The sequence below is a fragment of the Copadichromis virginalis genome, unplaced genomic scaffold (genome assembly GCF_057382275.1).
Source record: "Copadichromis virginalis isolate Kocher_CV1m ecotype Utaka unplaced genomic scaffold, C_Virginalis_male_GT1.1 unmapped_scaffold_1, whole genome shotgun sequence".
Taxonomy (NCBI): domain Eukaryota; kingdom Metazoa; phylum Chordata; class Actinopteri; order Cichliformes; family Cichlidae; genus Copadichromis; species Copadichromis virginalis.
This window is the reverse complement of record NW_028188589.1, coordinates 4,113,572-4,185,660: the sequence shown is the minus strand read 5'-3', so window position 1 is coordinate 4,185,660 and position 72,089 is coordinate 4,113,572. Positions and strand designations below refer to the sequence as shown.

Sequence of the window (72,089 nt, the reverse complement as noted above, 5' to 3'; positions counted from 1 at the left end):
TTCCAGATGGTGCAGTGGACACATGTGTGACTGCTGTGATTAAAGCATCTTTCTTTCAGCTTAACGAGTGAACCGTCAGCTCGTTCAAACACACGTTAAAGTCCGTTTGGCTCGACACCACCGAACAGAGGCAGCAATATAACACAGCTAACATTAACAGTGCAGTGAATCCTGCTTGTGCCGTGATATTCAGGACTGCAAACCGAGCAGCATCACTGACTTTCAGCTTGTTGTGTTTGTGGATATATGACTGACTTTAATTATCCACAAAATCATCACATTCTCTGTCAGATGAAGGTCGACTATTGAACGGCGTATATTTTAAAGGCTTTAAAACCAAGTTAACGCTGAAAGTACAAACATCACTAATGTCACATAACTCTGCCGACAAGGCATAGCTATGGCTATGAAATGCTCTTTGTGTATCACTTCTTCATTATGAAAGATGTCATTAATGCACTAGTAATGTCTCATCTGGAGTATTGTTCAATCATTTGGTCAGCAGCTAATAAGACAGATCTTAACAGACTTCAGTTAGTCCAGAATAAGGCGTCCAGATTAGTGTGAAGATGTTCATACTATACTAATATTGATAAAATGCATAATAACCTTTCTTGGCTTCCTGTACAGGCTAAAATATTCTATGGCTTACTTGTAGTTCTAAAGAAAGCAATTCTGTTAAACACACCACATTTATTCTGCTCAGCTGCAGTATCCAGATGAAATACATCATCATATTACACAGTTTTCAACAAGCTGCAATTTAGTAAATGCTCGAGTTAAAAGTAACGTTTGTAAAACTGTTACATTTAGAGCAACTTTTAAGTGGAATAAGTTGCCTTAAAAAATTAGAGAATTATTCAAAACTTCAATGAACACTTAAAAGCCGATTTACAGAGCTTTTAGTTGTTGTAAATATTGTAAGACATGATTTGTTTTTGAAATTTGTGTAATGTGCCTCAATGTTATTGATATTATTATTATTATTATTGATTGCTTATATTTGAACAATTGTGAAACCTCACTGTGGATGTAAGAGTGAAATTATGTGGATATCTTGAATCCACTTTATTGTGTAATATTTTATGTGAGTATTTGACGGAAGACGAGCAACATCTGTTGTGGAAGCTAACGGGGTTCCTTTAGAATAAACAAACATAGGATTTATTATCACTGAATAATTCTGTATAAATCTATACAAATTATAGAAATATGTAATAGGAAACAACAAAATAATCTAAATTATAAAATAATGTGTGTGTGTGTGTGTGTGTGTGTGTGTGTGTGTGTGTGTGTGTGTGTGTATGATTTTAGTGTTTGAACAGTCATGAATTATCTTTAACAGCAGGTTGGATGTAGTGTGTTAGAACTACCAGCAGGTGGGGATAAGAGACCTTTAAGGTGTTTGGTGCCACGCTCCACCTTCAGGTTTAAAACTAGTGTTAATGGAGTTTGAAGGTTGAGTTTGTTCCACGACTGCATTTCACTCACTGCCTCTGTTTGTATCTCTGTCACTGCAGGACCAACATGGAGCCAGAAGTCAGCGCTCTCAGGAGGCCGACAAACCTCACAGAAGAAAGGGAGAGAAAACACACACCTGTGACGAGTGTGGGAAGGGTTTTACTGTGAGGGCTAAACTAAAACAGCATCAGGTCATCCACACTGGAGAGAGACCGTTCAGCTGTGACTTGTGTGGAAAGTCTTTTTCCTTGAAGGGTCACCTAAAAACACACCAACTCATCCACAGTGGAGTTAAAGCGTACAGCTGTGATCAGTGTGGCAGAGCTTTTACTCAAAGTAGCAACTTACAGAGGCATCTAGTTACCCACTCTGGAATTAAGCCATACAGCTGTGACGAGTGTGGGAAGGGTTTTACTGTGAGGGATAAACTAAAACAGCATCAGGTCATCCACACTGGAGAGAGACCGTTCAGCTGTGACTTGTGTGGAAAGTCTTTTTCCTTGAAGGGTCACCTAAAAACACACCAACTCATCCACAGTGGAGTTAAAGCGTACAGCTGTGATCAGTGTGGCAGAGCTTTTACTCAAAGTAGCAACTTACAGAGGCATCTAGTTACCCACTCTGGAATTAAGCCATACAGCTGTGACGAGTGTGGGAAGGGTTTTACTGTGAGGGATAAACTAAAACAGCATCAGGTCATCCACACTGGAGAGAGACCGTTCAGCTGTGACTTGTGTGGAAAGTCTTTTTCCTTGAAGGGTTACCTAAAAAAACACCAACTCATCCACAGTGGAGTTAAAGCGTACAGCTGTGATCAGTGTGGCAGAGCTTTTACTCAAAGTAGCAGCTTACAGAGTCATCTAGTTACCCACTCTGGAATTAAGGCATACAGCTGTGATCAGTGTGGCAGAGCTTTTACTCACAGTAGCCACTTACAGAGGCATCTAGTTACCCACTCTGGAATTAAGGCATACAGCTGTGACATCTGTGGAAAAACTTTCAGCCAGAGAGAGAGCCGAAATACACACCTACGCATTCACACCAGACATGATGTGTACTGCTGTGAACAGTGTGGCAAAGAGTTTATAAGTCACACAGACTTACAACGACACATGTTTACCCACACTGAGGAGAGACCTTATCAATGTGACCTGTGTGAGAAGACTTTTAAATCTCCACGTCACCTGAGACAACACCAACAGATCCACACCAGAAAGAGACTCTACAAGTGCAGCTACTGTGAGGTATGTATTTATATTGTTATCTTGTCATTTTAGCCTGACTGTTTGGAACAACTCTGCTCATTAAACTGTGTTAGCATGTTAGCAATTCTACTGCATGGAAAAGCAGCTCTGAGTGATTATTCAGATTTTCCTTTCAGTTATGATTTTAGTATTACTGTAGTATTATGGTGGTAGTATTGTAGTTATTGCAGCCCAGTAAACTGAGTGTGTTAACTGAAACAGTCAAATGTAGTTGGACGTCTGCAGAGATGCTCTTTATTTCAGGCGACGTTCAGGATACAAATGTTGAAGGACTGACTTACACTGTCTTTGTGTCTTTGTTTAGAAGCAGAGCGACACAGATGGATCCAGTTCTCAACCCTGTCATCACTGTGGTGGTGGGAAAGACTTTCATTGTGACCTCTGTGGAAAAACTTTCAGTTGGCAAGCTGCCCTTAAAACACATCAACGTAGACACACTGGAGACAAACTGAAATACTGCAAAGAATGTGGGAGAAGCTTCACCACACCAAGTGAGTTAAAACAACATGAACTGATTCACAGTGGGGTTAAAAAGCACCTCTGTGATCAGTGTGGGTCATCCTTCACCACTGCAAGGGACCTTAAATCACACAAACGAGTCCACACAGGAGAGAAACCACACAAGTGCAGACACTGTGAGAGAAGCTTCTCGCATTCAGGTCATCGTAACAGTCATGAACGAACACACATAGAAGGAAACTACAGCTGTGACCAGTGTGACAAGAGCTTCAGGAATCTCAGTTCATACTCTGCACACAAACGATCCCACGTTACTAATAAACTGTTTCACTGTTACCAATGTGCCCAAACATTCACCTCATTGTCTGCTCTGTGCAAACATCAGCGCGATCACTCAGGGCTGAAATCACTCCCATCACTGGATCACAGTGAATCTGAAGACACAGAAAGATCCTCTGGTTTCTGTGTCAGACTCAAAAAGCTTGAGATCAGGCTCCACAGAGTTCAGATAGAATCATTTAAACTTGTGTTGAACTGAACTGGTTGCTGGGCTGAACTTCTACATAATACAGATCTACATGGGATCTTCTTTTCTGTTTTTTACTGAGTCAGTTTTGTCCTTTTTTCTCTGTCCTGGTTTTGCTCGTCTGTAAATGATTGAAACTCAGTCAAATAGTTCATTGTTCTCCAGCAAAACGTTTTGGAAACTCATGTTTAACCTTTAAAACTCTGACATGTTTTAGCACACAAGGCTTCATCGGGGAGTTCACTCATGATTGGACCATGAGAACAAAGGTTTTTAGTTCTTTCAAAGAGAGTCTGTTGTGATGTTTGATGTTTCTGTTTTTTCTACATAAAGGAATAAACTATTTTTCTTGCTTCATGTAGTGTGGAAGTTTTTAATGTTTCTTCATCTGTGATGTTCTTGAATGTGTTCACGTGAAGATGATATAAATAAACTCTTGTCAGAGATTTACAGTTATCAAACAGGTGAATAAACAACACTGAGACACTTGGAGACGGTTAAGGTGCTGCACGGGTGAGGGCTCAGAGAGGACTCACACCGAGCTGCAGTAGTCGTTTATTATTTATAGCAGGGTGAAACAAGCATAGCAGTTTCCTCTAATTTTGCATATATGTGTGTGTGTGTGTCTAAGTTCGTATAAATGTCATAGGGTGAACTTCCTCTTTCTATAAACAGAGCGAGTAGTACATTTTGTTCTTTTCCTATTAAGAGTAAAATATGAACATATACTTTAATGCAACATAAAACTCATAAAAGCGTTTCTTCTTTAACATCCCCTCCTGATGTTAATATTTTTCACTTAATCATACTTTATTATCAGCCAACAATCACTTGCTTATAACATTTTCAATTGTAGCATCATTCAGTATGTGTGTGTGTGTTTCTATACTAAATCTTCTTCATCCGATTCATCTTCTAGTGGCAGTCCAACATAGGTAATTACTGTGGCCTGTACCATTTTGTCAATCATGGATCTTATGCATGGTAGGATACATGTAGAAAACAAGCACAATAATAGAAGCAGAACTCCTATCAGTACGAGTCCTTTTATCACGAGGGTCTTCCAGCTGCCACTCAGCAGCCAGGTCAGCCAGTCCTCATTGTTCGTGACATAGTCTTGTTGCTGCGCATTACTCAGTTGTCGCAACTTGTCTAGGGCGGTGGTCATGGTCAAGGAGTGCACGTTGTCCGGGATATAGGTGCAACAAGTGGTGTTGAATAAGACACAGAGGCCCCCTCTCTCAGCGAGAATCATGTCCAGGGCGACCCTGTGTTGCATGACCACTATTCTGATCGCGTCGATTTCCTCATTCTGAGCCTTATTTATCTTTGTTGAGCTGTTCAGGAAAAGTCCAAATCGGTAGTCAAGAGTCTCAATTCTTAACGTGTTTTTTCCAGTTCCGACCCATGGGAACAGTGAGTGCAGGACCTTCTGTCTGGTGGTCCACAACTTGAACTCCGCTGGTACATCACTGCCCCAGATTGGGTCATGGGGTTGCACGTCATCAGTGTTCCTCTTGCGTCGTGGTTGGTTCTGATGGAATACTCTGAATGTGTGGTCTGACACTAAAATTAGGGCGCAGAGTCCGGTACAAGAAAAGCTCACAACTAAGACAAAACTGCTCCTGCAAGGAAAGCTCACTGTTATGCATGCAAGTCATCAAGATGACATCATCAAGATGGCGCTGGAGTGACGGCAGCCTTTCCAAGTAGCTCTGCAACACCGCACCTTTTTGTTAACTTTAACTTTTTAGACTAGGCTTTTCAAACTTTTTTTTCACCTTCCTCTACTTATACCTCTTAGATATAGCGATACAAGATGGATAATGCACTTTTTAAAACTTCTGGAACCAGTTCCTTCATCTATTCGAGAGCGGAGCTGCTGGCACTAAAAACAAAGGGACAGACCGGCATGCGACACAACATCCCGGCCGAGCTAAAGAGGAGCTACAGAGGCTGCAAAGCTGGAGCGAGGAGAGCGGATCACCGGAGGCGATTCAAACCATCAATCCCGACAGTGATCATGGGCAACGTGAACTCGTTACAGAATAAGATTGACGAACTGTGCGCTCTGAACAACCACAGACTATACCGTGAGTGCAGCTTGTTTATCTTCACGGAGACGTGGCTAACCGAACTAACGCCACAGGCTAACATAGACCTATGCGGTTTCACACCCGTGAGAGCCGATAGGGACACGCAGGCCAGCGGAAAAAGCAGAGGTGGGGGACTCATTGTCTACGTTAACAACAGATACTGTAACCCTGGACACGTCTCCGTTAAAGTTTCGGTATGCCGTCCGGACCTGGAGCTGCTAGCTGTTAGCTTGCGGCCATATTATCTACCTCGGGAGTTCAGTCATGTGATCTGTGTGTATGTTTACATCCCTCCGAGGGCCGACGCAACAGCTGCCTGTGAGAAAATACACACAGTCACAGCAAGACTTCAGACACAAAACCCCGAGGCTTTCATTATTATATCTGGAGACTTTAACCATGCCACACTGGACTCTACTCTGGCTGCTTTTCACCAGTTTGTGAATTGTCCCACAAGGAGCAACAGGACAATTGACCTACTGTATGCTAATGTGAGAGATGCATACAGAGCCACCCCCCTCCCCCCACTAGGGAAGTCAGACCACAACCTGGTTTACCTACAGCCACAATACACACCCCTCGTCCAAAGGCAGCCTGTCACAACGCGCTCCATCCGGAGATGGACCCCAGAAAAGGAGGATGCTCTGAGAGACTGCTATGACACCACAGACTGGGATGTGCTCCTGAGCCCACATGGTGAGGACATAGAGGGGGCGACACACTGTCTTACAGACTACCTCAACTTTTGTGTGGACACGGTCGCCCCTGCTAAGACGGTACGGTGTTATCCTAATAACAAACCGTGGGTAACACAGGAAGTCAAAGCTGTCCTCAACATGAAGAAGAAGGCTTTCAGGAGCAAAGTGAAGGAGGAGATGAAGGCAGCACAGCGGGAGGTGAAACGCTGCCTGAGGGAAGCAAAGGACACCTACAGGAGGAAGGTGGAGCAGAAGTTGGAGAGGAACAATATGAGGGAGGTCTGGAATGGTGTGAAAACCATCACAGGCCACAACACCAAGAAAAGCACAGTGGGGGGGACTGTGGAGAAGGCAAACGAACTCAACAACTTCTTCAACAGGTTTGACCAGCCCACAACCCCCCCACCCTCACCTTTACTACAGAGTCCTCTCCCCACTCTCCTACCTCCCTCGCTTCCCCCCCTTCCTGACACCATGACACCCCCCTCCTCCAATCCCTCTCTCAGCAGCAAGACATCTCCCCCCCTCCCCTCTTCCCAAACATCTCCCAGTGTCACAGTGGATCAGGTCAGGAGACAACTGAGGAAGCTTCGCCCCAGAAAGGCAGCAGGCCCAGACAAGGTGTGTCCTAGGATGCTAAAGGCGTGTGCTGCTGAACTTGGGGAGCCGCTACAACGAGTCTTCAACCTCAGTCTGCGACTGGGGAGAGTGCCCGCCCTATGGAAGACATCCTGCATCGTCCCGGTCCCTAAAAAGAACCGGCCCAATGAGCTGAATGACTTCCGACCGGTGGCACTGACGTCACATCTTATGAAGACTCTAGAGCGGCTCTTCCTCAACCTCCTCCGACCACAGGTACAACATGCCCAGGACCCACTACAGTTTGCATACAAGGCGGGTGTCGGAGTGGAGGATGCCATCCTGTACCTCCTACACAGAGCCCACTCACACCTGGATGGGGGAAAAGGCACGGTCAGGATACTGTTTCTTGACTTTTCCAGTGCCTTTAATACCATCCGGCCCTGTATGCTTCAGGAAAAACTGAACAGGATGGAGGTGGACCCCTGCCTGGTGGCTTGGATCTCCGACTACCTCACCGACAGACCACAGTACGTCAGGCTGAAGGACATCACGTCTGACACAGTGGTCAGCAGCACAGGAGCACCACAGGGAACTGTGCTGTCCCCTCTTCTCTTCACCCTGTACACCTCTGACTTCTGCTACAACTCTGAATTATGCCACATTCAGAAGTTTGCAGACGACACAGCCATCATGGGGTGTATCTGGGATGATCAGGAAGAGGAGTACAGAAGTCTGGTGAGGAACTTTGTCGCATGGAGTCACACAAACCACCTGCAACTCAACACCTCAAAGACTAAGGAACTGGTTGTGGACTTCGGGAGGTCTAGAGCAGGTCCACTGCCGGTTCAGATAGAGGGGGAGGAGGTGGAGGTGGTCAACAAGTACAAGTACCTCGGGCTGTGGGTGGACAATAAACTGGACTGGTCATGCAACACAGAGCACCTGTATAAAAAAGCCCAAAGCCGACTGTACTTCCTCAGGAGGCTGAGGTCTTTTAACATCTGCAGGAAGCTCCTGAGGATGTTTTACCAGTCGGTGGTTGCTGGAGTACTTTTCTATGCTGTGGTGTGCTGGGGGAGCAGCACAGCAAAGAGGGACTCATCCAGGCTGGAGAAACTGATCAGGAGGGCTAGCTCTGGAACAGTGGCGCGGCTGCCCCTCTGTTGGTCTTCCATGGTCTCTTGTGTTCTGGGGGCCTCTGGATGTCTGGAGTTTTGATCTCCTCCATACCCGCTTCACACCCTGGAGGACGGGGCTGTGGCCCCCCCACACTCCCTAGCAGATCATTACATGGAGAAACCTTTGGAATGCAAGCATGCTGATCCACACAGGTATGCACACATGGGTATTCACAGACGCGGACTAAAGCTTTCTTGGCTGCTGCCTCAAAGCACACTGTGCGCTGTCTATCTTGCGTGCTGCACAATATCGTTTATTACTTAGTAAATACTGATATCTATGACTAGCTAGTTTATTGTGATGGTGCTTTGTTTTCTCTATTATTATGTTGCTCTTTGTTGTTTGCTGTCTCCTCTGTTTGTTTGTTTGTTTGTTTGTTTGTTTTTTCTCCATACAGGTGACCCAGGAGTTTTTTTTTTGTTTTTTTTTTGTTTTGTTTTTTTGTCTCTCTTCCCCCCCCTTCTCACCGTCTCTTCTCCCCTTGGGTTTTCTTTCTTTCTCTCCCCCTCTCTCTCTCATTCATTCCCCCTGTCCTATTTATTAAAAAAAAAAAAAAAAAAAAAATGACAAAGGATGAACTGAAGCTCTGCCATCACGTAATGTCGCATACTGCTGTTTCTGATGTCATTTAGAAAAAAAAAAAAAAAAAAAAAAAAAAAAAGGAGGGCTAGCTCTGTGGTCGGCATGAAGCTGGACACTCTGGTGACAGTGGCAGAGAAAAGGACATTAAAGAAACTGATGGACATTATGGACAATGCCAGGCATCCTCTGCACACGGCCATTAACAACCAGAAGAGTCTGTTCAGTGACAGGTTGCTTCTCCCAAAGACAAGAACTAACAGACTTAAAAACTCCTTTGTCCCACACACCATCAGACTGTTTAACTCCTCTCTGGAGGGGAGAGGGAGGGGAAACAGGAGGACAAAGGAGGGGGGAACAACTAAGCTGTAGTGCCTCTTCACCTCACTGTACAATACCTTGTGCAATACTTTTGTAAATAGTCAACGGTGCAATAGACTCAATACTTGAAATGTGCAATTCACTTGTATTTTTATTTTTATTCCTATTTATTCTATTTATCCCCTTCGTATATTTTATTTATATTGTCTCTGTATTTATATATATGTGTGTGTGTATAACTCTGTAACTTCTGTCGGTACTGTGCTTTTTTGGAAATCGAATTTCCCAGAGGAACCCACCCGAGGGATTAATAAAGTTCTATCTTATCTTATCTTATCTTATCTTATCTTATCTTATCTTATCTTATCTTATCTTAAGTTGATCAGCTCTAGGTGAGAAGACATTTAAATCTCACACTTGTTCTGCTGCATTTTTGAAGCTGGAGGAACAGATCGCAGGGTTCATTTTTATATACACTGCAACTGCCATGAGGACAGGGCCATTTTTTTGTTGTTGTTTGTTTTTCCTTTTGCTCTGTGCAGCACTTTGGCAGCATTTTTAAATTTCTCTTTGTATTTTTTCTTTCTTTTACTAGTGAAGAGATGTAGCGTGAACAGTTATACAGTCTAAATATCCCATATGGGTCGTGTGAAATGGTGTTTTCAGTTTCATTCAGTTGAAGTAAAGAACGTTGAATATTTCTAAGTGTGCTGTTTTGAACCAACATGTCACAGTATGATCAGTGCTGTAATTTTTGACAGTCACTGTATCAATGTTATTTTTGCATCTCTTGAATAAAGGTTTTGACCTGCAAGTGCTAATTTCTTTAGTTATTGGGGTAAAATGGGTAATGTTAATAGGAAGGTGTTTGCCAATTCAGTAACCTAATTTAATGTTAATGGAAACTAACATTATCTCAAATTGTTTAGTTATAATTGTTGTTTAACTGAATCTTGATTTTTGATCTTGATTTGTTCTTTCCCAACATTTTTCAAAAGAAACAGTCTAATTTCTTTGCTGTGATTGATTCCAGAGAACACGGAAGAACTGACATTATTTAACTGTTGATTTATGTAGATTCAGTGGAGGAGTAATGTCAGTTTAATTCTTTACCTACTGTCAATGCAGTGAAATTAGACATTTTGTTTTGAAAGGTTACTGGTGGATGCCAGCAACCATCTTGGAAGAGAACAATATAATCTGTTATTAGGCCTCCATTTGAAAATTGTGTATTTGATACTAGAATATAATAGGTATATAATAAGCTGAGGCCTTGACTAGTAGAACGTCATGTTGGTGTTTAACAACACGTGAGCCAACATCAGACTCCGAGCGCTACGATGCTAAAGATCAGAAGATCCAGTGTGACATCATCGTTACCTGGCAACAGCAGCCCTCATCTGACTTTATTGGAGGATATTTACACCAGCAACACGGTTTAGTTTGATATGACGGATTAACAACATGCGCTGTGATATCCAGTTCATCTGTAATAGATACAGGATCTAATCAGTCAGCAGATATCTGATCAGCTTATTTATAATTATACTAGAAACAAACACTACTGTGTTGGTGATTCATGCAAACTTGCATATCAGCCTTTGAAGGTTTTGTAGTATTGAGAACAAAGAGGTTGTGTTAGGGCTGAAAAGCCCGACTTGTTCTCCTCTGCAGGTCATCAAATGCACCACAGAAGTTTGTATTTGCACAGCCTGTATATGTTTGATGGCTTTATTATTCTCTGTTCAAAGACAGTAAATATGGAAAATGTCTCATGTAGTATCAGCTTCATTTAAAATGACTGCAAACATTTAGAGAACATGTGCTGCTGTTTGTCCTACATTTCAACACTGAATGAACCCTGAAAACATGATGGCAGCTGGCAGGTTGGAGTTCACATGAAATATCGGCTGTATGAAGACTGGAAATATAGATGATACAAACATGCAGCCAAACATTTGTGGACATGAATAAACTATCTGATCCAAAAAGCAGGAAGTGACACAGCTAGAAAGTGTGTAACAGCTGAAGTCAAATGTGATGCAGAGTTGAATCTGCACTTGGATCCATCTGTGAAAGGTCCACATGTAGGGATCACATGAGTCCTGATGTTTGTCAGTCAGCTTGATAACTCCATCTACTGTGGGCTACATATACTGGGCTGGTAGCTCCACAGTGTTGGAAAGAAACTATTAAATGTGCAAAGTTTAAAATCAGAGGCTCTTCTAACACAGGAGCCATGTTCAGTTTAGATCACAGCCAACCACCGGCAGTCTGAAATGGAATGAAGCCCATTGACAGCCAGCAGGTCTAAACAGGAACGCACCCATTTGTATGTGTGGCAATGATGTGGCTGCAGCTGACACAGGATTGGTTCAAACTAAACATCAGACACATTTCACAGAGTTCACAAATAAACTCACGTTTTTATTTTTGAAGATGATCATAAAGTAGAATTTATGGTCCAGTAGAAACAGCAGGAGGTTTGAGCCCTTCTGATGGCAAGGCAAGGCAAGTTTATTTGTATAGCACAATTCAACAACAAGGTGATTCAAAGTGCTTTACAGAGACATTAGAAACAAAAACAAATAAAAAGCATGATTTAAAATTGATTAAAACAAGCAAACAAACTAACTAATTAACAAACAAACAAACAAACAAAACAGTATATAAAATCAAAACAGATCAGAACAGTAGATAAAATCAGTAGTTAAATGTAAGTTTTGAAATTTAAGCTTAAAGTGTGGATTTGGTGCTTTATTCAAATGCAGCTGAGAACAGGTGAGTCTTCAACCTGGATTTAAATAAACTGAGTGTTTCAGCTGATCTGAGGCTTTCTGGGAGTTTGTTCCAGATATAAGGAGCATAAAAGCTGAATGCAGCTTCTCCGTGTCTGGTTCTGACTCTGGGAACTGATAAAAGACCGGATCCAGATGACCTGAGGGATCTGGAAGGTTCATACTGGGTCAGGAGGTCACTGATGTATTTTGGTCCTAAACCATTCAGAGCTTTATAGACCAGCATCAGAACTTTAAAGTCTATCCTCTGACGGACAGGCAGCCAGTGTAAAGACCTCAGAGCTGGACTGATGTGGTCCACTTTTTTGGTCTTAGTGAGGACTCGAGCAGCAGAGTTCTGAATGAGCTGTAGTTGTCTGACTGATTTTTTAGGTAGACCTGTAAAGATGCTGTTACAGTAATCAAGCCTACTAAAGATGAATGCATGGACTAGTTTTTCCAGGTCCTGTTGAGACATCAGATCTTTTATCCTTGATATATTCTTGAGGCGATAGTAAGCTGATTTTGTTATTGTCTTAATGTGTTTTTCTAAGTTTAGGTCTGCATCCATCACTACACCCACATGTCTCGCCTGGTTTGTGGTTTTTAGATGTATAGATTGAAGTTCTCTGGTGACCTGTAATCGTTTTTCTTTGGCGCCAAAGACTATTACCTCAGTTTTGTTTTTGTTTAGCTGGAGAAAATTGTACGGGGCCTTGGTCTCCTGGTGACATTGTGATATATATTTGTGTGTCATCTGCATAGCTACGACAGTTTATTTTGTTGTTCTTTATAATCTGTGCCAGTGGGAGCATGTAAATGTTAAACAGAAAGGGTCCCAAGATGGAACCTTGGGGAACTCCACATGTGATACTTGTCTGCTCAGATGTGAAGTTACCTATTGATACAAAGTATTTCCTGTTTTCTAAGTATGTTTTGAACCAGTTTAGTACAGTTCCTGAAAGACCTGTCCAGTTCTCCAGTCGTTTGAGTAATATGTTGTGGTCAACTGTATCAAATGCTGCACTGAGATCCAGTAAGACTAGGACTGACATTTTTCCACTGTCTGTATTCAGACATATGTCATTAAACAGCAGAAACAGGATTTGGAGGAAGATGTTAATAGATTAGAAAGAATTGTACACTGTGAATCAATGCAAGTCTTTCTATATAGACAGATCTGTAATAATCCCCCAGGTAAGTTCCTCTGGGACAGTCACAGATAGAGACACCAATTCTGACATCCTCTGAAAGCCTGACTTTGAATTTTCATCACTCGTCATGCACACAGATGTTAATTCTACATATTCCTGGTACTGAACTCTAAATCAATATGAAGAAAATGCTCCTGCTAATCTGCATCTATGTTGATATCAAATCATTTTCCAGCACATGGATAAATCTCTATAAATCTTTCAGTCTGATCAGAATGGGCTCAGTGTTGTTATTGCAGCTCCCTGATGTTTGAAAAGCTAAATGTCCATTTTAAAGTGCTCGTGTGTAGGATTGTGTTTCCTTCCTTTGTGCAGTTCTTACAGTAAACATGTTTGAATGTTTCCTGTTCCCCTGATGCTTCTTCCTGTTGGATAAAATTGGTTTGAATAACATGTTCTTATAGGTTTCAATGAACTTCAAACTGTGATCCACTTACAAAACTGTCTCATTTTATTGGAACGATCCACATTTGCATCCATTCACGGTACATTTGACATCTGAACACGTTTGTACACATGATGAAAGGACAGATGGTGTTTGTGTGTCCTTCTTAAACTTAGTGTGGATGTTTCATCATGTAGAACTACTTAGAACTGTCAGGGTTCCTGGGTCGGTGACCCAGTATTTTCAGTTCACGTTCACTGTTTATCTACTGCCTTTTCCACTTCCTGTTTTATTGTGTTAGCCTTGGTCTGTGTGCATTATGTTCAGTCCTCTTCCCATTATCATTAGTTCATTATGTTCAGCTGTGTACTCACCGGTCTCTCATTATCATCATTATCACCAGTCTGTGTATTTAAGCCCTCTGTTCTACCCATTCAGTGTCGGGTCATTGATGATGTACGCCTGATGTCTATGTCGTCTGTATGTTCAGTCAGTCAGTCAGTCAGTCCTTTGGTCATTCATTCATTCATTCATTCAGTCAGCCAGCCATTTCCTCCCTCTGTACTGTTTGCTCGCTCCTTCGGCAATAAACATCCACCTTCACCTACCTGCCTGTGAGTCCAGCGTTTGGGTCCTCCTTCTCTCATCCACGACACTACCTCTGACACAATGACCCGACCACGCGTTGTGGACCCAGCGGACTCGGACCTTTTCGAGCGGCAGGACGTAGCGCTCTCCATTTGGGCGGAGAAGCTCAGGTGGAAACAGCGGCTCTTCTCAGAGAGGGAGCACGTCTTTGAGGGGACTCGCCTGGCTCTGGGCGGGCCTCGGAGACGCCGCGGTCCTCCACCTGCTGCCTCACCTGCATCGGAGCATTCGCCGCGGAGAGTGGGCGTCACAGGCCAGGCTTCGGCCGCTCGCTCTTCCGCTGCTCCGCTCCTCGCTCGCCCACCAGCCATTTTACTCACCGGACCTTCAACCTCGCCATGGCACGGTGGCTCCGCCTCCCACCTCGGCTCAATGGAGGCTCCCGTGCCAGAGGCTCGGCTGTGTACCCCGCCCACTGCCTCTTCCCGGAGAAAGCGGCGCACACGTCGCCATAACAAGGACTATTTCCAGCAACTCCCGATGGTGAGCTCCAGTGACTGTTTTTCGCACTCACCATCTGATTATTCACTTAAAACACACAATAGACTCTTTTCTGATTCATGGGATGTTTCCCTCCTAGAGGATGAAGTGGACTGGGAAGATTTTTTCTGCTCTGCTCCCCCAAAGACTGTTCAGTCAAAGACTGTAAATAGTGGTGGCAGAAGGACCAGAATAAATCCAGATAGACCTGTCGGTATCACTCGCCCAGTCATCATTTCCACTCCTGTCAGTCAGCCGACACCCACACCTGTGCCCGCACCCAGGACGAGGGCAGCTGTGACCCCGTATACCTCCACACCCACCTCTGTTCCTCGGGTGGGGGTGACTGGTGTCCAGTAGTGATGGGCAGATGAAGCCTCATGAAGCACTGATGCTTTTCATCCAATTGGTTCACCCCAACGCGAAGCTTCTTGAAGCTTCATTTGCTCTAGCAGGACACCTACTGGACGTAAAAATATTAGTTGGCATGAATTTGAAGAGTGTGGCATTTTGCACACAGCCTGTAAATGTCAACAACAAAAGGAGTGTGTAAAACACCTATAGTGTAGTGATGCAGTGTACTGTGTATATTTATACTGGCAGTGTGGAAAATGATTATTTGCGGCAAAGTTCGAACCGCTTCATGAACCAGTCACGTGGTACAGCCGGGCAGCGAGGCTTCGGACGTCATCATTTTCAGCTCCTCCCATAAATGAAGCAAGCCTCGATACGCGCTTCGCGGAAACGCCCCCTCCATTACTCGACACACGCTTCGAAGCCCCGATACAGAACGTCACATCACTAGTGTCCAGCCACCTCCCGTGCCTGTCCCAGCACCTAGGCTGAGGGCGGCCAGGATCCGGCCTGACCCCCCTAGAGACTCAGCTGAGGCTCTCCAGCCAGTGCCCTCACGCTCTGGAAGCACGGAAGAGCCAATCAGTCCACCACTTCATCCACCACCTGATCCAGCCTTTCACGCACTAGCTTTATCCCTGGTTAGGCTGGCTGAAGTGTCCCCTGCTCAGGCACCAGCTTTACTAGCCCAGGCTGTAGCTTTATCTCCCTGTCTAGCCCAGTCTGTAGCTCAGCCATCAGCCACACCAACCTCAGCTCCGTCGTCAGCCACGCCTGCCTCTGTTCCTCCCTTAGCATCTCCACTCCAGTCAGTTCCCTCACCTGCTGTTCAGCTTTCCCTCCAGTCAGTTCCCTCACCTGCTGTTCAGCTTTCCCTTCAGTCAGTTCACTCACCTGCTGTCCAGTCTCCTGCTGCCCTCCAGTCAGTTCACTCACCTCTAGTCCAGTCACCTCCTGTAGCTCAGTCCCCTCCTGTACTCCAGTCACCTCCTGTAGCTCAGTCCCCTCCTGTCCTCCAGTCACCTCCTGTAGCTCAGTCCCCTGTCCAGTCAGTCCAGTCTGCTCCTGTCCCCCAGTCACCTCCTGTAGCTCAGTCCCCTGTCCAGTCAGTCCAGTCGCCTCCTGTTTCCCAGTCGCCTGTCCACCATCCTGTTCGGTTCCCGGACCTGCAGCCACAGCACCCAGAGCCAGCTGTGAGCTCTCCTGCTTCTCAGCCAGGGGTTTCCGCACCCGCTGGCCCGGCCTGTCTCCAGCCAGAGGCTTCAACTTCGCCTGGTCAGGCCTCTGCCTCAGCTGCACCCACGCCTGGTCAGGCCTCTGCCTCAGCTGCACCCACGCCCGGCCTCTGCCTCAGCTGCACCCACGCCCGGCCCGGCCTCTGCATCGCCTTCAACGTCGCCTGGTCTGGCGTCGGCCTCTGCTTCTGCTCCGCCTGGTCCGGCTCCAGCCTCAGAGCCTCCGTCCTCGTCTGGCCCAGCCTCAGAGTCTTCGTCCTCGTCTGGCCCAGCCTCGACTTTGGCTTTTGTTTCACCTGCTGCAGCTCCAGCCTGTGCTTCGCCTGGTCCGGCCCCGTCGTCGCCTGGGCCGGCCCCGTCGTCACCTGGGCCGGCCTCGTCTGGTCCTGTGCCCACCGGGCCGTGGCCAGCACGCCTAACACTGGAGAGCCGCCGCTGCCTTCCACGCGGTCGGCCCCCTGAACTGCTCCGTCGTCTCCTTCGCCGCCGCCGTTGCCTTCCGCACGGTCGGTCCACCGGAACAGTCTCGTCTCGACCGCCGCAGCCACCTACCGGACCGGCTCAGTGGTCGCTGCTGCCTTCCACGTGGCCACCCACCTGAACTGTCTCTGTGTGGACTCCGTCCCTCCGTCCTGGGCCCCCTCCGCCCGCCCTGTTCTGGTTCTTTTTCTTTTGGCCGTCGGGTGCCGGCCTTTGAAGGGGGGGGTACTGTCAGGGTTCCTGGGTCGGTGACCCAGTATTTTCAGTTCACGTTCACTGTTTATCTACTGCCTGTTCCACTTCCTGTTTTATTGTGTTAGCCTTGGTCTGTGTGCATTATGTTCAGTCCTCTTCCCATTATCATTAGTTCATTATGTTCAGCTGTGTACTCACCGTTCTCTCATTATCATCATTATCACCAGTCTGTGTATTTAAGCCCTCTGTTCTACCCATTCAGTGTCGGGTCATTGATGATGTACGTCTGATGTCTATGTCGTCTGTATGTTCAGTCAGTCAGTCAGTCAGTCAGTCCTTTGGTCATTCATTCAGTCAGCCAGCCATTTCCTCCCTCTGTACTGTTTGCTCGCTCCTTCGGCAATAAACATCCACCTTCACCTACCTGCCTGTGAGTCCAGCGTTTGGGTCCTCCTTCTCTCATCCACGACACTACCTCTGACAAGAACAAAGTCTTTGGAACATTTGGAGAACACGTTTAGGAAAGTAACATCCTGGTAGAACATGTTCTTAAAGCAGAGCAGAGCTGCAACATGACTGTGAGGATTCAGAAGAATAAAGTCAGAATACTTTATTATTATGAAGACTAAAGTGCACCTTAATGCTGCCGATGAACACACATGTTCTTTGTGAAAGCATGTGTGAGCACAGCTGACGTGCACCACACTGACCCCACTCGCCCCATTTCTTCATCCACTTCTTGCTCTTGTGCTTGAAATGAGACGCAGCAAAAGTCAGAGGCTCTAAAATCCACAAAAAGGGGGCTCGTTAGATCAGGATACTGGATGTGATCCATAGAAAACATGGATAATACACCACTTTATTTGAAGCATCTGTAGCACTGCCTCAGTTCTGGATGTTTCCACAGACTCCTCTGTGCACCTAAAGGAAAGGTCAAAGGTCAGCAGCACATGTAGTTGGGACAATTCTTCAGTCGCACAAACTACACAATCATTTTCCTCCAATGACGACTTTTCACTTGCAGAAATGGTCCTGTGTGATTTCCAGGCTGGGATATAAAAACTAGTTCCTAATGGCAGCGACTCACTCAGTAAACATGTGTTTCCTTCACCAACCTCACACACAGATCCAATAAGATCAGGAAGTGGGCAGTATAGTACAATATGTGTTATTCTGTGCTGCACTGCCCAAACTAAAGATCTGCTGAAGTGTTGGAAATGATCCAGATGTTTATTTTGGACGATACAGCAGAAGATCAGACATGAAAGTGGAGATAACACAGAAGACCTGCAGCAAAGGTCAGAGGTCAGACTGGGCCCCTGGATTCAACAATGAGCCAATGATCATCAAGCAGTGACTAAAGCAGAGCCCTGACGTTCTGACATTCATCACACAGTCAGAACAAATGTCTGCTGATGACTTCATCTCATGAAACGACTGATAGATGTCAGTTCATTGATCAGCTGAGCTGCTGATCTTCATCGTCACAGAAACATTCAGCTTGTTTCAATCAGTAAATAACTCCCACTACTCCCAGTTTGAACTGTTCCCACTCAAAATGCTGTGAGAACAATGATCATTGTAGAACTTCACAAACATCACGTGTTGTTTTCCACATGTAAGATCAGCAAACACACAGAAACTTCCTGTTGCCACACACGGCCTCTAAAATCTCTTCCACGCTTTCTGTCTGAAGTCCACTCTCTGTGTCGGATCCACAGGAAACAACAAGATCTTATTAACATGGTTTTCAATGTGTCTCCTTCCAAAAAGTCCAACCAATGAACAAATGTGTGTATTTGTGGAGGCCGAACAAAAGCATGACACATTTCTCTGTTTCTATAAACTGGAGTCAAACACAAACATGAAGAGTTTCACTGACAGACTCCAAAATGCCCCCACAGTGGATCAAAGGGAAATCCTACAGTGTGGCCAGAGACTCTTAATGGCTCCAACATCAACACATCCACAATGTTGGATCCAGTTCTGCCTCACAGAGTTACTAAGACACACCCTCTGCAGCATCACAACAGCTCCACCTGCTTCACCTGCCTCCTCAGCATCTGTACACCTGAAGAGAAAAGAAAGGCTCCAACAGCTCAAATCTACAAAGGATTCATGAAGTTTCATCCAACAATAACATGTTTGCCTTCCACAGTGTGCTGTTAGACACCACTGTACCTCTGCCATTTCAAAAAGAGCAGCTTGGGAACATTTTGGCTCCAAACACTTTGTGTTTAAGTTCTTTGTTTTCTTTGTGAAGCCGACAACATCTGGAGCTTTGTGACTCATAGAAACATCATTTTGTTCTTTAGATGACAGCAGATTGGGACTGAATAATCAATCACTATCAAACCAATAAAGACAAACATGCTGATTTTACAGGAACTTTGTTGGAGAAGCTGCAAAGACATGAAACTGGTGGAGATCCCAAACCAGTTGATAGTGCTGGTTATTCCAAATAAAGCTGTTTCCCTTTGAGATGAAATGACTTTCTGTCCTGATATATAATAAAGATGTTGTTGTTTTTGAGCCCCTGTATTAAAAGTAGTTTAAAGTCAGCTTGAGTTTGATGTCTTTATGTCAAAGCTGCTCATGATGTTGAGCTGCTGATGGAATAAAAACAATATAAAAGCATGTAGTCCAAACTTAAATGTAGCCTGTTGTTAGCTGAGGTCCACACACAGTGTTTGACAGTGTAAAGTGTGTGAAAGGGCTGCTGGTGGAGCTCACTAGGATGAGCAGGTGACCACGAGGTGGAGAGCAGCTGGCCTGGCTTTGACCCGGGCCACGCCCCCTTTCTCTCTGCTTTGCTGTCACTTATCTTCACTGCTCTGTCCAATAAAGCTGAAAAAGACCCCGAATCAAAGAAATCTGCTGCAGCCTCTGAAATGTCTTCTGTTTCCTTCCCGACGGCTTTTTCACCGTCAGCCCATCAGACAGTCCAGCAGCATTTATGATGATGTCATGATGTTGAAGAGGCTGCTACGGTGGCCTCCCATGACCCCCAGCCTCATCACAGCTGAGATGCAGACATTTGAAAACATTCAGCAGACAACTGAATAACAGTCCAACACAACAGTCTGTGTGCAGACACACACTGACCTTTCATAGAGTCAAACACAGCTGGTTGAGTCATTTCTCTGTGAGTCTAAAGTGAATCTAGTATTTGAAAGTCCACTTCCTGTATTTGTTGTTGAAGACTTCTTCAGCTTCTTCTCAAGGACATCAGCTGCTTGTTTGGCAGCAGAGGCAGTTAAGAAGCTTCCTGAAAAACACTGAACAGTGAGTTCACTGTGGCATATGACAGATTCAGCTTTCTGTGTGCAAACGTGTCTGTGTCGACCTTTCAAATGCTGTTGAATCCAAAACATCAGCGGCTCCTCGGCTGCTCACTTCATGCACTTCTGTCTGTGTGGCAGTCCAATGACATCACAGCTGTTTCCAGCCCCAGTGTCTCAGGACTGGACACCTTTAAACATGTCGAGGATCAAACAGCGTCCAGCTAAACACACATGAAACTATCAGAGCTGACAATCATTCCAATAACATCTAATGGTTCATGTATGTAGACACAGGACTACAAGGAAATGGCTCTCAGCATCTGGCTGTGGGAACACATGAGTCCCTGTTTGTGTTCAGATTGTGTGCATGTTTTAGACGTGTGTCACATGTAGAAACACAACAATCCCACAATGACACACAGATGTGTTTGACACAGCTGTGCAGCTGTAAGTTGTTTCTAATGATTCATTGAAGCTCTTCTAACATTCTGGAGACGATCAGTACATGAATCTGTTCAACACGACAACAATTTGACTTCAGTGTGAACGTTTGCATTAAATAACCTTCTTCATCCAGCTGACAGCATCTTCATCCTATGATGTGAACAGTTCCTCCTGTTGATGACAAACCTCTGACAGGATCTGCTTGAGGAGCTTTTTCATGTGCAGCTCTCTGAGCTCAGGGCTGAGCTGCTGTTTCATCTTTAAGAGCTGCTGCCTCCTCGCCGGACTTGTTCTCCTCTTCTTCTCCTAATGACACCATTTCTGCTTCATATTAAATTCAATAAAGATGCTGACATGTATCTGTAGCAACAACATCATTGAATCTAGAACAACTGGAGCCAAACCAGTGGCTCTGCTGGGATCACTGGTGAGCCAACACTTCCTTGTTGATGCAGATTTCAGGGCTTCCTTTTGCTCCTCCGTTATAACTGTTCTCTCTTCTCAACACATGATGACACAAAGGAATCAGCAGTGACAAAGATGATGCTGAAGAGAAGCACACACTTCACACATATAACAGAGCAGTGCAGTTACACACACCTCTGCTCGACATCAGGCCTCAAACAAAGACACAAAACACTAACTTGACTCTAAACAGAAGAAACGAGCAGCTGTTTCTGTTCTGTGCTTATTTATATTTGACACACATGCTTCTCTTTGTGCAAACACACATCGCACTATAAGGGTAACCTCGCACACAATGATTGGACAGCACAGTGATGATGCTGGGAGATCCTATACGCAGCAACACAGAAACACTGAGAACTTTAAACAATGATGGAAAGTGTTATAAATGACTTGTTGGCCTCTGATCTGTCACAAACAGCTGAAACGTGTCTCTCATGAGTCACATGAAGGTTTTTGACAGAAAGGACAAAAAGTAGCTGCAGTCAGTTTGTGTCATTTTTATATTTATTCATCTGGGAGAAAAATCTGAGGGACATTAAAATGTGTTTTCAACAGAGACAAGAACATGAATATAACAGAACAGGTAAATGAACATGTTTCAAGTAAACAGCTGGACTGATCAGGTCCAAACACAGAGTGATAAACTTGTCAAACAGCTGTCATATCTTTATATAGAAGCTCTTTATAAATGCTGCTCACTGCAGTCTGTTTACTAATAATGTCAAAGTGTTAGAAACACAGAAACATCAGAATGGTCTTTGTTCACAGAAACCTGTCTGGGATCCTTTGTTGTTCTTTTGATGCAGAGTTACATTATAAATATAAAGAGTTATTTCAGAGTCTCATCAGTTTTCCTGCATGTCTTTATTTAACACATCAGCAGGGCTGAAGCTCTCATGTTAAACACACACTGATCTATGGACACGTTCATGTGTTTCTAACAGAACCAGGCTGTTATCAGCCTGCACTAACATTATGTCACACACACTGAATGTAACAGTGACAGTTTACATCATCACACAATCAGCTGTGATTGTTTCACTGTCATCAAACGAGTCAACAGGAAGTAGAATCAATAGAAACCAATCATTGACTGACAGCATGTCTGATGGAAATAAGTGCAGATTATGTATGAAGTCTAACTGCACACAGTAACTGTGTTACAATAAGGACTTAACAGCGCCCTCTGCTGGAGTGTTTCAGTACTGCGTTAACTACAATACACCACCTCCTCCTCACACCACCTGCTACAGCTCTACTCTTCTATGACTACAGTCATCCACAGCACTGATGTGAGGTCACATGGTTCATATGTAAGGAGCACAGCTGACCTCAGGTCAGTTTAATGACTGTGAGCAGCAGCTGTGTTATTGTCACTGTGACAGGGAGACACTCTCAGACACAGCGCTCATGTCAGCTTGTTCTCATGCAGGAGGATCAGGAGCTCCATGTTTGTCTTTCTGTTTGAATCATGATGTGTTTGTGCCATCAGAGTCTGTCATGAGTACTCAGGGTTTCACAGCAGCTCTTCTGGATGCTGACGAGGACTCCAACCTCATGTTTCACCTCTCTGAGCTTCTGATGTCTGTGAACACTCGTGTTTCTTCTCTGGGCTCATCTGGACAAAAACACCTTTCTGTGTTTGGCTGCAGCCTCATTCTGACTGACAGGAAGTGTGTTATCCATGAGCTGCACTTCTGTGAGGAAGTTTCCTGCTGTGTTTCCTGTCTGTGGACAAACACGAGTGTTCCAGCTGAGGACTTGGTTCCTTCCACCTGTCCATACAGGACATCACGCTGTCTGCAGCTCTGTAAATGCAGCTCCAGGTCCTTCCACGTGCTGCTCTGTATTTGTGCAGTTTGTAGTGTGTCCTGGGAAACGTAGCACACATGGTGTTCTTCTGCTGTTTCCTCCTTTCACTGAGTGTGAAACACTGACGCTGTGCTGTTGTTCACAGAGGGGAGCTGATTCTAGCTGCAGCTGGACTCTGTCATCTAACTGAATGTGTTGGTGCTGATCACGGGGCTCTGAGGGGGGAGCAGCAGGAGGACTCTGGATGCTGACGTCAGTGTATCTGTGGAAGCTCCCACAGCGTGTCTGTCATTCAATATTGTGCTGTATATTGTATCTATGCAAAGATGAACAGACTGTGTGTTCACTGGTCTCTGTGCTGCAGCTCTGATGTCATCATCACTCCCTCCTCCACCCTCAGCAGTCCCAGCATGCTGCTGTGGTGCACCCCACCCTCACTCTACACCTGAGCCACAGACCACACCCTCCACCTCAATATACACCACAGTTTTCTCTGCTGTGGAAATGAGATCAGGAGGAAATCATCATTATTATTATTTAATAAACGCTCACATTAATGTGGGCTTATTTGTTTCATATTAGAAACATTAGTTGAGTGTTTTTAGTATAAAATGGTCAAAGTCCCTCTTTTTGCTCCTCCCCTCACCTGTGGATGGACGGTGCTGTTACCGTGGTGACAGCTTGGATGTGTTTCAGTCCTGCCTGGTTATCAATGCTGGAATCTTTCACATTTATTACAGGTAATAACTCTGATTTTTCTGTGTATTATGAACCAAATGTATCCTGATACACACAGAGATGGATGAGCAGAGGTTGTTTTTGCAGTTTATGTAGTTACTATGGACTTAATGCATACATATTATTAAAATTAGGGCTATAACAGTTGTATTGATGTATAGCAACTTGAAATGCTCCCACAAATGGCTCCACAGCATGTAAAAATATAACAAAAGCTCTGGCGGACTTGGTTCTGTGGTCAGTCTTAAAGGGTGAAGTTCAACTCTGTAATCTTCACTGTGTCACAGAGTTCAGTGAGTCCCGTTATTCACAGTATCAATCAGATCATCAGAGAACAGCTGATCAGCAATCAGTGGTGCCAACAGCGCCTCCTGTGGTGAGAGGATGCAATAATGCAATGTAGCATTTTTCCACTCAACACTTGCAGTCATGGAAACTGTCTGTTGGATCTGTGTGACGTTGCTTTCTTGGTTAGAGTTCCTCACAAATGTCCAGATGATTCTTCTAATGAGGCGTCGACCATGTTTGCAGTTCTTTGGAAGAAAACGTCGCCCTTTGCCATCCTTACTTTTCTTTGACTTCTTCAAATGCAGCTGAACTCCAGCTGGTATTTTCTTGGACTTTGCAGCTGTTTCTGGTCATCAGTTCATTCCTGCAAACCTCTGAAGCTGAACAACAATGATGCTGCATTGCTGGCTGATCCCAAAAGGTTGTGTAGGAGCCATAATTGAATGTATTGAATTTTGATGATCACTGGGTTTTTATTTGTTTGGTTGTTATGGGAGTCACGTGGGTGCTAGCGGTGACATAAATGGGCGTTGTCAGTCTGTCATTCACGGGTTTTGATTTTGACAGAGAGGAGGGCTGGGTAGCCGTAGTTTTTGTTGACCGCTGCACTACATGTTCGCTTTGTTATATTAGAGCCTGTGATGTTGTAAGAGTTTGAATCAGGAGCCGATGATACTACTCTGTAAAAAATCCCAAAGCACTTTAATTAAACGAGCAAACAATTCCATCTCTCGCATTATTGCGTAACTTTGACAGCGCGTCAGGCAAATAGGCAGGCTCCATCCCCGGCCTGTAGCGACTGTGGAAGTCGCTACATCTTTAGTCAACAAAAAAACGGCATTCTGGAGAAGCCAGCCGCAAGCAGGATCAAAGAAATCAGATCAAGGAACCTGAAAGACGCCAAGTAAGTGCAGCGCATCTGAATGGGTGAGCCCAGCAGCACCGACACACCTGACGCAATTCTGAGGAGCGCAGGTAAGAATACCTGTGCATGTCTGGTTGTGGAAAAGGAAGCGACATTGCATTAGCGCTGAGATGTTTCAAGAGGAGACACTGAATGGAATAAATGTTGGTTAAATGTGCAACGTTTTTGGCTGCGCTCTTGGATTGATGTCTGCGCTGCGTCTTATTAATTATGCTGCTTGGATGACGTTCAGATGGACAATTAAAGTGCCGTTACGTTGAAAGGATTTTATGGTCAAAGTCTATTGTGGCTTCCAGAGGATATGTTTTAATGGATGATCACTGAAGATTAAAATAAATAAATAAAAAATTGAACAAACAAACGGGAAAATCATGAGTCAAACAGGTGGTGATGATTGTTCCTCTAATGATTTGGGGGGAAAGAGAGAAAGAAAAATGACTGGAAAGGCATTGTTGAATAAAATCGAAAAATCACAAAATGAATGCAAAATATATGTTAATAAAATGAAAGGACTAATACAAAAAATGAAAGCGCTCATGCAACACAATGAAAATCTTTTTCAAATTAAGCAGTATTTGGTGGATTTAAAGGCACTGTGTGAAAAGGCTTCAAGTTCACATGTTGAGGTGTTGTCTTTGGTGCCAGAGGAAGAAGTAATAAAACAAGAGGAATGGTTTTCAAGTATCATGAAATACACCAATGTGTTTTTAAATGAAATTCAGAACTGGATAAATCAAAGAGAACAAAATGCTGCCGTTTGTCCAAAGCAAATCAATTTATTGGAAAACAATGTTGCATCAAATACTGAGACAGAAGTGGAGGATGATATCAAGCCAAGTGATAGTGTTTCAAATGTTGAAAGCCACAAAACTTCTTCATCAAGATCTTCATTCATTCATTTCATTCATTTATTTATTCATTTTCAGGCACAACAAATACCTATATTGAACATAAAATACACAAAACAAAAAACAAAAATTGCCTGAAAAAGGAGTGGGACGAAGAAAACTTATTAAAGCCCACCCCTATACTCACTCATCAACAAAAAAAACAATAAACTTCCCGCAGCTACGCCCATCATTGCATACAGACCCATCAACAGCTCCGGGCACATACAAGCATCTAAGCGGCAGCTCGCAACCAACAATTAGAGCCTTCATAACTGAATACAGAATATATAAATTATAAATTGCATTACCACAGGTAACAGGCAGTAATAACTACAAGTAACAGACACACATACATATACATACATATATATCTACACACACAAGTACATATATGTACATACATACGCACACTTTATTTATTTTTTTTTTATTTTGGAATCCATACCAGCAATGGTAAGAGGACAGACATTACAGAGCACACTAAAGCATCATTGAGTATACTGTGACCAGACCAACTGTTTGTAGAGAAATTTAAATCTATGAATATTTTTGCATTGTTTCAATTGTAAACTCAGACTGTTCCAGATTTTCACACCACATACAGACACACAAAAACCTTTACGGGTTGTTCGAGTTCTGGGTAATTTGAATTCTCCAAAGCCTCTCACATTATAAACCTTTTCTCGAATTTCAAATCTAGTTTGTAAATTTGCCGGTAAAAGCTTAGTAAAAGCTTTATAAAAAATTATGGATGTATTGTAATTAACCAGATCCTGGAATTTAAGTAACTTTGCCTGAAGAAAGAATTTGTGAGTATGATCTAGATAACCAGCCTTGTGAATAATACGCAGTGCTCGTTTCTGTACTGTGACTAATGGATTAGTTGTATTTTTATATGTATTTCCCCACACTTCCACACAATATGTAAGATATGGAAGAACCAGGGTACAGTACAGAGTACGAAGTGCATCTTTATCAAGGAATTGTTTCACTTTGTTCAAAACTGCGAGGCTTCTAGAAATTTTGGTTTTTATGTGTCTGACGTGGGGTTTCCATGAAATTTTGTTATCAATTATAACTCCCAAAAATTTGTTTTCACTCACATTATCAATTGGTACACCTTCAATGATAATTGGTAATTCTATATTATATTTTAAATTACCAAAAAACATTGCTTTAGTTTTATTTATATTTAATGATAATTTATTTATGTCCATCCATTTTTTTATTAATTGTAGCTCCCTGTTTACGGTCATTACAAGATCAGTATAATCATCGCTACTGAAAAATATGTTGGTGTCATCTGCGAACAGTATGAGTTTAAGTACTTGAGAAACATCAAAAATATCATTTATGTATACATTGAAAAGTTTTGGTCCCAACACTGACCCTTGGGGAACACCACATGTAATACCAAGTTTCTCTGAATGGTAATGCCCTATGCTAACATATTGTTCCCGACCCGTTAGGTAACTTTTTAACCAGTTACCAGCTTTCCCTCGAATACCATATCTTTCCAATTTATCCAGTAAAATTGAGTGATTGATTGTGTCGAAGGCCTTTTTGAGATCAACAAAAATACCAACTGCATATTTATTTTTATCCAGTGTATCAGTAATTTCTTCTACTGCCTCAATTATCGCCATTGAAGTGGTTCTTTGCGTTCTGAAACCATACTGACCAACATTTATTATTTGATGTTTTTCAAGGAATTTTTCTAATCTTGAATTAAAAAGTTTTTCTAGAACTTTTGAGAATTGAGGCAGTAGAGAAATAGGCCTATAATTGGTAAAACTGTGTTTGTCATTACTTTTATATAGTGGTATTACTTTCGCAATTTTCATTTTTTTTGGAAAACAACCGGACTGAAATGATAAATTACAGATATATGTTAAGGGACTAGCAATATTCAGAATAACCTGTTTAACTACAGACATATTTATGTCATGATAATCCATTGAAGACTTACTTTTACATTTTAATGTGATATTTATTACTTCTTGCTCATTTGTAGCTGAGAGGAACAGTGAAAAGGGATTTGATTTTATATTACTGATATTTTCATTTTTATGACACGGGATGTCCGCTGCTAGTTCAGGGCCAACATTTATGAAGAATTTATTGAACCCATCGACAATATTACTCATGTTGTGATTTTCACCATTTGCATCAGTAAAATATTCAGGATATGATGTTCCAGAAGATCCTTGTTTAATTAAGTTGTTTAACACATCCCAAGTTCCTTTTATATTGTTTTTATTTTCATATAATCTTCTTCTATAATAAAGTTGTTTGCTCGTTCTTATAATATCAGTCAATTTATTTCTATATGCTTTATATCTTTGTTCCACTTCTTTTGTTTTTACTTTGATAAACTGTTTATACAGATTGTTTTTCTTTTTGCAAGCATTAATAATTCCTTTTGTGAGCCAAGGACTTTTTATCTTTTTTTTCTTTGTCATGTGTTCGTTTACAGGACAATGTTTATTGTACCACATAGTAAAAATATCTAGAAAATTATCATAAGCCTTGTCCACATCTGACTCTTCATACACCGAACTCCAATCTTGTTGTGCTAAATCGAAATTGAAGGCATGAATTGCTTCTTCATTTATTGTTCGCTTTGCTATCATGATCTTGGTATCTATTTTTTTTAAATCACAGTCACACAAAGTAAAAACTGGTAAGTGGTCAGTTATATCACAGACAAGCAGGCCACTATTAATTTGGAAATCCATGACATTAGTAAAAATATTGTCAATAATAGTGGCGCTATGTGATGTTATTCTGCTTGGCTTTGTTATTGTTGGATATAGTGATAAGCTGTACATTGTGTCAGTAAAGTCATCAATGGCTTTTAACCTTGTTGGATTTAGCAAATCAATGTTAAAATCACCACAGATAAATAGTAATTTTTGGTTCACCGAAGCAAACGTTTTTTCTATCCATTCATTAAAAGTGTCAATACTTGAACTGGGTGTCCGATATATACAACTTATTATAACATTTCTCTTTTTTTCATTCATAATCTCAATAGTCAAACATTCCAAAATTCCATCAATAGCCATAGACATAGTTGTTACAACATTATATTTTATAGAGTTATGAACATATATAGCAACCCCGCCGCCCGCCTTATTTAATCTATTCATGTATTTTAAATCATATCCATTCAAACAAAAATCTATTCCTTTATCGACATTGAACCAAGTTTCAGTGATGGCTATAACACTAAAGGGGCGAGAAAATTGTTGCAAATAGTCCTTAATGAAATCAAAATTAGAGTACATACTTCTGCTGTTAAAGTGAATTAATGAGAGCTTCCCGTCTAGGTTAATTTCTTTTTCATATTGTTCCTGAGTGAAATAATTACAATTTTTAACAAAAGAAGAGAGAAAGTTACTTTCAGAATCTATTTCTGGATCTATTATATTATGCTCCTTATATTCACAATCTAGATCAATTACTTTCTGTTGAAGAACTAATTTCAACGTGTCCATGTCATTTCCTGGTGTAATTGATACATTGGTGTCAGTTATACTTGTCCAGATCCTCCATGTTCCTCACTATCAGTACTTTTGCCTCTTCTGGTGTCCCGTTTAGCTTAATGAAAATCTTACAGTTTGTTACCCATGTATGTTGTATTTTACCGTTCTTCTTCAGTTGCCTTGCCTTCCTCGCGATGTCTGCGTTTTTTCGTGTCAGATGCTCATTAATGAAAACGTCCGTGCCTTTCAGTTTGCGTCCTTGTTTCAGCAGTGCGACCTTGTTCTTCCGATTGACAAATCTCATAATGACGGCCGGCGGTCTGTCACTCCTCCTGGGCAGTGAGTGACATGCTTCTATGTGCTCCAGGTCCATCTCTATCCCCTTGCTTTGGAGGAAGGACGCCACCTGTTGCTCCACCGAGCGGGTCTCCTCGTCGCTGGGCTCCCCGACGTTCCCGGCCACCGCGCGCGCGTACGAGCGCGGCTTGATTTTAATACCGCTGATGACCACGTCGTTCGTACGGGTGTACTGCTCCAGCTCATCCACCCGCCGCTCGAGATCCATGATCCGTCTGTCCTTCTCGGCATTTTGGAGGCGTAGCTGTTTTACCTCCTCCAGAAGCCCCAGAAGCAGCTCCTGCTGTGCCCTGACTGCGGCCACGTCTCCGCACAGCGCTCCGAGGGAGGTTTTAATGTCCTCAACCTCCTCTGGTGTTGGGCCTTTCTTGGGTGGCATACTGAAGCGAGAGCACGAGGCGGCCACCACGAAGGACCCGGAAGCGGAATTTCTGATGATGGCGCCTGGCTAGGCCTGCTGGCTGATGGTGGAGCCTGGCTGTGGCCTGCTGGCTGATGGTGGAGCCTGGCTGGGTCTGCTGGCTGTGACTTCAACTTCATCTGTTCGTATGAAAGTTGAGGCAGAGTTGGCAGCTTTAATGATAAAGCAGAAATTATTGGATGAGAAACATGTACTGGAAGAAGAGGAGGAACGTCTTCGTAAAAGAAAGGAAAGGCTAAAATTGGACACTGAAATTGCTGAAAAAATGGCTACAATAAATGTCCTTAAAGCTCAAAGTATAACAAGCAAAAAAGGATCTTTAAAAGTTTCAGATGGAATGAATTCATACATTTCCCATGAAAGATCTAAACAAACCCTTAATGTTGATGCATTGGAATTTATACCTCACATTTCTGCAAAACAAAATTCATTGACTAATGCTGAAACTAAAAACAGGAGAAAAGATAAAACCCAGGAATGTGTCATGCAACAAGCCGTGCTGACTGAATCTTCTCAAAATAAGCATCCTCGACAATATTCAGTTATTCCTTCAAACCCATCTGATGCAAATGGACAAAATGACTGTTATACAAATGGTATGGTGGAACTGGAACCACAAAATGATGTTATTGGAATAATGACTAAACAAAACGAAATAACAACACTCTTAATCCAACAACAAAGCCTCTTTTCTTTACCAAAGAGAGAAATACCTCATTTTGATGGAGATCCACTTCAATATTATTCATTTATTAAAGCATTTGAGAATGCAGTTGAGTGCAATACGAAGAATAACAGCGATCGTTTATATTTTTTGGAATTGTACACAAGAGGCCATGCAAAGGAATTGGTGAGAAGCTGTCAACAAATGAACTCGGATCGTGGTTATCGCAAGGCAAAATCACTGTTAAAGGAGCACTATGGCGATGAACAGAAGGTCGCAGCTGCATATCTGGACAAGGCACTTTCATGGCCATCAATTAAAACAGAGGAAGTAAAAGCTCTTCAGAACTACAGTTTGTTCCTCAGGGGATGCTGTAATGCAATGGAGGAGGTGCAGCCAGCATCTGAGTGATTTGGACATGCCTTCTAATATGGTGAACATTATTAAAAAATTGCCGTATAAATTTAGGGACAAATGGAGAAGCCATGTTTGTGACCTGCAAGAAAGGCATAAAAGAAGAGCCAAATTTATGGATATTGCAGACTTTTTGGAGAAGCAAATAAGAATATTAACTGATCCTGTATTCGGTAATATTCAAGATTCTCCGCTTTCTTTACCAATAAAAGGAATGAGTAAAGCCAAGTATCAAGGCAGACCTGGAAATAAAGGAACAAGCTTTGCCACCACTATGCAAGTTGTGGAGAGTACACCTAAGCCTGCGGAAATGGAAATGAAAATTAATCAGGTTGGAAGAAACGTCTGTATTTGTTGTGGAGGAAGACATATGTTGGACGTCTGTGCACAGTTGGGAAAAATGGCTCATGAGAAGAAGATAACCTTCTTAAAGGAAAATGGCATCTGTTTTGGCTGATTGTGTATAGGACACATCAGTAAAGATTGCCGTAAGAGGATTTCCTGTTCCAAATGCAGCCGGAAACATCCCACCATCCTGCACAAAGAAAGTTCACCTTCTGAAAAGACCGACAGGAACATGCAGCCGCATGTGAGCACACTGGTGTCGAGTGGTCTTACAGGGGCTGGAGACGAGGATTGTAAACTGCCCATTGTGCCTGTCCAAGTAAAGTCAAAGAAAGGAAGCAACATTATTACAACGTATGCTTTTTTGGACCAAGGGAGCACAGCAGTTTTCTGCACTGAGAGTCTGATGCGCAGACTTCACCTTGAGGGAAGGAAAGGAAACATCCTCCTCAGAACCATGGGCCAGGAAAGAATTGTGAGCAGCAACACTTTATCAGGACTGGAGGTTGCCGCTCTTTGTGGTGACGAATTTCTGGAACTGCCAAAAGTGTACACACAGGAGTCCATGCCTGTACATAAAGGAAATATTACAACACCAGGAGATATTGAAGGATGGGCACATTTAAAACACATAACCCTGCCTCAAATAAATGCAGGAATCGAACTTCTGATTGGAACGAACATTCCCAAAGCCTCTGGAAGTGGTGTGTAGTGTGGATCGAGGACCGTATGCCGTAAGGACAAGGCTTGGCTGGACCATCAATGGACCACTTTCAGGAAACTGTGAAGCTACAGGTGATCAGAAGCATCCACAAGTTACAGTCAACAGAATTTCTGTTGTCACGCTGGAGGAGCTTTGGCAGCAACAGTTCAAGAATGACTTTCCTGAGAGCAAAGTTGATGAGCAGGTTGGATTGTCAAGAGAGGATCAGAGATTTCTGGAAATAGTGACTAACTCTGCCAAATATGTGGGTGGTCATATCCAGATAGCATTACCTTTTCGGAATGCCAGTATCAGTATGCCAAACAATAAGAAAGTTGTTCAACAACGTCTGCGCTTTCTAAAAAAGAGATTTGAGAGAGACACAGTGTTTCATACGGAGTACAAAGTCTTCATGAATGAGCTTCTGGCTAAAGGTTATGCTGAAAAGGTCCCGGAAGAGGAGATCAATCGCAATGATGGCAAGCTGTGGTATATACCACACCATGGTGTTTACCATCCGACCAAGAAGAAACTCAGAGTTGTGTTTGACTGTGGAATGAGTTATCAGGGAACATCTTTAAACTCCCAACTCTTACAAGGACCTGATCTTACAAGCTCTTTAATAGGAGTGATCACAAGATTCAGGAAGGAGCCAGTTGTAGTTATGGGAGATATTGAATCCATGTTCCATCAAGTCATGATTCTAGCTGAAGATAAAGATCTATTGAGATTTCTCTGGTGGCCTAAAGGTGATCTGGAACAACCAACATCTGAATACAGGATGAATGTACATCTCTTCGGGGCAACTTCGTCATCAAGTTGTGCCAACTTTGCAGTCAGAAAGTGTGCGGATGACTTTGGACATCTCTACAGTGAGGAAGCTGTGAAGAAGTTGTTGCACTGTTTTTATGTGGATGATTGTCTTGTGTCCGTTGAAACTGATGAGGAAGCACTGTTAATGTACCACGAGTTGGTTTCTTTGTGTGCCAAAGGAGGATTTCTGCTCAAAAAGTGGATCACCAACAAGCCTGCAGTGCTGGAATCAAATCCTGAAAGTCACAGAGCCATAGGAATGAAAGAGTTGAACATGGAATTGGATTCCTCAATGACCGAGCGAGTTTTGGGCGTGGAATGGTGTATAAAATCAGACTCTTTTAAATTCAAGATTGCGCTCAAGGACAGACCGCTTACCAGAAGAGGAATCCTTTCAATTGTCAGTTCTATCTATGATCCTCTTGGAATGCTAAGTCCTGTGGTCTTAACTGCTAAGAAAATCCTAAGAGATCTATGCCAGGAAGGAATCGGCTGGGACAATAATGTAACCGAGCTGTTTTCCAAAAGATGGTTAACATGGCTCCAGCAGCTCCAGCTATTGAGCAAGTTTGAAGTGAGTCGTTGTTTGAAACCTGATGGATTTGGAGAAATCAAGAGTGCTCAGTTGCACCATTTCTGTGATGCCAGTGAGGATGGGTATGGAACAGTGACCTATCTGCTGATTGAAAACATCTGTTCAGAACGACACTGTGCGTTTGTTATGGGAAAAGCTCGTGTCGCTCCTCTTAAATCCTTTACCATCCCGAGGATGGAGCTCATTGCAGCAACCATGGCCAGTCGATTAGATGTACTCTGGAGGAAAGAGCTGCAGATGGAACTTCTGGATTCTGTGTTTTGGACAGACAGTGCTTCTGTTCTTAAATACATCAGGAGTGAAACTTCAAGATTCAAGGTTTTTGTGGCCAACCGAGTTTCACAAATCTTAAGAGTTTCATCTTCCTCGCAATGGAGATATGTGGACACTGCCAGCAATCCAGCAGATATGGCCTCAAGAGGAGTGAAAGTCGATGTTTTTATGAAGAATACAAAGTGGTTGTCTGGGCCTCAGTATCTTCTACAATCTAGGAGTGAATGGCCTGTCTACCCAGATGACATCAGTCTGCTTGCATCTGATGATCCTGAGGTAAAAACAGTTGCCACAGTGAGTGTTGAGCAAGCTGGAGAAAATTCTGTTACTCGCTTGTTTAAACATTTTTCCACCTGGACACGTCTTAAGAAGTCAGTGGCATGGCTGTTAAAATTTAAGGACTTGCTTCTGTCCTTTGCGAAGAAAAGGAGAGAATTGTGTTCAAGCTTATCACAGTCAGAGGTCACCAAAGAGCAACAGAAATCATTTGTGGAAGAAAAGCTGAGGAACTTTAAGAGAACATCTGTGATTAAGAATCTTACAGTGGAAGATCTGGACAAAGCTGAGGTTGTCATTATCAATTTCTGTCAGAAGAGGAGATTTTCCTTGGAGCTTGTGAGTCTGGAGAAGGGACAACCCATTATAAAATCAAGTCCTCTAAGAAGACTCTGTCCACAGCTGCATGATGGAATTCTCAGAGTAGGTGGGAGACTTGGTAGATCATCGATGCCGGTTGAGGTGAAACATCCCATAATACTAGCAAAGGATCAACACATTTCCAAGCTCTTGCTTAGACACATACATCAGGAAGTTGGACATGGTGGTCGTAACCACATGCTGTCTAAGCTAAGAGAAAAGTACTGGTTGATTGGAGCTAGTACAGCAATAAGAAAAGTGTTATCTAAATGTGTCATCTGTCGACGTCTTAATGCTCCACCAGTGAATCAACAGATGGCGGATTTGCCCAATGAAAGAATCATTCCAGATGAACCTCCATTCACGCGGGTGGGAGTGGATTACTTCGGACCCTTCAGTGTAAAAAGTAGGAGCGTGGTGAAGAGATATGGTGTTATATTCACCTGCCTTGCTATCCGTGCTGTTCACATTGAGGTTGCTCCATCACTGGATACTGACTCTTTCGTTAATGCGTTCAGACGTTTCAATGCAAGAAGAAGGTCTTCATACATTACTTTGTGAGGTTGAAGCCATCATTAACAGCCGCCCAATTACCAAAGCCTCAATGGATCCTAACGACCTGGAAGCTTTGACCCCTAATCATCTTCTTCTGTTAAAGACCTCACCGATATTACCACCAGGAGTATTCCATTCCACTGATATGTACACACACAGAAGATGGAAACAAGTCCAATACATGTCTGACTTGTTTTGGAAAAGATGGGTGAAGGAATACCTACTACAGCAACAGGAACGTCAGCGATGGATTGGAGTAAAAAGGAACCTCATCGTGGGAGATCTGGTTCTCATCATGGACAGTTCGGCATCTCGAAACTCTTGGCCAATGGGACGTGTGATAAAGACTTTTCCTGACCGAAGAGGATTCGTTCGTCAAGTTCGGATTAAAACTCAGACTAGTTGCCTGGATCGACCTATTACTAAATTGTGTCTACTGCTGGAGGCAGATCACAGTTAAAGACTTCTGGGTCCAATTATCAGACTTTGATTGTATTTGGACATAAAATGTCTCTCATTTTTCTTTAAAAATAGACTTTAAGATTACCTATAGGATTCCTGCGGGTAATATTGAAATACAGTAAATGCTTGACTTTTTTCTGCATGTTTTATGTCTCCTAGTTGGTTAATTATGGGTAATTATTAGAAGGGATCCTAATAATTAGGGGCTGGTGTGTAGGAGCCATAATTGAATGTATTGAATTTTGATGATCACTGGGTTTTTATTTGTTTGGTTGTTATGGGAGTCACGTGGGTGCTAGCGGTGACATAAATGGGCGTTGTCAGTCTGTCATTCACGGGTTTTGATTTTGACAGAGAGGAGGGCTGGGTAGCCGTAGTTTTTGTTGACCGCTGCACTACATGTTCGCTTCGTTATATTAGAGCCTGTGATGTTGTAAGAGTTTGAATCAGGAGCCGATGATACTACTCTGTAAAAAATCCCAAAGCACTTTAATTAAACGAGCAAACAATTCCATCTCTCGCATTATTGCGTAACTTTGACAGCGCGTCAGGCAAATAGGCAGGCTCCATCCCCGGCCTGTAGCGACTGTGGAAGTCGCTACAGGTTGATTCTGTTCATCTGGACGTTTTCAGAAACGTTTGCTCACTGATCAGGTGACTTCTTCAGTCTCAGCTGACTGCAGCTTTACAAGCTTACAAACAGCACATTTGCACAATGACTGAAAGCAGCAGCACCTGATATATATGATACTAATATAATACATATACATATATAATCCATACTAATGATGAAGGAACTGAGCTCACAGTCCATTGTTCATTCAGTGAACTACTCAGTTTATTTTGGGCCTCAGAAATGCTCACTCTGTTTGTACATCACTGTCAGCAATAGACTCATTCTGCTGTGTGGACAGGAACACATGTGACATCATTTCCTGTTTGTTTGTGACTGAAGAGGAAGAAGTTTACAAGGAATCATTTAGAAGAGTTTCAAACATCAACTGATTGAATCCATGAATCTGAAAACGTGTTTGTGAGTGAAAGAGACAGACATGTACAGACTGAACTATCTGTTCAACAGTCAGAGTGTTTCTGTAACAGGAGACACTCTTTACACTCCACTCAGCACAGGGACACTGACCCACCAGTATACCAGACCATAAACCCAGGATAAAGAGTTTGAGTGAATGTGGTGTTGAAGGTGTGGAGGTGGATCAGAGTGTCAGAGGAGACTCTGTAGAAGGACAGAGTGCCAGCAGGACAGTCCACATACACTGCTGCTCTGTTAGAGACAGAGGAGGAGGAGGAGGAGGAGATGGAGGAGATGGATGTTTCTCTGTTATTGTGCCTGACAGAACGAGGACCATCATCATAGCAGTACATACTCCAGGACTGATCATTGCTTCCAAACACACAGTCTCTGCCTCCTTTCCTTCTGATGCTTCTGTAACTCACTGATATAAAAACGTTTCCTCTCCACTCGACCTCCCAGTAACAGCGACCAGTCAGACCATTTCTACACAGCAGCTGATAAAAATCGAATCTGTCTGGATGATCAGGATATGACTGAACCTCCTCCACACGTGTCACCTTCCTGTTGTTGTCAGACAGTTGGAGCTTTGTGTTCACTGTGTTTGTGTCGATTGTGAGTTGACAGGAATCTGATGGAGAGAACAAACACAATCCAGCTGCAGTTATTGATCCATCATCTGTTCATTGATTGACACTTTGATGATGACTCCTGACATGATGAAGATGGTTGAATGTGTGCTGCTTTGTTTTCATGAATCCCATTAAAAACACACTTACACTTCCTCAGACCTGGTCTCAACCATCGGACTCCAGCAGGCTCCACCCTGAAAGGAGGAGGGGGGTCAGAGCAGCACAGTCAGCATGCACACATGGACATTACATGGCTCTCACACACACACTGTTACACACTGAGCTCAAAGCTCGGCTCCACTGTTTTATTCAAAGAAATCTACATTTATTTATCAGCACATTTAAAAACAGCTTGAGCCAAAGTGCTGCACAGAGTAGAGAGAAAATAGGAAACATACACAGTAATGACTATAAAGACTGGTCAGGATTGAAAGCTACAGAGTACAAATGTGTTTCCAACCGGCTTTTAAAAATGTCCAGTGTTGGTGACGACCTGATGTGAAGGGCGACTGTTCCAGAGTTTGGCTGCAGCCATCGATAAAGCTCACCTCTGTTTTTACGTCTAGTTCTGGTCAGAAGCTGCTTATCTGCAGACCTGAGGGCTCCACTTGGATTCTTTTGTTAAAGAGAGATAAGATGGAGCCAATCCATTCACAGATTTAAAGACAACCAGATCTGGAAGTGGATTCTACCACGTACTGGTAACCAGTGGAAAAAGCTGGTGATGGGTCGTCTAGCACAGACCCACCGCTGGAACCAGACAATTGATGAGGGAGAGAACTGTGACAGCGCCGTTCCTTCACTTGACCTCAGTCGCTCTCGTCTGCTCCCTCGTAACACTGCTCTTTATTGAGCTTACATGAATATGCACAAGTTCATTATGACGTCTTACACAGGTATGAACAAAGAGTACCAGTCTGTGCATAGTGTGTGTGTGTGTGTGTGTGTGTGTGTGTGTGTGTGTTCCAGATGTGACCCTGTGACCCCAAAGCTGGTGCTAAGAGTCCAGCGGTCCCCCTAACAAAGGGCTCTTATACTTAACCAGACACAGAGCAGGTGTCCTCCTACACCAGGGGTCTCAAACTCGCGGCCCGAGGGCCAATTGCGGCCCGCAGGACGATAGTTTTTGGCCCCACCTTAATATGAAAATGTAATGTTAGTTTGATAATGTATGACACTTTACAGTGTTGTGGGCGGAGCTGAACTAACCCACCAATCAGGGTGGGATATGGATCTCAGGGGACACCAGCCGGGCTTGATGCAAGCAGGGAAACATTTCTCAATGAGTCAAAGTTCCAGCAGCGTTGCCCTGGAGTGTTTCTTTCTTTCCTGTGCCTGGCTGGCTTCCTCCTTTCTATTGGGCAAACGCCGACATTCGCCCCAGCGCGCTGCGTTCACAACACTTCAAAAAAAGTTGTTTTTTTAAGTTGCTGCCCAGCGGGACATTATACGTATATAGATTTATACACACGTCAGTGGGATTTAAAGTTATTTTTCCACAGAGAGAGATCTCATATTAACTCTCACAGTGATGCGTAGGCGGCGGGATAAAAGAAAAGTCATGAACTCAATGCAGCCCAATTTAGTCTGCAGTCACATAGCGACACCTGTTCATCGGCAACAACAGTCCCCGGTAACCCGGACTAATTATAGGGTCGCACCGTAATTTGTGGCTCGATGTTTTTATTTGCATCACTGCGTTTGCATTGCAGCAAACATGAACATTACATATATTTCAATATAATGTAAAAGCAGTCAAAACAACTAACATCAGAAACAGCTGATGTTATTTGTTATATGTCACGGTGTCATTTCCGCTTCTTTCTCCTGTAACAACAGCCCGGCGCCGTGAGCAGTCGCCTTTTTTGCGCTCGCTATCCCTGCACTTTCTACCATCTGCAAACGCCACGGTGTTCGTGTCGTCATGAAAGACATGAACATCGAGTGTAAAAACAAAGGAGACTGCTACCGGCTTTTTATCTGCCGATCGCCGTGCTACGGTTGCAAGAAAAAGAAGCAGAAATGACGTTCTCTACGCGTTGAGACTCACAGTAATTCCAATGCATGGCCAGACCACCGCTCAGCAGATATTTACAAGCTGTGTGATGCCATTGAGAATGTTGGTTTGCCATGGAAGAGGTTTGTTGGAATAACAACAGATGGAGCGCCATCAATGACAGGGAGGAAAAATGGACTGGTGGCACAAAACAAACTGGAAGAGGAAGGCGTGGAGGAGGCCATTGCTCTGCACTGCATCATCCATCAGCAGGTCCTTTGCAGCAAATGCCTGAAGTTTGACAATGTGATGTCTATTGTTGTGAAATGCATCAACCAAATCAGATCCAGGGGCTTAAAGCACCGAAGGTTCTGTGCTTTTTTAGAGGAAATGGAGTCAGAATATGGGGATGTGCTCGACTTCACTGAGGTACGTTGGCTCAGCAGGGGAAATGTATTAAAGAGACTTTTTGAGTTGAGAGCAGAAGTGAAGCCTTCATGGAGAAGGATGGAGTTAGTGTTCCTGTGCTAACTGATCCCAAATGGCTCATGGACTCAGCTTTTCTTGTTGATATGACACATGAGCTTAATGTACTGAACAAGACGTTACAAGGCCAGGGGCAACTTGTCAGTGCTGCCTATGACAACGTGAGAGCATTCTCCACAAAACTGGCGCTCTGGAAAGCTCAGCTCTCTCAGACAAACCTTTGCCATTTCCCAGCATGCAAGGCACTCGTGGATGCAGGCACACCATTCAGTGCTGACGAGTATGTTGATGTCATTTTGAGGCTACAGGAGGAATTTGATCACAGATTTGCTGACTTCAAGACACACAGAGCCACCTTTCACATTTTTGCGGACCCCGTCTCCTTTGATGTGCAAGATGCCCCTTCTGTGCTTCAAATGGAGCTCATTGAGCTGCAGTGCAACTCTGAACTCAAAGCAAAGTTCAGGGAGGTGAGTGGAAAAGCAGACAAGCTTGGACAATTTTTGAGAGACTTGAGCCCTAGTTTCCCTCGGCTTTCCCGAATGTTCAAGTGGACCATGTGCCTTTTTGGTAGCACATACTTGTGCCAAAAGCTCTTCTCCACTTTGAACTTCAATAAGTCCAAGTACAGGTCCAGACTTACGGATGATCATCATCAAGACATACTGAGGGTCGCAACTGCTTCCTCCCTCAGGCCAAATCTGGCTCGGCTATGCGAGAGGAAACGCTGCCAGGTCTCTAGCAGCAAGGAGTAGGCAAGAGAAGCCATGTTCAGAAGAACAGTTCATTTTCTACAGTGTTCCATTCATGTTCAGAAGAAGGTTATAGAACTGTTAATACAGACATTTCAATCTAAACACAGCAGATATAGAAGACTGAAAGATACACACAAGTTCACTGACTAAAAATATCTTATTATTGTTTTATTTATGTATTACAGATTGATTTTTTTTCTTATTAATTCTTAATTTGTTTATTTATTTTTCATATTTTGTGTTAAAAATAAAAATAAAGAGATTTGAGAAGATTGGAATTTTTTAACCATGCCTTTCTTGTGGAAAACCTAATGCGGCCCAGCCTCACCCAGACTCTGCCTGCAGCGGCCCCCAGCTAAATTGAGTTTGAGACCCCTGTCCTACACCATAAATCAGTAAGAGAGGGTACGACCTCTCTCATGGCCCCAAGTGCTGTGTGCATGCCAGAGCACTCTGGAAGGCACACAGAGTCTTTACAGACTACTAAGGATCAAACCTCTATCATCATGCAATCGATTATACAACTCTAAGCATATATGAGTAAATATTTCTAAGCATAAATGACAATCAACAATATAAACCTTACAGCTGGTTTTAATAACAGAATTCATTTGTTTCTCAACCGAGAAAGAGCTATCGAGAAACACTCCTAAATCTTTAGTTCTGAACTTTTCCAGTGGGCCAAGGTCAACATTATCTGCTAATGCTAAATAGGCTGCCGTTATTAACTAATGCTAATTTGATGCGAATTAGCATTATGCACTAATGCTAACACTTTTTAACAATGTGAGTAGCTAATGCTAACACTATTTCCCTTAACTTTATAACAATGTGAACGGCTAATGCTAACACTCTTTTTCCTAGCATTGCAACATCTGAGCTGCTAATGCTAAGTAGGCCGCCATTAGCACCTACGTCTAATTTAAGGCAAATACGCATTAGAACCTAATGCTCATATCGTTTTCCTTTGCTTTATAGCAATGTGAGCAGCTACTGCTAAATAGCATTAGCTAATAACAGCAGTCTAATTTAATGCAAGTTAGCATCATTTGCATTATAACGATGTGAGGAGTTAATGCTAAGTATGCTGCCATTAGTGGCTAATTCTAATTAGGGGTGAATAATTATTACAAGCTAATGCTAATATTGTTTTCTCTTCCCTTTTAACAATGTGAGCAGCTAGTGCTAGGTAGGCTGAAGCTAGCAGCTAATGCTAAAGCTAAAGATAATTTGATGTGAATTAGCATTACATTAGTGAGGAGTTAATGCTAAGTAGACTGCCATTAGCAGGTAATGCAAATTTTAGGTGAATAGGAATTGGCAGCTAATGCTAATACCATATTTTCTTGCTTTAATCCTTTAAAACTGGTCAGAGTGGGCAAACTCCGTTTTGCGCAACTATTTTTAAATCCCGGTAGCACTGTAACCACGTGAGCTAGCGCAATAATTTTTTTTGCATATGAAACCTGAGGAGTTGTACTTACATCTTATGCCATCAGCTTGTCCTAGGTTACAGTTTCCTTCCACATATGCTTAAGACTCATATTGCACTGCTGGAAATAGTTTATTTTGATGCATATGCTGTTATTTTGCAAATTTGCAGTATAATATTTATTTTCGTTTTTCCTGCAGTATATATAAATTGGTGTATTTCAAAAATAAAACTATGAAGGCACTCAAAATAAATTTCCTGTGGTGGAAAACTATTTTGTGCAACTTTTTTTTTGTATTTACAGTTTTGAGGGAAAAGCCTCTTAAATTTCTCTAACTAGAAATATATGTTAAAAAAACAAAAACGATTTTCAATTTTTTTGTAGTTTATTGCACTTTTTTGCAATTTATGTAATTACTATGCACTTAATACATACATATTATTAAAATTTAGGCTGTAATGGTTGTATTGATGTATAGCAACTTGAAATGCTCCCAAAAATGGCTCCACAGCAGGTAAAAATATAATATAAGCTCTGGCGGACTTGGTTCTATGGTAGGTCTTAAAGGGTTAAATCAATATCAGTAGCTAATCCGATTGTTCAGTCTGACGTCAGGTGAAGCCATTTTTATGCATTTAAGAGCTGTGTTGAATTCAACATTACAAACTGAACATTAGAACTATCCGCTTCTCCTGGATTTTCCTGATTTAACATTTCAATATGATTCATTTTTGTTCTCTACACCTGCCGTCATCACTTCAATTATTCCCACTGTGGATTTGATCATATTGTTTGCCCAGCATCTCTACATTTTCCCATCCATACTACCTGGAGCTCATTAATACTATTAATACTGGAAACTGCTGTTGAAGCCTGATGGTGACACTTTCTGGTGAAGAAGTGAATTGCAGTAACAGGACTGGCTGGCTTATGATACACTGGACATTTCCAGCGCTTTGTTTTCTCTGCTCACAGACAACACAGATACACGCATGTATATACAGCCCACGTCCAGCTCTGCATGCACTCCTTCTGCTCCATTTCTATAGAGAATAAACAACGTAACACAATCATTCTCCATTGTTTTCAACTCAACCAGCTGCATTTAATGAAGGAGTTTGAATTTACTTTACAACAGCTGCTGTTGTTTCCTGTCTGCATTCATGTTCTTAACCCTTTAAGACCTACCATAGAACCAAGTCCACTAGAGCTTATATTATATTTTTACCTGCTGTGGAGCCATTTTTGGGAGCATTTCAAGTTGCTATACATCAATACAACCATTATAGCCGAGATTTTAATAATATCTATTCATTAAGTGCATAGTAATTACATAAATTGCAAAAAAGTGCAATAAACTACAAAAAAATTGAAAATCGTTTTTGCTTTTTTAACATATATTTGTAGTTAGAGAAATTTAAGAGGCTTATCCCTCAAAACTGTAAATACAAAAAAGTTGCACAACCACAGGAAATTTATTTTGAGTGTCTTCATAGTTTTATTTTTGAAATACACCAATTTTTATACACTGCAGGAAAAACGAAAATAAATATTATAGTGCAAATTTGCAAAAAAGCAGCATATGCATCAAAATAAACTATTTCCAGCAGTGCAATATGAGTCCTAAGCATCCCAGAAACGACACAGAAAGTCATAAAGTCAAAGATAACTTTTAAAAAGACGAGTATAGGCCCTAAGGCCCTGATAGTAAAAAAGACTACATTTCCGCGAAAATGACGTCACTTCCGGTTTCGGGCAGGTAATGGCGGACATGCAAAAGTTCGCGCTGACGTCTATTCCAACGTAGGAAGTGTTACGAACAGCTGATCGGCATGTTTCTGGAATATTATGTTTTTGTTCCTGCAAGCGCTTTTTATGCAGTTTTTGCAAAGCTTTATGTGGAAGGAAACTGTAACCTAGGACAAGCTGATGGCATAAGATGTAAGTACAACTCCTCCGGTTTCATATGCAAAAAAAATTTTTGCGCTAGCTTACGTGGTTGCAGTGCTACTGGGATTTAAAAATAGTTACGCAAAACAGAGCGTGCCCGCTCCGATCAGCTGTAAAGGGTTAACTGTACTCCACACATTCTGAACTGGTGTAGTTCTTCCTAAAGTACTGCAGTATTCCTGCCAGTACATCCTCTTAGTTTTCCTAACTGTTTCCTCTGATGCTCGTTGCTATTCTTTCCTCAATGCAAATTCATGCTAAGCTCCTTCATATCCATCCCTGTTTCTAAACCTGTAATAATTGCTTTAATGTGTCTTTGGCCTAATTATGAGTCTGTCCACATGTTTGTAGTTCCCCACTTGCTTTGGTTTCTTAGCTCTGATTCTCTGAAATTTATCCTTGAAATCATTTACTGGCATCTCTCCCTCTCACTCCCACTATCCCCAGAACACCAGAGTATTCATCTCCTGGTTTATCCTATGGCCTCTTTGCATTTTCTCCAATCATCCCTGTTTCTAGAGTCTCGCCCCATCTGCAGGCAGTCCAAAAGAAACTGCCTCTGCCATTTTCTTTTTCTTAATCTTTGATTTTTCTCTTCACTTTCTCCATTGGGTCTTCTTAGACGCACTTTCCAGAAAGCAGCAACATTTTTTGTGCCCCATTTTTCAAATTGTGCATCTTACTTCAGCTTAATGTGTTTCCTGTTTTGTTTTTACACAGGTCATGTAAAAGAAATCCTACCAGAGGCTCGACAAAGCTGAACTGAAAGACAGCACAGGCAATAAATCAGAGCAGCACAAAACTTAAGCACACATATATATGGTGATTTAACAAATCATGTCTGTTGTAAATGAGTAAGCCATTTATCGACCTGACTCAGGTTTTAAATCATCATCAGAAAAGACTGAATCCTGACCTGAGAATTGTACACTTTGGACTCTCCACTGCAGAAAATAGAAGCTTCACTCCTGAATCCTGCAGGTTGTTGTTACCCAGGTCCAGCTCTGTCAGACGGGAGGACTGGGAGCTCAGGACTGAGGACAGAGCTTCACAGCTTCTGTCTGACAGGTTACAGCCACTCAGTCTGAAGAAAGGATGACAAGAAGACATGAAACACTTGTGTTAAAGTATATTCATGGTGCCATGAGGAGCTACTACATTTACAATATTTCAACACTGTTTCAGGACATGCTGGAATCCTTATTGCCTCATGTTACAAAAGACAAATGTGGCAGTTTACTGTGACTTGCATGGATTCATTAAAAAAACAAAACATACACACAATGTTAATTTTTTCCAAATTAAATTGATTAAATGATGTTAATTGATGAAAAAAAAATCGATATCGCTTGATCTGACCTCAGCGTTTCCAGTTTGCAGTATTGACTCTTTATCCCAGCAGACAGAAGCTTCACTCCTGAATCCTGCAGGTTGTTGTTACCCAGGTCCAGCTCTGTCAGATGGGAGGACTGGGAGCTCAGGACTGAGGACAGAGCTTCACAGCTTCTGTCTGACAGGTTACAGCCACTCAGTCTGAAATCAAGCGGGAAGGGAGACAAGATCAACCAAACAAATCAGAGCTTTATTGCTTTTTTATTGTTTTTAAGCAGAAATCAGTGAGGTGCTGGTAGATTCTGTTCTTTTGGTTTATTACCCAACAACACACACATACACTAATATTTGTGACTTTTGTAATAGTAGCATTTACAATGCAAAGCAACAGCGATCACAGATTGAAGGGGCCTGAATAAAACTACAATGCAGTGATTTTTAAGATGACCTGTTCTTCCAATTTCCAACAACAGATTTCTCCAACCTTACAGTTAAAAATAATTCTTTATCTCATACTGAATCTTGGTGCACCTCCCCCCAGTTTATTAAAATGAAGAGGTACTGAAGTTGCTGTAAGTGATGTGTGATGCCACTGATTTCCTTCCTGATCCAATACAAAGTAAAATTCAGGCTGGTATCTGCGATACTGATGAAAACTATTCCTTCAGAATCAATACAAGACATCATAAGAAAATATGATGTTTTGTATAACATAAAAAGCCTGAATTTTAAAATATTCAGTTAATAATCAAAAACAGATGTGACTGAAAATAATAAAACTGAGAAACATTTTATGGCCATTCGATCCTTTTACAACCACTGCAAGAGCTTGGTTGGCATAGCCGGCAATACGTTGGATAGTAATAAGTCCGGTGGGTGATGGGCTCCACCAGGGCTGCCCTTTGTCACCGATTCTGTTCATAAATTTTATGTTTAAAGGCTGTATCAAAAGTATTCAAGTTACAATATTGTAGTCAAAAGTTCTCCTTTTTTCTTTTATACTATACAACTACGCTGGCTCATGGTTTTAGGACATGGATCTGTCATGGAAGAAATCTATGACCACTTTTAATCAACATTTTAAAAATAAACATGATCACAGATTTACTCACAGAGCCTTGTTGGAGGCTTTGACCACTGGCAGCAGCCTCAGAAGAGCCTCCTCTGAAGCAGAGTATTTCTTCAGGTCAAACACATCCAGATCTTCTTCTGATGACAGTAAGATGAAGACCAGAGCTGACCACTGAGCAGGAGACAGTTCATCTGTGGAGAGACTTCCTGATCTCAGGGACTGTTGGATCTCCTCCACTAGAGAACGATCATTCAGTTCATTCAGACAGTGGATCAGATTGATGCTTTTCTCTGCAGACAGATTCTCACTGAGCTTCTCCTTGATGTACTGGACTGTTTCCTGATTGGTCTGTGAGCTACTTCCTGTCTGTGTCAGCAGACATCGTAGGAGAGTCTGATTGGTCTGCAGTGAAAGACCCAGGAGGAAGCGGAGGAACAAGTCCAGGTGTCCATTTGGACTCTGTAAGGCCTTGTTCACAGCACTCTGGTGGAGAGATTGAAGTTTTAGTTTGTTAAATAGTTTAGACCATGTAGAGGTTGTTTGTTGTTGTTCCAGCAGATTGAGTCCAGAGTTGATGAAGGTCCGATGGACATGAAGAGCAGCCAGAAACTCCTGAACACTCAGATGGATGAAGCAGAACACCTTGTCCTGGTACAGTCCGCTCTCCTCTTTAAAGATCTGTGTGAACACTCCTGAGTACACTGAGGCTGCTCTGATATCGATGCCACACTCTGTCAGGTCTGATTCATAGAAGATCAGGTTTCCTTTCTGCAGCTGATCAAAAGCCAGTTTTCCCAGAGACTCCATCATCTTCCTGCTCTCTGGACTCCAGTGTGGATCTGTCTCAGCTCCTCCATCATACTTGACCTTCTTCACTTTGGCCTGAACCACCAGGAAGTGGATGTACATCTCAGTCAGGGTCTTGGGCAGCTGTCCTCCCTCTCTGGTTTCCAGCACATCCTCCAGAACTGTAGCAGTGATCCAGCAGAAGACTGGGATGTGGCACATGATGTGGAGGCTTCGTGATGTCTTGATGTGGGAGATGATCCTGCTGGCCTGCTCCTCATCTCTGAATCTCTTCCTGAAGTACTCCTCCTTCTGTGGGTCAGTGAACCCTCTGACCTCTGTCACCATGCCAACACAGTCAGGAGGGATCTGATTGGCTGCTGCAGGTCGTGTGGTTATCCAGAGGCGAGCAGAGGGAAGCAGTTTCCCCCTGATGAGGTTTATCAGCAGCACATCCACTGAGGTGGACTTTCTAGGGTCAGTTAGGATTGTAGTTTTGTGGAAGTCCAGAGGAAGTCGACACTCATCCAGACCATCAAAGATGAACACAACCTGGAAGTCTTCAAAGCTGCAGATTCCTGCTTCTTTGGTTTCAGTAAAGAAGTGATCAACAAGTCCCACCAAGCTGAACTTTTCCTCTTTCAGCACATTCAGCTCTCTGAAAGTGAATGGAAATATGAACTGGATGTCCTGGTTGGCTTTGTCTTCAGCCCAGTCCAGGCTGTGTTTCTGTGTTAAGACTGTTTTCCCAATGCCAGCCACTCCCTTTGTCAGCACTGTTCTGATTGGTTCATCTCTTCCAGGTGAGGCTTTAAAGATGTCTTCTTGCCTGATGGTTGTTTCTGGTCTGTCTGGTTTCCTGGATGCTGTTTCAATCTGTCTGACCTCATGTTCATCATTGACCTCTGCAGTCCCTCCCTCTGTGATGTAGAGCTCTGTGTAGATCTGATTCAGGAGGGTTGGGTTTCCTGCTTTAGCGATGCCCTCAAACACACACTGGAACTTCTTCTTCAGGGTGGATTTAAGGTTACGATGACAAACTGCAGCTTGAAGTTCTGAATGAGAAGAAAAATAAACACTCAATTCCAAAAAGAACTAATCTTTAAAACATGTTGCTCCATCTTCCATCTCTGGAAAATGTTCATTTATCCAGCAGCTTAAATCTTTAGATAAATCCTCTTACTGCTCTGCAGACGGTCAGCCAGCTCCTCCTGCTTCATTCTCCTCAGGAAGTCCACTGTGATCTTCACAAACGCCTCTCTGCTGCTGCTCCTCTGACTCTCTAAGCATTCTGGGTAACCTGGACTCAGAACCTTCTGGATCTTCTTCAGCTCGTTCTTCACAAAAGTGATGATGTTGTCCTCCAGCAGCTGGAACAGAATATTTATGAATGAGCCAATCAGACTGAAATCATGGAGCCAAACATCAGATCCATGTTGGACACACTGACGATCCACTGGTCTACAAAGAGCAGCATGGAGATGACTGTGAACAGAACAGATGTAACAGTAGTTGTTGTACATGTACAGACCATAAATATGGAGTCCAGCTGTGTTTGATGCTGCTGGGCAGACTGACCACTGGGAACCTCTGAGCTCTGCTGCTCCACTCTGTGGAGGAACCATGAAGGATTAGATCAACACAGGATAAAGATCCAGGAGTTTCTGCTCAAATAACTTCATCTGAATCAAGTCTGTCAAGTTTTAAACTCTCAGATTGTGAACATATCAGTAATTTTCAGTCTGTTTTCATGGACGTCCTTTCAGTGGTGATGTCAGGGATGATTTTGAAGAAGCTCATCAAACTGAACCATCAGCAGATCACTGCTCCAAAACCAGAACATGATCAGAGTCTCCCTCCACCACCAGAACACCAGCTTTACTAACGTGGTAGATCAGTGTAGTACAGATCAATAACTGATGAGTCATTTGATCAAAATCACTGAGTGCTTCACGTCTGACCCTCTGATGCTTCTGTAGACATTTTGCATATTTAATGAATGTCTGACAGTTTTACATTCATTCTATGAACACAGTGGAAATGTTGTGTTATAGTCTCCATGTTGTTTCCAGCATCATAAATTCTTAAGTTCAGAAAATTCGATTCTTTCTTCACAGCTGAAAAACAACAACATTTATTCTCTATTGAAATCTGCATCGTCCACTCCAAAGGTCACAATCTGAAGGTAACATCTGGTTTTGTTCCCTGTGGTTAACTCTGAGCATCAGTATGGTGGGATTTATCCACTACATCCACACCACTGTGGTTCAGTGTTGTCCTGATGGAGTAACAGCAGCCAGTATGATCCAGGCTTTAGCTGCTGGGTCTCTGTGTGACCTCTCAGACTGTTTAACAGATCAGACACAAAGAGAATCAGAGCAGCTCTGTTCTTTAAAGACAAACATGAACCCACTCAGGTCACACTTTCCCCACAGATATGAGCATCACTGTCCTCAAACAGCAAATGACCAAGTCGAACATTTGGATCTTTTCTCTTTCATTGTTTTCTTTTTAATGAATCTTTGTAACAATCTGAGGATGTTTCAGGTCATATTTATCCAGGAAACACAAACATGTAAAGGAGTCATCACAGCTCTCTGACCTCGTTGCTCCAGGTTCACCACTGAAGTCTGGATTGCTATCTTTGGACCGGTCACTCCTCACAGACGGACAGCTGGACCCTGCAGACTGTGACCTCTGACCTCTGCAGACACAAACATGATTGAAGCAGCTGTGATCACACAGACTGCAGATAATGCAGCTGTTTCCTGTCAGTAACATCCTCTTAGATTAGAGTTCAGCTTTTTACAGGAAAACTGGACAAAACTGATTTTTGTTACAAACTCATTTTCATTTCCTCTCAGCTCACAAACACAGTCAGACAATCAACCAGAGTCAACACTGATTATAATGTCAGTGCAGAATTATTTCTGTTACTCAGTGAGTTCAGCTCTCTGACCTCGTTGCTCCAGGTTCACCACTGAAGGCTGGATTATAATCTTTGGACCGGTCACTCCTCACAGACGGACAGCTGGACCCTGCAGACTCTGCTCTGTCCTCCTCTTCCTCCATCATCATCTTCAGTCAGTCTGAGAGGTAAACCACAAACACTCAGTGAGTTCACATTAACAGGAGGAACTGAGTTACAGTCGCTGACCTCTGACCTGTCATGTGACCATGAAACCAGGTCAATATGTCTGTAGGTTCAGTCATCCAGGTCATGTGATCTAAGGAGCTTGGAGAGAAAAGAGACGTCTTTAAGTTTCTGGAAGACGTTTCATCAGAGAAGCTTCTTCAGCTCTAAAACCAAACGGTGGAGAGTCCCAGATATTTAAACCTGAGAGGGAAAGAAAGCATGTCGCTGACCCACCACTGATGTTATTTCAAGGAGGAAACTGAGAGCCTTTGCACCAGGAGCACAAACATCAGCTCCAGCAATGATCCACTGATGTGTTTTTATTCCATGTATGAATGTTGTTATTGACAGAGATGACGTTTGTGTGTCAGTGATGCAGTGACTGTTGTTGTTACCTGTACAGGCTGGTTAGACTCTATGAAACAGATCATACAGATCTCTGCATGTTAGAAGAGACTATTAAAGGTCATGAATGAGACAAAGGCAGGGAGGCGTCCTTTACAGCTAAACAGCAGAGTGAGAGAACAGCCAGCACCTCTACATTTATCACATTATACAGCACATGTATGATACTGACAGGGATGAGAAGAATTTAGTGATTCTGATCCCATCATTGATATTACTTATTGATTCTCAGTAGCTCTGCTCTGACAGTCACCACCATCACTGAGCAGCATATCAAAGACATTTGTGCACATTAACTGCATGTTGTGGCTCAAATGTTTGTGCATGTTGGAGGCATTTCCTCTTTGTTGTGATCAGTGTTGGTCATTACTCAAAACAGTCATTATTACACATATTACACAGAACACTTTAATTAAAAGTAATGGAGTACGTTACTTCATTACTCCTCATAACATTACTTTGATGTTAAAATGAACAAATGAGCATGTAACAACATAAAGCTGAGGTACAGCCCCACACACCAACACAGATCCTGATGAGGTCACGTGATGTTTCTCTGAGTGTTTATGAACACAAATCAAAGATGAAACAGCACAAAGACACTTCAAAGTGATTCTACTGTAGAAACATGAACAGGTAGAAACCTGCAGCCTGACTGCTCATCACTTTGTTACCTGTTCAAGTTCAGCAGCAGCAGCTCACTTTATCACGGTGCTGGTCTGGGGTCAGTGTTTACTCAGCTTTACGTCACTCTGGGTTCTTGGCTAGCCTAGCGTTAGCTTAGCGTTAGCTTAGCGCTAGCTTAGTGTTAGCTTAGCGTTAGCTTAGTGTTAGCATACTGTGTGCTAGCTTAGCGTCAGAGCTCTGCAGGTGTCTCGTGTGTAAATATTAATCACAGTGACAGTAAAGGAGGTAAAGGGCTGTGACGTCATCACGTACGCTGCGTCCTCTGTGGGCTCTGAGTGAACTCAAAGTACAAACTACAAGTACACAAACACGAACGTAGCTCAGAGTGGCGGACACACTCGGCCTCGTTGGTCCAGCTGTGAGTCCGTTACCGTGAACTATGGAGCGGCAGATTTGTGCTGAACTAAGCTGCACACAGCTGATGTTAGCCAGGAAACATTACACACTGACTTTAATGGAGAGACCGGAAATACAAACACACACAGTTTGTTGTGTGAAGAAATCAAACACGAGCTGAACAAACAGTAAAGTTCCTAAAGACAAACTGTTAAAGGAGGAAACAAAGCAAACTTACAGTTTCTTCACACCAACAACAAGCTCCACTCCACACCTGGACACTAAACACGGACACACAGGTGAGCTGCTTCCTGGAAGGAGGCGGGGCTCCACCTGAAACTCAGCACAGGTGGGAGGGGCTCAGCTCTGTGTGTGCTGATGTGTTAACTTTAAAAATATGCCGTCTGACTGCTCAGACTGAGTCAGAGTAAAGTTCACATGCTGACGTGTGGAGACATGAAACCTTGTTGTAGCTGCAGGTGTGAACACTAGTGATGTGCGGATCGATCCTGAAATATCGATTCCTCCGATACCAATCATTTATGTTCTAGAATCGATTCTCACATTAAAATATCGATATTTTAGTAATTTAGAGTAAATTTGTAGTTTATCATTAACAGGAACACAGTGGAAAGAAACTATAACATTCGGATTGCCTACATTCAAAGGAACTACTTCCTCTTCCGCCTTTCATAGTCATGTGCGAAATACGGCTGTATAAATGTCTCGCAGCCCCTTGGCGTGCGCACTCACAACAATGGCTGAGCGTAATTGTGTGGATGTATTTTACCTCCACAAACAGCTGAGCCGTGGTTTGCAATAAATGTGGCAAAAAAAGTGAGGTGTTGTGGCCATACTTGCCAACCTTGAGACCTCAGAATTAGGGAGATATTCAAAAGGGCTGTTTGGGCGGATAAATATATTTTACAGGGTTTATTTATCGGATAAAATACGTTAAATGTCACCGTTATTATTGGCCGGCCCGGAAACACCGGGGGTGTCCAAATTCAGAGGCTGCTTCCACCTGAGGACCGGCCTTCGCGGTCTAAAGAAAGCCGGGTAGTACGTCATGAGCTCCGTCGGTGGAGTGAAACTCTGCCGTCTGCTCCTTGCTGTCTAAAATATAACCGGACACTGACGTAAACTCTTCTGTTTAATCAGTTTTCTGTTTGACGTTTATTCAGCTGTGTGAAAACCCCGGAGGAACCCTCCCGAGGGAATAATAAAGTTTAATTTAATTTAATCTAATCTAATAACTTTAATCTCAGCCAAACCGATTTACTCACGAACAAATAAAACACTGAAAAAGCCAAACAATAACATTTTTAAGTTATCAAAGTGACTTGTATATCATGTTTAACCCGAGTGGTGAAAGACCGCGGGGGTTTGAAGACGATGTGTCGGTCGGCTCAGATATTTGAAGTTTACACAGCTACATTCTCACCTGAAAATATGTTAAAAGTTTTTTTGCGACCCAGAAAGAGAAATAAGAGTGATATTAAAACTAAGTCGCTGCCGTCATTGTTGGAAACTGGAATTGGCTGGGCCGCGCTATGAATTCTGCGATATGGTTTTTCAACTTTGTTGTCCGGGTGGAAAATCTGGAGAAAGGTGGGATTCTCCCGGAAAAATCGGGAGGGTTGGCATGTATGGTTGTGGCAACATCACTAACCTTGTCAAACACCTCAGAGTAAATCATATCACAAAATATGACGAGCGTATGTTGAGGCGAACTGAAGAGGAGGAGAGGGACAGGTGCTGCTAGGGTGAGAGTCTCTCACGGAGTCCTTTAGTCCTCCAGGCAGGCAAGGTGTTCAAATAGCACACAACTTTAGTTTTTTTATTTCTATATGATGAACTCTGCATTATTAAGTGATAAGAAGAAGGTATTCTGATGTCCTGTAATCATTGTGACGCTATAATTTGAGATACAATAAATAAAATCCGTTTTGTACAAAGTATCGGTATCGGATCAGTATCGTCGATACCACCCTGAATATTACTTGGTATCGGATCGGAAAGGAAATCAGTGGTATCGCACATCACTAGTGAACACACTGATCCCAGATCAGCTCTGCTGTATTTGTAACATGAACATTTCTGCTGCAAAGCTTCAAATGTTCAGCATGTTTCTCTGTTTCCAGTCTATAGATCCAGTCACACTTTCTACCTTCACCTGTGCAGTAAAGACTGAGAGCAGAGCTGAAACCAAGCGTCCAATCAGTGAGCAGCATCAACACCTGAGCTTCATTCAGACTCTGTTATTGAAGATGTTGTTGGTACAAAGTTCATCTGCTGCTCACATGAATCCATGAAAGATTTATTTCACTGAATGTTTCTTCAAAGCTCATTTCAACCTGTTGAAGTCATGAATGAAAGTGCAGACTGAGAGTGGATCACATGATGTTTGAGGTGTGTCATGTGACATGTTCAGTATTGTCACACATGTCTAGATTGTCCCTGATATCATAACTGCTCAAACACTGATGATTATATTTGAAGAATTATTCCTGATGGCAGCAAAGTTTGAATGGAGCTCTCTGTCTGTGCTGATTTGTCGCCCTCTGGAGGTCAAAGCACAAACTGCATGATGTCACTGTAACCACCACAGTGACAGGAAGTGTTTTTATGACTGAAACACTGAAATGATGCTAACGGCTGTCGTTAGGCTCACTGACAGCAGTGCTGATGTGTTCATGTCAAACACTGGCTCAGGTCAGACTCCTTCATCCTTCTCCAGCGTGAGGCCGCCCTCAGACCCACAGGAGCTCTGACCTTTGACCTCCTGACCCTAACCATTTTAGTCTTGTTGCATCTGCAAATCCATCCAAACTGTAGCCGAGCAAAAGAAGCTGGAAGCTGTTCTATGAATGATGTTGTTGAAGGAGCTTGGAAAGAAAAGTGTCTGGACTTCTTTAAGTTGCTTGAAGAGGGACATGGACGTCTTAACGCCCACTCACATCCTGGGACATTTGATCACAGGAAATCACATGATAGGGTGGGGCTAGATCTCACAATGGGTTCACCCAAAACCTTGGCTGATTGTGACCCACACCCGTTCTCACACCGTGGCTCGTGTGATTAGGTAGAGGATCAACAGGGGCTCCGTGTCCCTGAATTTAAACTGAATCTAAACACACCGTGCACAGTGCCAAGTTAGATAATGGTTAAAAGAACAAGATAAGAATAAATAAAAAGATAAAATAAGGATAAAAAATAACTTAAAAAAATAAAATAAAAAGATAAATAACTGCAAATAAGTACAAATAAGTAACTGAAGACACGTGTGGTCTGCAGATGTCGATGTACATGGATGTACATGGAGTTTAATGTGCAAAATGAACTTAGTGTGCAAAGTGACCTGATGTGCAAACTGCAGTTTGAGGTCAGTCAGCTGTTCAGGAGTCTGATAGCAGTGGGGAAGATGGAGTTGTTGAGTCTGGATGTTCTACATTTCACACTTCTGAACCTTCGTCTCGAGGGCAGAGGTGTGTCTCTGCTCTGGACTCTGTGATGGTAGCTGCTCTGCAGAGAGGGCAGCGGGGTCCTGATGATCTTCTCCACAGTTGTTATCACTCTCTGCAGGCGTTTGCGGTTTGCAGTAGTGCTGCCGTACCATGCAGTGATGCAGCTGTCAGGCTGCTCTCCACAGTGCAGCTGTAGAACCTGCTGAGGATCTTGGCCAACATACCAAATTTCCTCAGCCTCCTCAGGAAATACAGCAGCTGCTGAGCCTTCTTGACCAGCTGTGTGAGTTTGAGTCCCTCACTGACTCAAACTCCTTCAGTGACACTTGCAGCCTTGCAGATTAGTTTGCTGATCCTGATGCATCTCTGGAGCTGATGCTGTCCCCCAGCAGACAACAACAACATAGATGCTCTCACTAGTCCACTTTACCCTCTAATCACATCTCTGACATCTGCAGGTTGCTCCATAGAGACTCTTGTGCAATGCCAGGTGTTTGTGTTTGTCTGTAGGTACACATTAGATATGACCATAGACACACACACACAAGTGAACACAGCAGCACAGATGGTTTCCACCTGCTTCCCTCTTTCTTCACACAACTGTGAGGATGATGAAGAGGTTTCAGGACGAGGTGGTCAGCAAGCACAGGATAAAGCAGGGCCATGAAACTCTCTGGTGCAGCAGATGTTTAATCAGACTCAGCTTTAGGCTTCTTTTCCCACCTGGCAGCAAAGTAACAGCTTCACTAATGTGAACAGTCACAATGTTAAACGTTTCTATATCTTCATATATTTTTATCTGTTGATGCTGCAGAATAAAGTCTGTTAACAGAGTGCAGGATGTGTAGAGCAGGTCCAGCTCTCCCTTTACTGTGTCCACTTTCATCAGCCCCTGTGAAGTGACACAGAGTGCATGTGTGTCTGTCAGCTGTTGTTTGTTGTGAAGGATGGAACAAATGAACACACACTTTTAGAGAAATCTGAAAAAGCAACACGTGCTTGGGCTCCTTCTGTGCTCGTCTTCATTAATGCTGATCTTTCTTTCCTGTTTGTTCTTTGGCACAAGCTTCAGTCTTTTCTCCCAGGGCTCCTTCACACTTAGAAACACACCTACATTCATTTATACACAAACATCATGAAACAAAGGCTTTGTAAAAGAGGACATGAGATCCTCTCTGAACAGCACATTCATATCAAACACAGGACTGAACAGGATATACTGAGTCTGTGCTGTTTTCATTGTTACTTGCTGAGTATTTTTCCAGTGTTTGAAATGTGACTCAAGTCTGATTCTTCTACTGTGTGTGAACTCTAAGCAGCTGCATTAAACAGCTGCTTTTCAAACCAGGCTCAATCCTATGACTCTGTGAATGTAAACTTTTGTCACCTGCATGAATAACAATCCTTGATCTATCAGGACTGCAGTGCTCCTGTGATCCCAGCTTATAGATGGAGGCTAGCATGAGAGGCTCAGCAGCTAAAGCAGCACACCTGGGTCTCCCAGCCTATTAAAAGCAGCCCTTTGCTTCACCTGCTTCACTAAACATTATTATTATTATTTAAGCAGAGTGGTGTGATTCATGTAGGCATTGCTGTGTGACAGGAGGACTTTTCTTGAAACAGCTCGTGTGACGTGAGCTGACGTAAAAACAGTGATGTTAGCTTGATTCTCTTGGCTAAAACTATTTTAAAAAGAGGGTCAATCATGCAAATCTGCCAATAGAAGCCAAAGTTACAGCCCCTCAGAGTTTAAAGAGAAAAGGCCCGTTTCCAACACTCGGTTGTGCAAAGGGAAACAGGCCCACAGTGCCTGAGTGTGTGGGTAATTCTTCAAATAATATTCAAAAGCAAACATTTTTAAGCATGTAAATAAAATTCAATCATTTCTGCTCTTCAATACCTAAGAAATGAAAACTGGCAGATGGTCCCAAAATGTGAAACGCCTGGCTATCTGTGCATTTAGTGCTGCAAGTTTTCACTGTTTACCTTCAGAAGCATAAATCTCTGCACAGATAATGTTCATATGTGGATTCCTGGTTTTCTGCAGTTAATTGTGACCCAAAGCGTATTTTTAAAGTGGTTCCAGGCAATAAAGTCTAAAAATAAATACATCTACTTCCTTTTTCTGTGTTCCAGCCTCAGTGACTCTGACACAGTGCTGTAATATTTACACCTCTGATGAAAACAGAGTTTGTAGTTGCAGAGAAATACTCGACTCATTTTGGGCATTTACGAGCAGGAACCTCAGAAAGCCCCTCGCTGCTTCACTGGTTAAGAAGCAAAGCAAACATTAGTTCACAGTGATGTTAATTAAGGCCCAAAGTTTAGGAACGAACGTCAGCACTTCACTAATGAATGTAATGCTGATTCATGTGCTTGTTTTGTAATGTGCATGTTGTGCGTTGCTATTTCCCATATTCTTTGGCACTGATAGATGAAGAGTCTCAGGCAGGACCGAGGCTGCCAGCTGCTGACAGTGAGCAGGGAGAGAGCAGCAGAAGCTGGGCAAGAGCAGGGCACCTTCAGCCCCCTTCATCAGTCAGAAATCATTTGGGTGTCTGTGTGAAATGTCTGATTTTTAAAATCTTTTTGTAGACATATTTATTAAATGTTTAACAATTATATAGAAGAAAGACAATGTAAAGAACAAAACATGACAAAACCAAAATGAGTTGAAGTTATGAACTGTTTCTGAGAGACAAATAACACCAGGATCCTTTTTGTGTAGCTGACAGCTGGTAACTGTGCAGGGGCGGGTCTAGCAAAGTGTTGCCAGGGGGGCAGGTAGGGCATTAACAGGGAGAGGGGGGCACAAAGACATACTTTTCTTTCTTGTTCTCATTTAAAATGTCTCACTTTTAATAAATAATTATCTGAATCTTACAACAAACATTTCCATCTGATGTAAAATGTATAGAAATCCATTATTGTACATAGTCATTTTTTAGGGTCCCATCATAATTTCTTCAGAAGTAAGTACTGCATATGATGCCAGTGTTTCCCACATTTTCTAGATTCTGCACCAGTACTGTGTGTAAAATGCATCAAAAAGTCCGTTTGATTCTTTCTCAGCTGTCTTTCTGTCTCCTTTCACTTTTTAAAGGTTGCCATGTTAGAAAACATATTTTGCCCTGCCGTGCTGTTTATTGATGTGGCAAATGAAAGGTTTATGAAAATATATCTAAATCTGTCATCAGTAATCAGCAATGATCATGTCTCACCTCTAGTCTCTGTCTTAATGTCAGGTTTCCACCGTGTGTTGTAGATGTTCAGGAGGTTAACTCGACCAACAGTCTACTTCCTGTTTAGAGTACCAGTACAGGGAGGATGGTGCAGGTTTAAGTTTATTAGACTGATGCATGTATACCAACAAGACAGCGTCCATCACTGTGACAACAGCGTTTGTTTTCATTCAAAGGCTTCATGGTTTTTCCTTTAATACCTGGGGGGCCGGTCTCCAGTCAAAATGCCCGCGACCATTTTTTGTCCCAGTCCAGCCCTGGTGTCAGATCTGCATGCAGTGTCAATGAGACGATCAACAACAGATCAGACAAAACACTCAGGCGGACACTCCTCTGTAGAAGGAAACATGGAGAGTGTGAGGTAATCAGTGCACAACATCACTTTGTATTTCAGGCTGTTTTTATATAGAACTTCAGCACCAATGTAAAAGTTCTGGTTTTAGGAAGATGAAGAACATTTTCAGGAAGGATGCCGTCTGCAAGCAGAGCTGCTTGAACCTCAGCGCTGAGGTCCAGACTACTTCCTGTGAAGCCACGTGATGTAAATCTGCTGCTGTAACTTCACAGTTTACTGAAGCTAAATGCAACGTTACCATATAATCTGTTTTCAACAAAGGTTTCACTCCGTCCGGTGTTGATGGAATGATTCAGGCCGTACTCGTCAGGCTTCCCGTCGACCACACGCATTTCAGTCACAAACCCCGTGACTGACAACAAGGGAAACAGCAGAAGAAAAGATGTGAAAAATACTGGATGATGATGATGGAGGATTAACCGCGGTGGCTAAACTGTTTCCTGTCTTTGTGGGCGTACTCACAGGGAAGTTTCCAGGCACGTCAGTCTTGGTGGCTAAAGTCTCCATTTTCCAACATGTATCGCTACAGGTGCAAAGACACAACATTAATCATCAGTGTAAATATTTTAATGCTGTCCAAACGGTGTTTGCTTTGTCTGTCCTCTCGCACTCACAGAGGAAACGAGGACGCCACCTTCAACCCATCTTCAGTTGGCTCAACCATGGCCGGACTTCCTGTTGGCTTTGTGACAGCAAACCACTTGAAATTAGAGCAAACTGCAGTCAAGCACCACTTACAGCAACCTGTGGACACGCAAATGGAAAGCACTGAGAATCATACAGAAGCATAAGAGCTGTTTATTGTAACACGTGTGTGTGTGTGTGTGTGTGTGTGTGTGTGTGTGTGCACATTAATAACACACTGATGTATGTTAGTTTGATTTATGCTATATCTGAGAAAACAACTGCAGAATTTTACATCAAAGTTTCCAAAGCTGATGTTTTGTTGTTCACTCTGTTTTATATTCATATAGTTTGTTGTTTTTAAATCAGTGGACAAAATAAATATTATCACACAAAATCCAGGGTGAAACATAACCAAATAACCTAAATGGTGAAGTCATTATAGAAGTACATGTTGCAAAGGTCAGCCTCCTGTATAGACTGCTAAACTGTCTGGGGGGGCCCTGCCTGTCCTCGTTGGATAAGCTCCACCCCTTTTCCATAAGACGGAGACATTTGTATGAAAATAGATGGGCAGTAAAATAAAAAATAAAAAATATTATGGATGACTCTGTAAATCAAAGTCGGCCTGAGGCAGAAGCAGAAACCATGAGGAGCACAGCACCACTCCCAGAAGGGCACGAAGTGAAGCCATAGCTGCTGAAGAGTGAAGACGTGATGATGGAGGAGATCACAGATGAAGATCTGCTGCCTGCTGACTCTTTATATAGAAGAGTGAGACTATCTCCCCACCAACAGCTGCACTTATACAAACCCCAGGTGCTGGGATGGCTTTGAACATGTGACATTTTCTGCAAACACATGGACAGTTTCATAAGCACAAAGATTATTCCTGCAGCGGCAGAATCGTATCCACTGTGTGAGAGGTGAACGTCAGACAGTTCTTAGAAAATGTAGTTTCTCTTTAAGCTTTTAACGTCTCTTTTACCCCCATTTGTCTAAAACTACTTGACAGCCCTTCATGTCAGAGGTTTATTACCTGTGCAGGATGGAGCACATGGTCTCAGTCAGGCTGGACACGATCACTCCTACAGGAAGTAAATGTGATTTTATTTCACCTGTGAAATGATGAAAAACAGCAGAATAGCTCACGCTAACAAACGGGTGTTGAAATGTTTCATTTTCTGCTGTTTCACAGGTCAAAAAGGGCGTCGAAGCAAACTGAAGCTGAGCTGCTGCTGCTGTTGTAGTGCAGCATCTGCTGTGTGCTTCATCAGAGAACCTTCTGTACACAGCAGACAGAGGCTGCTGCCACTGAAGTCCATCTGCTAGAGAGCTTTAAACACTGGTTATTGAAGTGGCTTTGATGATACTGATACACAGTCTTTGCTGCTGTCACAGGACAGGGATCCACCAGGGAGTAGTTGTCAGGATAAAGAGCCTTCGCTTCTCTAAATATAAACTGGATACTTGTAGGAAACTTTGGGAAGCAGCATTTTTCCTCATATCGTCTAAACTGAAGTTAGCTCAGGTGCTTCTTCCATACTTGCTCTGCAGAAAGCCAAAGAGTTTGGAGCTCTGCAAACATTTGCAGCACAGCTGGATGTTTGTAACTTTGGTCACCTCTGTATCATCCCTCAGATTCTTTCTGCACAGCTTTGAAACCACGACAGCACGAGTGATGCTGAGGAGACGTCCAGTTTAAACAGACCTTTATTCCTGGAACACAAACACATGAAGTGATGCTGCTAAAGAAGAACATTTAATCGCACTAATGAATCAAGCATCTGTATGTCTGTCAGTCTGTCAACAGTTCCTCTGATCGACTTCAGACTTGGTGGGTATTTTGTTTTTGCAGCGGTCAAAGTCGATCAGCGTGTTGCTTTGTCTGCTGTAAATCTGCCTGTACAAAGGGAAACATGCATGTTTTAGATGCAAACTCACAACATGGCTGCATTTTTGTGATTATGTGTATTTTATATTGATTTATTCTATTATGTTTTGTATATGAATCTTTACAAGTGTGTCGATACAAAGGCTTGATTAAAACAAAGGTCTCAGCTGTGCTGTTAGGGATGCTCTCATATTTGTTTCAAATGTAATAAATCAAAGGATTTCAGGCTTTTCATCCTTTTTATTTGTTTGGTTCTAACAGCAGCTGGATAAAAACATGCAGGTGATGAATATAATTGTGTGATATTATGAGCATTGTGAATAAAGAAAGAGCAGAGATAGTAAAAAGGAAACAGGTGATGGACGTGAGATTTTCAGAACAAAAGCTCCTCAGTGAGACGATCACCTGGACACAAGGTCAGGCAGCTGGGACTCATCTAGAGAGCAAAATGGAAAAGTGATCTGTGCAGAACATCACTGTTGATTGCAGTTATTTACATCAGACTTCTTCTCTGAGATAAGAGCACCATTTGTGGGAAAGATGACAGTATTTCCAGGCTGGATGCTGTTTGCAGGGAGAACTGAATGAAAGTCTCCTGCACCTCAGCGCTGAGGTCCACACCTGTGAACACAGATGAGGTCAATCTGCTGCAGCACGTAGAGCTTTACTGATCAGCAGGTTCAAAGGATTCAGCAGAGCGTAGAGTCAGAGCTAAATGCCACATCACCATAGAGTTTGTTAACAACAGCTTTCTTTGCCCTTTGTCTCGATGGACTGAATCAGGGATACTCGTCATACTTCACCTCAACCACGTCACTGAGAGACCCCAGCCTGACACAGCAGCAGAGATGATGAAAGCAGAAACAGCAAACAGATGCTTCAGTTGTGTTTCTCTCTGTGTGTGCGCTCACGCCCACTTGTGTGTGTGAACTTTCCACGTACCTCAGCTTGTTTCTCCAACATGAGCCATCAGGGCTGAAAAACATCACTAACACATGAATTCTTTCTCTTTTTGTTATCACCTGTGATCATGTGTCTTATGTTTCTGTCATTCACCAGTTCTTGTATAGTTACGTGTAACTAGACTTCTGTGGGACGTAAATGATTGTTTTGTATGCAGATCTGTACAAAGGATGGAAACACTTGATTACAAAGGAGATCTCAGCTGTGTTGTTATGGATGGACTTCAACGTATTTGTTAAGAAAGAGAATAAAGCAAAGTGTTTTAGCTGTTTGGGAGTTTTTGTTTGATTCCATTCAGTTTTATTTCTATGGAGTCAAATAATAACAAAGGCTCTAGAACAGCCCTGAGTTTGTCCAGGTGACACTCCTCTGAAGAACAAAGACAAAGAGGAAGAAGGGGATTCGTTTTCAAGTCTTGTTTCTTTCAAAATAAAAGCTGAAATGTTTTGGAAGCATGATAATATTTCAGCCAGGATGCCGTCTCCAAGGAGACCTGCACCTCAGCGCTGAGCTCCACATCACGCCCTGTGAAAGCACAGATATAAATCTGCTGCAGGGAGAAGAACTTTACCCAACACAAGTGTAGAAGTAGACATTTGACTTTACCTACAACCTGTTAACAACAAAGCTTTCATTGCCTCTGTTGTTGATGTCATGTAGGACTAATCATACTTCACATCAGCCATGCACACGTCAGAGGATCTCCAGGCTTTCAGTAATAAAGCCAAGCAGATGATGTGAACATAGCAATAGTAAAACATGCATCATAATCAGCTGTATGTGTCGACTATGTGGCACCTCAGTCTTGTTGGCATGAAGAAAAGTTGTGTAACATGTAGCATAAGGGCTGCAAAGACATCATGTAGACAGCAGTCGTCTGTTAGTCGTAACGTATCTCCTGTTAAAGAGTTAAATGTGCGTTCTCCATCTCTGTCCTCTCACAGCTCGCCGTACACCAACTCCAGCTGTGGTAACCATGGCTGTGCCCATCAACACGCTGAAGCTGAGACGCCACCCGTCACTATGGCGACTCCAATAGGGTTACCTGTCAGCTGTGGACGCATGAAAGGAAAACAGCAGAAACACAGACATGTTTACTGGAACATTTCCTATTGACAGCTTTATGGAAAAGTGGGTTTAAACACTTTTCTATGTTTTATTTTGTTTATTTATGGATTTATTGTGAAAGGAATTTCAAAGTTTTAATTTGACCTTTCCCCTGTTTTTCATTCAGACTGGAGACGAATGGATGGTGCTTTCTTTGTTTGTCTAAAGATAATGAATAAAACTCTACACACATCTTAAACCACCCTCCTTTCTATATATTGTGTTATATAAATGGAAAGTATATAAGACACAAACTGAGCTTATATGATACTAAGGACCCTGGAGGTCAGTCCACCTTTATAATTCAGCACAGCCTGGAGTCTCTTAGTCAAGCTTGTTTGTGTTTTCTGTGAGGAAGTTTTCAGCAGCAGCTCTTTTCTTGGATGTTGGTTCCCTTTGTTTCCATCCTCTGTTAAGATGTTTCAGTAATGTTGAGGTCTGGGGAGGCCAATCCATGGCTGACGTCCTGTGATGCTGCATTAGCAGTTTGTTCATAGTGAAAAATGAAGCCACTGCCAATCAGACATTTGCACAGTGGATCAACTTCTGATGGTACTGTCCTGAATTCCACACCTATAATATATTTGCACAAACTGATGAATATGTGCAGCTGATTTTCAGTCCAGTTCCTGTGTGACAGACGCCAGTCTTTCTGCCTGTGTCCTTCCTTAACAATAGAGCCATCCTTCCACTGAGACTGTTTCTGATGAGGCTTCACTGAGCAGTAGATGGATCCCTCAGCTCATCTAATCGTCCTATTTCTAACACATGACTGTCAGAAACTGTTAATCTGCTGCAGCTCTTTAACTCCTCCACTTCTTTTTTTGTAATCTCTTAGTTTCCTCATCTTTTAAGGTGGCACTGCACACCAGATCCAAAGTCAACATGCTGTTATATAATGGAGTTGAACCTGTAATGGAGTTTGATTTAAACCAATCAGCAATTAAGTGAATGATGATGAGCAAAGATGGTGGAGGTGGTGGATGAAGACCCGGACAGCTGTGGTTGGCTCCTCGTATAGAGCAGAGTGAGGTTGTGTTTGCACATTATTATAAAACCATGTTCACCATATATTTTAGCTGCAGACAATAACATTATTTCTTTGCTGTGGTGATTTTATTCCACTTTGGTAAAATGGAAAACCATCATTTCTTGCTGTAATTCACACATTATTCCAAGAGCCTCAACACAAGCCTTGTAGTCCGACCATATATAGACAAATCAATAGTTGTGTTTGTAACAGCTCATGAACATGAATCGTTCCACATTACTTTAAAATCATTGTAAACTAAACTGGAATAAATGAGTGTTTATATATAGTTTTGTCTCAGCTGTACATACACAGTGTTTCAGTTCTTATCAGAGTCCCACCGTCTCACTGTGGTGAACCTTTAGCTCTGTTGTAAGCGTGTTGTTAGACCAGGTTTCCCTCATTTAAAAATAATCTCTCATTAGAAATGGACATGATGTCTAAGACATAGAAATGCTTATTATGGGTTCACTTGATGTCACTGAAAAGATGCACATGGGTAACGTGCAGGCCGTCCAGCTCCGAGGTTTATCTCCTCACCTCGAGTCTGCGACACTCTCTCCGTGTCCTCTCAGATAAGGGCGCGCACATTTCTGCACGAGCTTCTAAATTACAAAGAGCGATTCACAAAACAGAAGCTCACAAAACACTCATCACAAACCAAAAGTGGCTCCACTGAGCGTCAAACTGTCACCAGAATTTACTGATAATCTAAAGACTCACAGAACTCATTTTGTCTCATTGTGTGTGAGTTTGAGACATAAGTGCATGATCATAATACTGTGTAGTTAGATGAGACAGAGCTGATGCTTGCTCTTAATTATCCTCTTCATGTTTCCCGAGCCTCAGCAGTGGAAGCTACCATGGATAGAAAGACTATGACTCATCTTAAATCTCAAATCTTTGTCTCCAAAGAGCTGCTGATGTGTCCGATATGATCCACAAGCTTAAACTAGGATCAGAGGGCCCGGTGGCGCCAGTGTCCGGCAGCCTCGCCTCTGTCAGTGCGCCCCAGGGTGGCTGTGGCTACAATGTAGCTGCCATCACCAGTGTGTAAATGTGTGTGTGAATGGGTGTGAATAGGGACTAGTAAAGCACTATATAAATACAGGCCATTTACCATTTACCATTCTTTGACTCTTGTTTTTCTTGGTTTTTGTTCTTCTTATTTATCAGGCTCTCAGTAATCTTAGTTCTCCCTCCCTCAGTGTTCATTTCAGCCTGTGTTTAGTTTCTGTTCCCGTGTCCCACGTTTCATCGTTTCATGTCGAGTCAGCCCTGTCTCTCTGTTTCCTGTGTCTCCCCACTCAGCCCCGCCTCCCTCGGGCACTCATGTGTGATACAGAGTAAGAAACCTGACTACATTTGCTACACTCTCTTTATTACCTGTTACTTTAAAATTCATACACTAATTGTCAAAGGAGCTTGCATAGAAAAGCGTCTGGACTTCTTTAAGTTACTTGAAGATGTTTCACCTCTCATCCGAGAAGCTTCTTCAGTTCTTTTTTTTTTTTTTTTTTTTTTTTTTGTCCCGTTTGGATCTATAGCCATCAGAATTGTTGTCTTGAGGCCAAGAAAGATGCCAAGCGGATTTATTTTACCAAGTGGATCATCATTGCCTTGCCATATTGGTCCATTTGGTTGACCTTTATTATAATTATGAATTTATTTTATTTTCAGTTGCAAACGGGACAGACATGACTGGGGGATAGGACAGGGGGAAAGAATGAAAGAAAGAGGGGGAGAGAAAGAAAGAAAACCAAAGGGGAGAAGAGACGGTGAGAAGGGGGGAAGAGAGAAAAAAACAAACAAATAAAAAAAACAAAACTCCTGGGTCACCTGTATGGAGAAAAAAAAAACAGAGGCGACAGCAAACAACAAAGAGCAACATAATAATAGAAAAAAAAAAGCACCATCACAATAAACTAGCTAGCCATAGATATCAATAGTTACTAAATAATAAACGATATTGTGCAGCACGCAAGATAGACAGCGCACAATGTGCTTTGAGGCAGCAGCCAAGAAAGCTGTAGTCCGCGTCTGTGAATACCCATGTGTACACCTGTGTGCATACCTGTGTGGATCAGCATGCTTGCATTCCAAAGGTTTCTCCATGTAATGATCTGCTAGCTTCTTCAGTTCTAAGGTCAAATGGTGGAGAGTCCCAGATATAAACCTAGTGGGAGTAACCCCCCACAGAGGGACAAAAGGACCCCCTGATGATCCTCTAATCGCCTGAGCCAAGGTGTGAAACTGGGTGTGGGTCCCAATCAGCCAGAGTTTCGGGTGTGTTCATTGTGAAACCTGGCCCCACCTTATCATGCGAATTCCTGAGATCAGATGGCCCAGGATGTGAGTGGGCGTTAAGGCGTCTGGGAAGGGATCTCAAAACTGGATTATTGATGGCAGAGAGTTGGTGTCGTAAACCACCGCCTCTGTTCAAAGATGGTCGCTCACAGTGGACATAGATGCTTCTTTCACTCCTCTTTCAAACCATCTGTCCTCTCTGTCCAAAATGTGAACATTGGCATCCTCAAAAGAGTGTCCTTTATCCTTAAGATGCAGATGGACTGCTGAGTCTTGTCCTGTGGAGGTGGCTCTTCTATGTTGTGCCATGCGCTTGTGAAGTGGCTGTTTGGTCTCTCCAATGTAGAGGTCTGGGCATTCCTCGCTGCACTGTACAGCATACACCACATTGTTAAGTCTGTGTTTTGGCGTTTTGTCTTTCGGGTGAACCAGTTTTTGTCTGAGCGTGTTGCTGGGTCTGAAATGCACCGGGATGTCATGCTTGGAGAAAACTCTCCTGAGTTTTTCTGATACACCGGCTACATAGGGGATGACAAAGTTGTTGCGTCTGTCTTTCTTATCCTCCCTCGCTGGTGTCTGGTCTTCTTTTCTGTGCCTCTTTGTTGACTTTAAGAACGCCAATTTAGGATAGCCGCACGTTTTGAGTGCTTCCTTTACATGTGTGTGTTCCTTCTTTTTTCCTTCAGGCTTAGAGGGAACATGTTCTGCCCGGTGGTGTAGGGTCCTGATTACTCCAAGTTTGTGCTCCAGAGGGTGATGGGAGTCAAAGATTTTAAGCCTTTTAAAGATATTTTTAAACAACAATGAGTTACAATGTATTTTAACAAGGAATTCAAATGTATAAAATTTCCCCCAAAGTAACAAAAAAATAAATAAATAAAATTGTGCACAAGTAGAAAATTGGTCTTCTTAAGTCCAAATGGTAGCAGTGGGGCCCGTGACGAAACAGGTGTATCCCAACAGAGTCCGATGAGGAGTGTGTGTGTGATTGTGTTACTTGTTTTTTTTTTTTTTTTTCTTTTTTGTGACTCCTTTTTTTTTTTTTTTTTTTGTCCCGTTTGGATCTATAGCCATCAGAATTGTTGTCTTGAGGCCAAGAAAGATGCCAAGCGGATTTATTTTACCAAGTGGATCATCAAGGCCTTGCCATATTGGTCCATTTGATTGACCTTTATTATAATTATGAATTAATTTTATTTTCAGTTGCAAACGGGACAGACATAACTGTGGGATAGGACAGGGGGAAAGAATGAAAGAAAGAGGGGGAGAGAAAGAAAGAAAACCAAAGGGGAGAAGAGACGGTGAAAAGGGGGGGAAGAGAGAAAAAAAAACAAACAACAAAACTCCTGGGTCACCTGTATGGAGAAAAAAAAAAAACAGAGGAGACAGCAAACAACAAAGAGCAACATAATAATAGAAAAAAAAAAAGCACCATCACAATAAACTAGCTAGTCATAGATATCAATAGTTACTAAATAATAAACGATATTGTGCAGCACGCAAGATAGACAGCGCACAGTGTGCTTTGAGGCAGCAGCCAAGAAAGCTGTAGTCCGCGTCTGTGAATACCCATGTGTACACCTGTGTGCATACCTGTGTGGATCAGCATGCTTGCATTCCAAAGGTTTCTCCATGTAATGATCTGCTAGGGAGTGTGGGGAGCCACAGCCCTGTCCTTTATGGTATCAAGCAGGTATGGAGGAGATCAAAACTCCAGACATCCAGAGGCCCCCAGAACACAAGAGACCAAGGAAGACCCACAGAGGGGCAGCTGCACCACTGTCCCAGTAAGAGCAAAGGAGAGTCCCAGATGAGGGCTCATTCAGCAGCTGCGGAGCAGAAGCCAGGGGAGTTGCAGTGACGCGCCCGTGAGCTCCGCCGGCAGCCAGCTGTGCCTGAGTGACCGAGCCCCAGGCCGAGAGGCCGGGGGCACCCCACCTCTGAAATGGCCCGAGCGAGCCCCAATAAGCGGCTGCCAAGGAGTGAGCCGGTGTGTACCCGGACGCCCACCCCCAGATACAAAGAACCACCAACGCACCGACACCTGAGGGAGTCCGCCACCGGCAGGGGAAGTGGTGGTGGGTGGAGATAGGCCTCCAAACCTTGGAAGGCCCGAGATGTCCCCAGAGAGGTGGCGTCTGATACCCAACCTGACAAACATACAGGCACACACAGACACAAACATCCATTCCCACCCTCATGCTCTCATGTGCACTTCACACTCAACCGACATGGAGACAGACATAAAGAGACGCTGTATACACGATCACACTCCCCAAGCGTACTCTACAAACCGGGTCTAGGTACCCCTGCCCCTGGAGGGGGGAACCGCACCCAGACCCAGGTGGTGTTACCCTTTTCCCTGCGGTGGGGAGAGGCAGACCGCCCCGACTCCGCAGCAGCAGGGAGGCCCCACACCCCAGACCGCAGCCGGACGGCCAACTCCTCCTAGCCCCCCCGCTCCAGCAGGCCGCAGAGAACGGGGGTGAGAGAAGACTCCAAACCTCCCTCCACCCGCTCATAGTAGTGTTGATGCATGTGTGTTCTAAGGTGCAATTAAAACCCAGGAGGGCATGGAGCTACCTGCCAAGGAGCAGCAGGTAAGCGCATAGTCCCTCCTGTTAGCCCTCAATGTCTACATGTATTTAAAATTGAGAGGTGGGCAACGATGCCAGGGGTGAGGTGTACACCCTGATGGTAACTTGGACTCCGTGTATTGTGCCCACCCCCAAGGCCCTATATGTATGTGTAATGAGGGTGTGAGTAATGTGAATGTCTAAGTTGTGGGATAAAACTGACTGGGGTCAGCTCCCCCGCTGACCCCAGTAGGCACTCCCACACTCCGCGACCCGCGAGGGAAAAAGGGGCCCAGGCCCATCCAGACCGGGGCCCAGCGCAGCAGCGCCCCCCGGCCCCACAGAGCCCGGGACAGTCCACCCAACCCCACCACAGAGAAAACTGCACCCACCCCACCATCCACTCGTCTTCCAGACTACATGAGACAATAGACGCCCAGGCTGAGATCTTCCTCCACCTCTCCTGTATCTCCCCCTCCTGCAGAGAGTTCCTAAGGGGAGGAAAGCTCCTGCAAGGTGTGACAATCTCCCCCACCGGTTGAAGAGCCCCACAGGCGGCTCGACACACCGGCGGCACCCTGCGCCAGGGATGGGCCCCCATGCACCCACCCGCCCACAACCCCGGCAACACACAAACCAGGACCCAAGGCCCCGAGGCCCAGCCAGGGCCCCGGCCCAGAGATGGAGCGCCCCCAGACCCTCACGCCCATCCCGGACCCACCCAAGGGCAGACAGGCTACCAGGTCAGTAACCCACGTCCATCATCACAGACCCTCCCCTAGCCCCGCTGCACGCAGCCACGAGGAAATAGTCAGAAAAGGGCGCCCAACCGGACATGACCGCTACCCCGGGTTGAGCCCCCCAAGGAAGATGCCTCCGGGGAACCCCCCGACGCCCTAATTCTGACGATTGTGTTACTTGTACAGAAGAGGGTTAAAGTCCATCAGTGTGTGAATGAGTGTATGCATATCGCCTCCTAGGATCTCGGGTACTATCCAGTGAACACTGGAACACTCTGGGATCTGAAATCACCAAACTCTTCCTTGGATTGGTCCCATATAAAAACCTGACCTATAAACAAGGTCAAACATGTCACAACCAGTTTAAGGAAAACCCTCACAGATTAAACTAAAGTAGTGATACGCTGCAGGAACTACAGATCAGCTATCATCACTTCAGTCAAGCTGTACAACATTCAAAGGTCAAGGTTAAAAGTTCACAGGATTAAAGTTCATTTGTAACCTGCAGTAATATTAAAGATTTCCCACAAGGCTTCAACTATTCAGGAACTATAGTCACATTTAATTCATTTTCATGGTATTCACATTCATTACATCCATCAGAAATAACTCACTTTATATATATCCATCCATTTCAATCCATCCATTTTCATCCGCTTTATCCGAGGCCGGGTCGCGGGGGCAGCAGCCTAAGCAAAGAGGCCCAGACCTCCCTCTCCCCAGCCACCTCCTCCAGCTTATCCGGGGGAATACCAAGGCGTTCCCAGGCCAGCCGAGAGATATAATCTCTCCAGCGTGTCCTGGGTCTGCCCCGGGGCCTCCTCCCGGTGGGACATGCCTCGAACACCTCACCCAGGAGGCGCCCAGGGGGCATCCTTGTCAGATGCCCGAACCACCTCAGCTGACTCCTTTCGATGTGGAGCAGCAGCGGCTCTACTCTGAGCCCCTCCCGGATGGCCGAACTTCTCACCCTATCTCTAAGGGAGAGGCCAGCCACCCTTCGGAGGAAGCTCATTTCTGCCGCTTGTATCCGCGATCTCGTTCTTTCGGTCACTACCCACAGCTCGTGGCCATAGGTGAGGGTAGGGACGTAGATCGACCGGTAAATTGAGAGCTTCGCTTTTACACTCAGCTCCCTCTTCACCACGACGGACCGGTGCAGCGTCCGCATTACTGCAGCTGCAGCCCCAATCCGTCTGTCGATCTCCGGCTCCCTTCTCCCATCACTCATGAACAAGACCCCGAGATACTTGAACTCCTCCACTTGGGGCAGGAACTCATCCCCGACCCGGAGTGGGCACTCCACCCTTTTCCGGCTGAGAACCATGGCCTCAGATTTGGAGGTGCTGATCCTCATTCCCGCTGCTTCACACTCGGCTGCGAACCGCTCCGGTGCGAGCTGGAGGCCCTCACCCGATGAAGCCAACAGAACCACATCATCCGCAAAAATCAGAGATGAGATTCTGAGGCCACCAAAGCGAAAGCCCTCCGCCCCTTGGCTGCGCCTAGAAATCCTGTCCATAAAAATTATGAACAGAACCGGAGACAAAGGGCAGCCCTGGCGGAGCCCATCACCCACCGGGAACGAGTCCGACTTATTGCCGGCAATGCGAACCAAGCTCTTGCAACGGTTGTATAGGGATCGAATGGCCCGTAGCAATGGGCCAGACACCCCATACTCCCGCAGCACCTCCCACAGGACACCCCGAGGGACATGGTCGAATGCCTTCTCCAAGTCCACAAAACACATGTAGACTGGTTGGGCAAACTCCCATGCACCCTCAAGTATCCTCGAGAGGATAAAGAGCTGGTCCAGTGTTCCGCGACCAGGACGAAAACCGCATTGTTCCTCCTGTATCCGAGGTTCGACTAGCGGACGAACTCTCCTTTCCAGCACCCTGGCATAGACTTTCCCAGGGAGGCTGAGGAGTGTGATCCCCCTGTAGTTGGAACACACCCTCCGGTCCCCCTTCTTAAAGATGGGGACCACCACCCCGGTCTGCCAGTCCACAGGTACTGCCCCTGATCTCCACGCAACATTGCAAAGGCGTGTCAACCAGGACAGCCCTACAACGTCCAGAGCCTTCAGGAACTCGGGGCGGACCTCATCAACACCAGGGGCTCTGCCACCAAGGAGTTGTTTAACTGCCTCAGTGACCTCGCCCCCGGAAATTGGCGGGTCATTCCCCTCATCCCCAGACTCTGCTTCCTCCTCGGAAGACGTGTCAGTGGGATTAAG

The 72,089-nt window shown here is 43.4% G+C and overlaps 2 protein-coding genes and 2 long non-coding RNA genes across 4 annotated transcripts in view; 2 read left to right on the top strand and 2 right to left on the bottom strand.

Annotated features, from left to right (window-relative positions):
* LOC146679596 (uncharacterized) overlaps positions 1 to 4,068 on the top strand; it is a 6,311-nt gene extending 2,243 nt beyond the window's left edge. The window contains exons 2-4 of the mRNA XM_085450317.1: positions 1,521 to 1,757; positions 2,346 to 2,705; positions 3,031 to 4,068. Of these exons, the coding sequence (XP_085306443.1) occupies positions 1,521 to 1,757; positions 2,346 to 2,705; positions 3,031 to 3,723 (1,290 nt within the window). The 3' untranslated portion in view covers positions 3,724 to 4,068. The remainder of the gene's footprint in view (positions 1 to 1,520; positions 1,758 to 2,345; positions 2,706 to 3,030) is intronic.
* A 20,251-nt stretch (positions 4,069 to 24,319) lies between these two features.
* On the top strand, positions 24,320 to 36,178 carry LOC146679595 (uncharacterized). Its single transcript, XR_014918550.1, has 2 exons — positions 24,320 to 24,389; positions 36,114 to 36,178. It is a non-coding gene; the product is annotated as an uncharacterized LOC146679595 (long non-coding RNA).
* Positions 36,121 to 50,107, bottom strand: LOC146679594 (protein NLRC3-like). The gene is made up of 9 exons (XM_085450248.1): positions 49,941 to 50,107; positions 49,584 to 49,685; positions 48,513 to 48,591; positions 48,165 to 48,351; positions 46,236 to 48,036; positions 45,151 to 45,324; positions 44,708 to 44,875; positions 37,319 to 37,365; positions 36,121 to 37,170 (listed from the first exon to the last, which is right to left on the bottom strand). Exons 1-9 carry the CDS (start codon positions 50,057 to 50,059, stop codon positions 36,632 to 36,634), a joined length of 3,216 nt encoding a protein of 1,071 aa, XP_085306374.1. The 5' UTR covers positions 50,060 to 50,107; the 3' UTR covers positions 36,121 to 36,631.
* Positions 50,108 to 57,922: 7,815 nt separating this feature from the next.
* Positions 57,923 to 61,156, bottom strand: LOC146679593 (uncharacterized). The gene is made up of 3 exons (XR_014918542.1): positions 59,224 to 61,156; positions 59,072 to 59,132; positions 57,923 to 58,961 (listed from the first exon to the last, which is right to left on the bottom strand). It is a non-coding gene; the product is annotated as an uncharacterized LOC146679593 (long non-coding RNA).
* Between the last annotated feature and the right edge of the window lie 10,933 nt (positions 61,157 to 72,089).

Coding starts and splice junctions, on each gene's coding strand:
- LOC146679594 (XM_085450248.1), bottom strand. CDS start 50,059: ATGATGATGGAGGAAGAGGAGGACAGAGCAGAGTCTGCAGGGTCCAGC. Junction 37,366..44,707: donor CCAAAGTGTACAATTCTCAG/GTCAGGATTCAG, acceptor TCCTCCTTTCAG/GGTGGAGCCTGCTGGAGTCC. Junction 37,171..37,318: donor GAGACCAGGTCTGAGGAAGT/GTAAGTGTGTTT, acceptor TCTCTCCATCAG/ATTCCTGTCAACTCACAATC.